A 68,017-nucleotide genomic window follows, 5' to 3' on the forward strand; every position below is an offset into this window, starting at 1 on the left:
TATCATAAATATTATGTTGTATGTGTTTTTTGTATTTTCATACATATCCAATTTATGGGTACAATTTCCCCCACAATGGGCAAGTAACCATACATGGTAACTTCAGTGTTAGATACAATGTTACTCGCGATGGGCAAGGAACCATATATGGTAACTTCTTTGACCTTGATTTGCATCAAGAATTAAAAAAAAATACTCTGGTAGTAGCCCCCAATAACACTGTAGGGTTGAAATTGTACATTTCCAAGTATTTCAATGAGTGCCCTATAAAGGGTTAACTTTTATTGGTGAAAATTGCACGCGTGAGGGCCAGTTCATCGCTGCTTGCAGCTTTAATTGTATATAGGCTTCAGAGCTGAGAACATCAATCAGCATGCACTAAGAGAGCATAGTGAAAGAAAACGACTGATTAATATGAAAGAAGGTCTGATGCTGCTCCTGAGGTGTAAACGTGCACCACAGCCTGCTACTACACTCGTCCCTGTTGGCTCATGTACCGCCCTCAGAGTTGCTTTGACTACCATAATAAGTATGAAACATGATGGAAGGGCATTGGGAGAATATTGGCACATCCCCCATGGAGCAACCAATAAAAAGCTTTAAAAGCCAAACATAAAGAATCAGCGAGTCAGTGAGATGAGTAAATCCACGTCCAGAGGAGCCATGATGAAGTTTTGTTCTATACTCATCTTTCTCTTTGTTGGTGAGTTCTCTATTTATTTTTTTATCCAACTGTATTTCAATGTTCATCTGAAAGAAACATTTGGTATATGTAACCAATCTGACTTCACAAGCACAATCAGAAAAGGGTTAAACAAAATAGTACGCAGGATTTAAATGTAAATTGGAGCTTCTTTTTCATGTTTTGAACCCTGAAAGTCAGTCTTAAGCCTGAAATTGACAAGTCTAACATCTCATATCGTGTCTGCTTCTCCTCTTCCATGTGCCAGGTGATGCATTAGGGTCTCTTGAGAAGAGGATTGTTGGAAGTAAGTCTTGTGGCAATGCAAGGAAGTACCATATCCAACTGAAGACTGCCCAGGGTGAAAAGACCTGTGGTGGTGCTCTGCTCAACACCCGCTGGTTCATCACTGCTTCTCACTGTGCAAATCAGTAAGAAATGTTCAAGCTTTCCACATGTTGTATCCTCATTTTCACCTAAACACTGGTACACTTTGGCCTTTATTTTGTAATAATAATACATTACATGAGAATTCCATAATAAATCAAAAGAAATAAGACCTCCTCCTAAATTATGACTATATTAATAATAATAATAATAATAATAATCATCAGCATATTACTATCAAATTTTGCAGAGGGGAGCATATAGAATGCATTTTTTTTAATTTTAGCTTTGAATAGCTTTTCATTCAGCGTCTTGTTTTTTTTGTTGTTTTTTTCGTTGCAGGAAAGTCCAAGTGAAGCTTGGGGAAGGAAGTTTAAATTTTTTTCAAAAAACGAATTCAAAAATTAAATCTGCGTTCAAAGGAAGGAGTAATCCACTTAAGCAAGAAATTGAACCTAAACAGCAATTTCCCTTCAAAGATGAGGAGGGTAAAATGCATGATATCATGCTAATAAAACTGAATGTAGATGCGTCTGCTAAACATGGCATCATCAAGCTTCCTGCAGACTGTAAGAGACCAGCGACTGGTTCATCACTTCTAATTGGAGGGATGGGACCCAAGAGAGCAGGTGCGAATACAATGAACACTCAGAAGCAAGATTCAGTTTTAGAAAACAGAAGTGAACGTGTTTTTATGAGCACTTTATATCCACAGGGGGTAAACCTGAAAGTAGTGTGAGATGTGCAACAACAAAAATGATAGACTGTGGCGAGAAAGACAAACCCAGTAGTAAGTACCACAGCGATGAGACCAACACCATGTGTGCCCACGTACCCGGCGTGGAGGCCTGCTTTGTAAGTAAAACATTTTGGATCATATTTGCTGTATATCTTATTTTATTTTATCAAATATGTAAAACAATGGCCCTTGCTCTCTGTCTTCCAGGGTGACGCAGGCACAGCTGTAGAGTTCGACGGTTTACTGTATGGCATCATTGTAAATAAGCCCAAGGATAAGTGTGAAAACCCCATAGTGATGATGGATATCTGTTTCTACAAGGAATGGATTGAAAAAACTATGAGGGAGAATTAAAGGCTAAACCTCCAGCTCATAATAATGGCAAATAATACCCAAATATTACTGAAACGTACTTATAACCACTATACAAATCAGATATTTTCAAATATAACAGGAGGAAATGTAAGTTCAGTTTGTGTGCCCTTCTTGCATTTTACAACTACTTACCCCATAAATAAAAAGATATGGCTGCCAACTGATTGTGTTGTCTGTTATTTAATGTAGCACAAGACATAAAATATGTGCATATGCTATTTCACTATAATATATGGATTATATTGCTGCAATATGGATTCATGTGAAAAGCACTACATATTTTGCCCCAACAGGCTCATGTGCCTATCCTTGCTCCGACATAGTAACGGTGTATATTTTCATAATTTTGCATTCAGCTGAATGGGGCTTGGGGTTTAAAGCTTACATCAGGGGGAGGTTTATACTGACACAATAGCAGATAAGGGGAACAATGAGTGACTGTGCACCGCACATCCTTAAAATGTTCTACATGTCCACTTCTTTTCACTCATTACCCTTGTGTGTAAACATGTCCGGGTTGAATTAGATATAATTTTAAGTAATTTTTTTTTGGACATGCTTCAGAAAGTGAACAATGTCCAAACCCTTCCATCGAAGGAAATATACATTTTATCACTATGAAATTGCTACTTTTTTCTCAAATTTAACTCATCAAAATAAAGTTTTTCCATTTGAGTTATTCCCCATACAAATGAAACATTTTAAAGAATTAAATGACAGATAAAAGTGAGAGAATATCATCTGCCGAAGCTGATGAGGTGTGCAGTAGCATCAGTGGAGACTGCTGCTGTTGGTTCTGGGCCTGCAAGCATTTGTACAACTTCTGTTATTAATTCTCTAAATTATTCAGTTTCAGAAAATGTAACCAATGTCATGGGCTGTGAGATTTCTTTTTTATAAATGTTGCATGGTTTTTACTTTGCACTTACACATCAAAAGGTATAACAACAGTCTGTTTCAGAATCAATGCTGCCACGTATATGAAACCAATAGAAAAGTTTCACGTTTTAATTTTTTGCAACCACTGTCATCACAACATTCTTTTCAAGCCTTCATAAGACCGCTCTCGGGGTAGCATATGCCATGTTTTAGAACAGCTGCACGCTGGCTTGTTATCTGTGGCCACACTCTCACACAACCATACACACAAACACGCGGAAAAAAATGTCACTCGTTTAGGTCCAGTTGTGAGTCCTGTGGTCTGATTTCTTGAGTTTGAGTCTTGAGTTTCATCTCTTTCAGATGGAGAAATAAAAACAGATTCAGGTGTATCAAATACTTCTTTTACATGACATTACATTTGAGTGTATCACAAAAACACTGTTCAAACTTGAACTGGGTCAGGGCCATTGCACACATATTCAGACGAAGGAGGCTGTCATCCTGCAGGACACGGAGGAATCAAATGATCTTGACAACTGGGAAGTACTTGTGAGCTGAGAAGTCAAACTCTGGGAGCACCTGAGGATGAAGGAAAAATAAGTAAATAAATAAATGAAGGTGTCTGACTCCAACAAAGTATTCACAACACGGAAGTAATGCTTCAAAAGAGAAGACATTACAATAAAACAATCATGGTGCCAGGTGATAAAAGACCCTAACCCTGGAATGATATTTTCTTAAACTGGTGTCTTAAACAAGCAAAGGTGAAAAAAAAAGAAGCAATTCCGTCCTTTCCGCCAAACCAATTTCCAGACCGCAAACAGTCGAAGCTGCTGTAGCATTGTATCCACTGTCCCACTTGAAGTATCCAATCATTTCCACCAGATCCCGATTATTTGGAAATCATCAGCCCTGATTCCCGATCATGTGATCAGATTATGAGATTACAAATAAAAGCAATTGTATGTGTGTATTATGTTACCTTGGTTTCTTTCTTGTGACCTCCAGCCAGGAGCTTCATAACTACAATGTTGGGTTTGGCTACCTTCAGGATGCGGTTCACCTGTTATCAATAATCAAGAACTGGTTATTGACAGAAACATGGAAAACCAGTAGCTAAATACTTGGAACTATACACTGCTTCAAACTTAAGAGTAATCAGCTAATTTTCTGTATTGCAGCAAACTTTATAACTGCATTCATGAAAACAAAAGATACTTCTGAATTTGAGTCATTAATGGCACTAGAACATGAGCACCACAAGCACTCTACAGGCCACACCTCTAAGTTTGTAGAGCACTTTAAGCCTGGCATGAAGAGAAAACAAAGTTGACAGTTTCACTAAACTAAACTTTTTCTGATTTAGTTTTGTATCCTTCGTTTTTAACATACTGGTATTTAATAGTGAGTGATGTAAAGAGGAGCAGCTTTACATAACATGGAAGACTAATACATATTTTATTCATATTAAACCTGTTACAATCTCAGTGATGCATATTCCAAAGCATCTTAACGTAAAATGTTTTTATTTTGAGAACTTTTTAAGCACCAGAAAAAAAATAACAGGTTAAACATCCAACCTGACACAACCCTCAAGACACTGTTTGCACAATAAAACTGGGGTCATCCATGGAAAGGTCCAGACACACACCAAGAGCCCATTCCCACCTGCCGATCCACCTTCCATGTGGTTTAACACACCTGGACCATTAAATCAAGTCATAAGTTTCCTCATGGGCCTAGTACTACTTCACCACATTACCCCCTGCTGGATGTATAATGATCTGTAATAATAACTGTCAATAAATATTCTTCTTTGTGTTATTTTAACCATCCTGTTTACTTGGTTGTGGTACAAAGAGTATTTATATAGCTATATTGCTGAGAAAGGGAAAGTTTGTATCCTATGGGTTTTTTTTTTTTTTTTAATGTGAGGGGAGATCCTGAAACCGGGCCTTTGTCAATGGAGCGAAGTCTCAATTTATTGCCGTTATCAGATTGCTTTGCTGTTCAGATTACCTGTCTTGATGTCTATTAATAATATTCTTGAAGTGGTTCAGCACTATTATTATTTTCCAACTTGTTCTAAGTTTCCTGGATTTTGCAGTATTATTGTCTCATGTGTTTGCCTTCCAAATTATTGTGCTTTATTGTCTTTTACTAATTTGCCAAAACAGTGCAGACTCAGATAACTACTTTAGGAATCAAATTTGAAACTCAAGAATCTTGAAAAAGAATGTAAAAAATCTTTTAAAATCATGTCATCTGCTGACCTCAGGGTCTGGAGTGGGCACATTTTCTAGGATGAGCTTGGCCTGCTGAAAGTGTTTGCTAGCTGCCAGGTAGAGGTCTGCAGAGCCGGGGGGAGGGTTGTACTTCTTCAGATCCGACATCTCCTGGAACCAGCAAGAATATAAGCAAAAAGAAAAAATGAGTGTGGAGAGGCGTAAACTGGCGACAGGGATGGCGTATGGATGAATTATTCCCACATGGACAGTACCTTGAACTGGATGTAGTGCACAGGTGGGGGTGTGACCACACTGTTGAAAGGGGCAAAGCGATGCTCATAACGAACTTGTTCACTGTCCAGTTCAAACTGAGGCTTGCGTACCTTACCATCCATATCTAAAGCAACCATGGTCTAAGAGGAGAGACAGCGTCAGAAGGGCAGAAGTGCCTTAGTTTGTCAAATGTGGCAATTAGTGACAATGAATATTTACCTACCTTGTACATGCCAGCACACATATTCTGGTATGCTTGACTCATGGTAATCTCCTTACCGAGAGGGCGGACTGTAAAAATAAACTCAAACAGCATCAGTTTCTGCTCTTTGGCCAAACACCAATAAGACATCCATTTTAACATCACTCCCCGCCTTTATGGAAAGGGTAGAATATCGGAGAAGACTTATGTTTAAATATTACAGTCATTCACAGTGAAAACATTAAATGAGAACGCAACAAAATGCACCTTTTTTCTTTTTCTTGGTCTTTTTGCTGCTACGTCCTTTAAGCTGCTCCTCCAGAATTCGCTCCTCTGCCATTTGAGAGGAGTCAGCTCTGCTTAGAGTGGACATCAGCCATGCATAAAGGAACTCTGACAGGTACCTACAATAACAACAAAAAGAAAGACAGTTTTTGTTTTAACTGTGAGCTTGTGCCCTTGAGTGAGTTACCATGACTGAACATATGGACTCTTACCAATAGATGTAATAGTACTCATGCATACTATAAAGTTCCAGCTCAAAGCCACTCAACAGATACTGGATCATGATCCTCAGATTATGGTACAGGATCCACGTCCCAAGACAGGCTAGATGTTGTCGCTGAGGCTCGAGTTTCATCAGTAAGCTGTGCAGTGCTGCATCCACCTTCTCAGCCTGCAGTGCACATAAATTACAGTTTCTAAAGCATCCTGCAATACTGGCAAAAGTAGCAAAAACAATCATGCCATGTTTAACTATTGCTTTAAAATAAATAAATAAATGAGGGTGGTATATAACATAGGAAAGAGCTGAAGCCCACCTCATCCTGCAGTGTGGCAAACTCCTCAAGAATATGCCCCAGCTTGTCTCTCTGTCGAGCCCGGTTGTGTCCGTGGATCTGGATGAGGCTGCAAAAAGGCTGTGTGCACGTAAAGAAACACACATCACTTCTGCTCTTACAGTTTGACTGTGATAGTGGCTGAAATTTAGAAAGCAATTTTTACATTGTATCACATCAAACTCCAATGAACTATAAATATAACTGTACATTTTTATGCCCAAGCAATTAAAGTTAAATTTAATATAATTGAGGCATCCCATCCTGAAGTCAAAGCAATCTTGAACTGCGCTGAGTAAAACGGTAAAAGGTAACATACCCTGGAACAGTGCGTAACAAAGGAGTCAATGTAGTCCTTCGCTTGGTGATTGTTGAACAAACAACATCTGGAGAAAAAAAGAAAAATAAACAAATGCACGCACACACACACTTCATGGAGGGGCAGTATCATCTCACAGTAACTGTGTGGTGGATTTGTTTCTGACTCGATCACATCCTTCTACAGGCAGCAGACTTGTGGCAGTCCGTGAGTTTAAACCTTTCACCCAGCCAACACATATTTGACCCATTCTAAGAGCCATAGCAGAAGTATTTCAGAAGTTGGTCAAAATACCGCAGGGAGGCAGTCCAACAGCTTCTTTTTCCAACTCCATCTTTACAGCAGCTTATAGGAGTTAGTAAAGGCTAGTGATCTGGATCCCTCTACTCTTCCAAGACACAATGTCAATTGGGTAGAGGCGATGATGAAACAAAGATTGTTCTACTTTCATCTCATTCTGTGATGTCACAGTTCCCTGCAAATCTCAATGGCTCATTGAATGCAATATTCTCAGAGCTGGCAAGCCCTGAACAAAGTGATTGGATTGTGATCCGGTAGTCATTTCAGACACACAAAGAAATGTGTTTTTAATATATTTGCCCCCTTGGAAACTAAGTTAAGATGGTGAAAGAGAACATACTCAATAAACTCAGTCAAGATCAATATAATGACAATGATCAATGGCCGAATGACAATATTATTGTTGAACTAGTAAATGAATGGTAGACTTACTTGTAGGAGAGGACGGGTGGACTGACAAAATATCTGAGAGCATCTTTAATCATGTCCTGCATAAGATGGGTGCCAAACACTTTCTTATTATCAATCAGGAACGTGGTCTGTAATTAGAAAAATAAATTAATTAAAAATGTATCAAGTATAAAGCATATTAACATCATTTATTTTAAACCAATCTGTGTAGCAATATCACTCCTGACCAGGTGGGCCATATAGATGTGCTTTGTTGACCAAAGAGCCACTGATGATACTGTACTATTTTTTCTTCCCACTAAAGGTGACTCGGTCTTCTGTCAGGGGTTGACTTATTAATATTTTGTGATATGCTGCCCACATATGGTCAGAAGCGGTATTACTACATAGAGAGGATTTAAACTGTTTAAAAATACATTTATAATACTCTGTTGTAGATTAGATTTCAAAGCATAACTCTCTGCATCAGAATAGTAATGGTGACCCTTAGATATATTTGTAATATGTGAATGTATCATATGAATGTACCTGAAGAAGAGATCTGGAGAGCACGCAGGGCGACTGCTCACTAAACTCACAGAAGAAGTCCTGGTACAACAATAATATTCAAGTCAGCATCAGAGTATTTGCCATGAAAAAGAAACCTACTGGAAACAGTGCCTACATGGAGTATGGTGCAACAGAGTTTAAGAAACATTTACTTGACAAAAAAAGCAAATACAACTTTTTCCTCTAATGACATGAAACCAATGACACGGCTTTTTTAAAGTTATGAGTGAAATAATGTAAAATGCTTACCAGAATACCATGCAGGTTTGTGGTGTTGATCACATCACACACAGTCTTAATGCGTTCAATAAGCTTGCTGAAGTAGGCCACCATGTCCTCCCTCTTAATGATCTTAGCATATCGAGGAAAGGTGGGTGGCAGCAGCCTCTGGTTGACTAGGGGCTCAAAGCCCATCATGATGGGGTGATCTGCAGTATTCATGGCAAAAGGAAAAAAGAAATTAATTAAAAAAAGGTCACATTTTAAAATGAATTTCCTTATTTTTTTTAGAGTAAAGTAAAAAGGTTTACTTTCTTCTTTTCTTTTTGTTACCATGGTGAATTAAGACCCATTTGCTGTTATTGTTTGCTTGTAAACTAATCCCAAACCACCCCACGTGCTTGATTTGATGATTTAAAAGTCTGTGTGCGTTACCTCCTTTGGTGGTGTCATTTTGTGACTGGATGCCATGCTGAATACCGGAATGAATGGGTGATAACAGGTCAGCGGCCTGAGCCACAAGCTTCTGGGCCTCGCTCACTGAGCTGGTCTGACAGAGAGACAAGAATGCCAAGAAAAACACTGTAGTTTAATACACAAGCATGTATGCAGTAAATGGTAATGAAACATGCCCTATTGGTAACTAAATTACTTTTAGCTACATTCTAATACATTGTATTGTGTGTAATTATCAGGGGATTCATCTATATAGCAGCTATTAACTTTAACATGTGTGATGTGTTTTTCTTGTGTTTCTTTACCTCTTTTTTGGTAAAGGCAATCAGAGCAGTCAGTAGAAGGCGTGTGAACTTGATTCTGTTGAAAAGTGCCAGACATTGCTGGTGCTGGACAAATAAAACATAGAACAACATTACAGAGCTATAAATACACATATTTCTCAACTCATCTTTGAAGCTTCACGAGGGACAAGAAGTTTAAAAAAAATATGTTTTTTTTTGTGTGGACCACCCATAAAAGTCCATTTTGGGACAGACCCCTACTCTCTCTTATTATCATTACTATCATGAAAGAGATGGAAATCCCAGAGTCTCCATCCATCAAAGGTCATTTGAGTCCCACAATCCAACAGAGATGGTCAACAAAATACAACCGACAGAGCCTGAAAGGGAGGACTTCAGGTTTAGTTTGGGACATGGGGGAATACTAGAAATTCTTCAAAAAGAACACAGGGACACTGAACTATATGTTGTTCTAATGCCTTATTCAGGTGGACTAAACGTTATAACAACTTGTCTCTCACAATTATAATCTACACTATAAATGCAACACGTCAATGAATGATGTGACTTACTTCCAGCTCGACTTGTGGGTTACGCTGCTCTCCCTGTCGACTCCGCGTGCTCTGAGGAAAAAAGATAAGAAAGAAACAGTGTCTTTTGGAACAACCTTTACATCACCACTATTTCCCAGAAATGACAATGTTATAACTACCTTAACTTTCCTCTGTAACTCATCTTCCACATCTTTCAGCATACCTGATAGGTAGAATACAAGGGAGAGACAGAGATAAACGGGTGACTGAAACCCTTTCCCTCGGCAGAGGAATCAGTTGTTTGCAGAAAGTGTGACGTTAAAAGCTGGAGAATCACAGAAGGAGTACCTGTCACCCGCAGGTCTGTGACATTATTGGCCATCTTGAAACCGTAAGTCATAGCCTGGAAATCCTCCTACAGAAATATACGAGTTAAACCATGACTTAGACATTTGAATACATGACAATGGCCTATAATGCTTCTCTTTTCAATCAAATGTAACTTAAATATTGAGGCATTTGTATCTAAAATAATCTTTCCAGTCGCCAACATACTTTATTGATCTAAACCTGTCTGTGGTCATTTTTTTTTACATTTCAATTCACTGCAGGGTGATATTCTTAAGGTCATGGCTGAGCAGGTTCAGCCCCACCAACTGGTTGGGGGTTCCCTCAAGTGCACTACAGTGGAGTCAGTGAGGTGAAATAAAGAGCTGCTTTTTAACTTCTTCACCCACAATACATCCTGCTGGTCCAGGATGGTCAGGAGTGGTTCCAATTTTATTGCAGACTGAGCTCTCCAATAACCAACTACTGACCAAAATAAGACCCCAAATGCCGACAAGTGAGAGATTAGAGGTCAAAGATGTAGGGGGGAATAAAAAAAACTTGAAAGTAAAATGAACAATCTTGTTGCACTGACAGGGAAATGATCTGAAAATTATGTTTGTCAAGACAAGCCAACAGGAGCATATTCCATACTCTAGCGTATCTCTACATGGGTTTTACATGATATGGGCTGACAAAAGACTTGTGACAGAAGCACAACGGTGTAAGAACAAGGGGGAATACTGGTATGTTACTGTGAAGGAGCACCTTTGCATCCAAAATGTTGAGCTCCTGGCTGTACCGATGCTGTCTACTACCTGTGCTACCAGCCGAAGCAGCATGCAACATCATCAACACAGTTGTTGCAACAAACACAACACTCCAAAGCATTCATGATCAACTCATGAAGACCTCTGGACATGTTGACACCTCTCTGCTAACACTGACAGTCTGTCAAATGATTTTATCTAATTTAATTTTTTCACTTTCTTATAGAGTTCCTTAAACAATTTACAATGCAACAGTATACATTTTCTTTGGGCATTAATGAAGTATTATTCAATTTAATATGTGTGTACCCCCACAAACACACAATACAATGCAGAAAACTTTCACCTCTTCAAACACCGCTGCCTTGTTGATTTTCTCTCGTGCGATGTCGCACACCTTCAGCATGCCCAGGGCAAATGCTTTAAGAGCTGGTTCCTCGATCAGGTCGGGATTATGGACGTACAGACAGGTAAACACAGTCTGAGCCAAGGAGTGACCTTCCAGCCATGTTATCTAGATATTCACACATAAAAACACATGAAGACATGAATAATATATTTCCTGTGGTAATCAATATTAGAAGAGGTTTAATGATGCATCTTCCTAAATTCAGTGGTACATTTTCCAGGGGAAATAACTGGGTCAGTGGTGTAGACTGACTCACTTATTATCCATCTACCTCCTCCTACGCAACCAGTAATTTGCTAAAAGAAACTCCAAACCAAACTCACCAAACAGCAGAAACATGTGTCAATGATCCCGATGAGTTCAGGGAGACTAAGGTCTTTCACCTTGATGGCACCTTCCTGGAATTAACATTACAGAGTTGAACTTAGTGAGTTCATTCAAATTCAAAATAAAAAACAACAAAAACAAACAAACAAAAAAAAAAAAATGTGTTGGTTACTTTGCGGCTTTGCATAAAAAAAACAACTATTTATTTAGACAAAAAACTTTAAAATGTGAACTAATTTTTTAAGCTCTGGCTTTGTGTCTCAACTTCAGTACCTTAATGGCTTGCTCAAAATTGAGCACTTTCCTGTTGACCTGGTTTCCAATCATTCCAGCATCCATCTTCGGATCCATCATCTCTATAGCTGACATGGCCTCAAACAGGCCAAACCTGGACGCCGTTAGAAAGCTTATTTTACTGAGTTCTCAAGGACAAAACCAATTAATAAAAGACAATATAGATATGGTTACATTGACACAAGCCATCTATCATTATAAAGCACTTTGTCACACTCACAGTTTGTCATGAAGTAACTCTCCAAGATTTAATTCTAAAACAAAAGATGAGAGAAAGTATGAGCTGATGAAGAATCCAAAGGTCTATTTTATATTTGCCCTCATCAAAACTCCCGCACAGTCACAAACATAACCTTTACCTTTGCAGGCACTTTTGAACTCATGTGTAATATTAACCCAGTTGGCATTGCTCTTCATCTTTTCTGGGATGCCCAGCCCCCAGCCAGTATCATCATCATCATCAACTGTTGACTTCATCACCATGCTTACTACAAACTAAAACAAAAAGTTAACATTTTACAAGACATTGCCATAGATATTCAGAGTATTTCAATGGATCAGAGATTTATTTCTTACAGAATACAGTATAAAGGTTTATCTGGTAACATCAATGATGGCTTAGAGCAGTGTGGTTACAACTGTGAAGTAAACCTGATGGGTAATATGAACAACTACACACACAGCTTCATAACATTTACTCTATGAAGAAAATAATTATCCTATCATTTGAACCTGTGTTTCATGATTTAAACTAAGTAAAGACAGCATAAAAAAGCCCATGATACAAAAACATCTTTGCTCCATGTAAAGCTTGGGATAAAACAGTGATGTTTTAAGTAATCAAAGGTTGATTTGACCTTTCAAAAAATAAATCAAATAAAAAATCATCACGAAGATCAGTGTATATTTTTTGTTGTGTAAAGATTTACAGTCAAACATGAATTAAAGCATAATGCCACGGTCTAGAACCATGGCCTTTCATTCCTCGTCCTTGAGAGCCACTGTCTTGCATGTTTTAGACATTTCCCTATGTCAACACGCTTGATTCTAATTAATGGTTGTCACCAACTTGTCATCAAGGTCACAACAACTCTGTTGGTGGCACAGTCATTTGTGTAGGGTGTGTTGAATCAAGGAAACATCTAAAACATGTGGGACAGTGGAGGACCAGGAATAAGAACCACTGGTCTGGACAACCAGAGATCTAAGCTCTTAAATTATACAAGGTATTGTGCCTTATTATGCAAAGTTCCTGTTTTTTTATAAATGCTCTGGCTCCTCAAGTTTTCTACAAACAAGGAGCCGAGACATACCTTGTGCACCACATTGTACTCTAAAAATTAAAATGACTGAAATCCATTAAGCTTCAAAATCAAAAGAATACATGAAGAAGAAAATAGGCAAATAATTTTTTTTATATTTTAAAATTCATAATCATAATATCATTTTGGCATGACGGCTTGCAGCTTTCTCAGTACTGAGTCATGCAAAGAGCTGGACAAATCTTTAGTAAAAGTTTAGTTTCATAATATAACTAAGAATGGCAGTTTAATTCAACTGTGGAGGTCAAATTGAGGCCTGGAAGATTTACCAGTCAATGACAACTAGCTGTCGGATTGCAAGAAGCCAAAAATAAAATCCCTGTTCAACTATGAAAGACCTTCAGGAGGAGATTTACCAGACTTTGGAGTGGATGCCAACTCTTCCACTTTACACTGAAAGGTGCAACAATTATCACCATAATGCAAAGATTATGAAATCAGAAGCTGTTTTATATCATAATCACAAAACCCAGACACAAATCTAAAGAATATATAATATTTAATATTTAATATTTAAGGGCGTCGTCTTCTGTTGTTAATCAGAGGATTCATGTTAAGTGATATCTGAAAACAGTGTAGATGCATCCTTGGATGCCTTGAGGATTAATTCAGATACATCATACATTTATTAACATTGCAAAGTGTTGAAAAACGGCAACATTTCTATAACATTGGTTTATTTACCCTTAACATATGGAGTTGTTGTGACATTCATTGTATAAAGTTCGACAAATTATACCAACGGCAAATTTGTGCCGATATGAAATTGTAAAAGTGGTCTTTATATATAAATAAATAAATACATAAATAAGAGGCTATAAATATAAGTGTCTCACTTTATCTTTTTTGCGGGCCAATGAATGCCTCTATATGTTAAGGATAAGTAAATCAGTGTTATAAGAAATCCTGGTGCACATATCTGGGTGAAAAGCATCCATAACAGTGTGCCTTTTCCCATTGCTCTAGTCTCTGATCACCAGCAGACTGGAACTTGATTTGTCTCTCCATAACTCTCAGTGGTTAAGCGGCTGATATCAAGACTACAGGTGTCCTTGTTTGTGGAAAACATCTTAATTACATCATCGAATATTTCGGTATTCTACTGTTACTGTTATTTTTCAAACAGATTTCACCAAACATTTAAATGCTTTGGGGTCATGATCATTCAACATCTCTTAGGTCTTAAGAATTAGACTGATTCTTCTTGATCCAGTACTAGAAACCTAACTGAAGTGATCCCATCCCGCTGAAAGTATCTATCTACAGTAAGTAGTCATTGATAGAGGGAACAACACTTGAAATACACCAGTGTAACTACGTATTTCTAGTTTCTTTCAGTAGCTCCAAGACCAGTGTCACGAGTTACCGCATGATTTTAACCTTTACAAAACTTAGAATATAAACAATAAGTCACACATGATTGTGAGATGACCAAAGTGGTGAAACTATATTCGCTCCGTCTCAGCAACCTCAAAGATACCGTGTGCAAATAAGCTAATACCCAAGGTGAGTTTTCCTGCGAACAAATACAGATTAAAGATGTTTTAACAGATTGTTAGAATTGAATTGGTATCTAAAATACACACAGCGTTGTCTGTAAGCCACACAGCCACTGTAAAGAAGGACATACCTTAATATTTGGTATTAACTATGTAGCTAATGAAGAGCCCTCCGAAGACTGTAGAGGGACGCATACATTTTACGTCATAGATAATCGCCAACCAAGAAAATGTAGTCTTCAGGCAAAAGTGACTAAGTCCAATCTTCCAGTGAATTTTCCGAGGCTCATAAATGACAAATACACCGTTAAACTATTTAAAATGATATATATATTAAGGATTCGGCTCTACTTTGCTATAAGGCACGGTTAAAACAACCCTCATGGCAACTCTCGCGATGTTTCCCGGGAGTGTGTGTGACAGACAGTCAGTTCTCATCACAACATCATCAGCAGGGCGTTTCAAACCAGCTTAAACCGTAGCTGTCTCCCTTATCTCTGAGCCGCTCCATCCTGGTCAGGACTACACTTCTTTTTCGTGCAGGTTCGTGAAGTCTCAACATGTTTTTTGGGGGGTATTTCTTTACGCCCCTTAGTCCCTGTCCTCAGCAGGCTGAGTATTTGTGGTGGTTGTGTGCATTTAGCAGCAGTGTTAGCACCCCCCCCGGGGCTAGCCCGCTGGCTCAGACAGGCGGCCGGACTGAGTGACTGGTCCAGCAGGTGCAGCCGCAGCCAGCTCCGGCTTTGTTATGGTCGAACTTGTCATCTGTTTTAAAAATGAAACATAAAATGTTTACCTTACTAACAATAGACAGCTGACAGAGAATCCTGACGCGCTAGTGTAATGAGAGTTGCAAACCATGCTTCCTTAATGCACTCTGGATTGTGGGGTGGACAGCCTTGTGGGATTATTTCAACACCTGTCCTGTTTAAGCTTTATAACTGCTTTGAGGATAGCATGTCCTGGCCTGCAGCCACGATGGTTCCCTCCCCTGAACCTAAAAGGCATGACCTTTTGGGCTTGCTTGAGATTAGACCGGTCATCTCCTGTACCTGTTCACTGCAAGAGAAGGTATGCAGTGTATTTCAGTCTGAGTCTTCAGGGTTTGTAAGAGGCCTGGCTGGGTTTGTTTGTGTTCAAAGCTCTGTTTAAATGAAATGCATTGATGTATTTGTGTATTTGTTTAATTATGTGTAACCTGCGTTGTCATCACAATTCTATTTCAAAAGGAGAGAGAGAGGGGGAGAAAATGGTTTATGACCCTTAATCTTATCACAGCCTGTAAATGCTTCTGTATTGACTACCTGGACTTAGTATGAAAATGCTTGACGGTAAACTCCTGCTGCAGCTGTACTGATTTTTATTATTCATATATTTTTTTTTTCCTTTTCATTTTGAATAACATTTTCTACAGCTCTTTTGTCACTAGACATTTGAGACCAGCAGAAGGTTAGGCAGCCCCTTTGTTTTGTACATTATCAGTCAGGCGACACTGCCTGTCTGGCACTGCGACTATAAGCTGTCTTGCAGCTCCATTTAAGAGATTCATAATGCTGCCACGGGCCGGTCAACACTAAGGTACGAAGTATAACTATAACTGTGCGTGTACACAGCACAAGCGTGTATATATGCGTGTGTTATTATTTTTTCCTTTTAAGGCACAGGGGTGAGAAACATTTTCTTATTAAAAATGCCTTCCGTTTCAGATTTGAATAAGCAAGTGAACAAACTACAAAATCATTATTATGAAAATGATAATACTTTAATGTCACAGTCTTATGTCATAGAACTAAAGTACTTTCAAAAATTATTGTAATACTGGGACAATATCACACATTCACAAGTCTTTTCTAAACAGGTCACTAGTTTGCCAAAGGTCTGAAACATATTTATAGAGCAGTGCATTCAAAGCTGGGGACAGTTAAGCTTTATTGTCAGCTGGATTTGGCGGGGTTGGTTTGCTGCCTACCGCAGGGTCCACTTGGAACTCATTTGACAACCAGGATGAAGGTTAATCATCATTTTCAAATGTTTCAGAATGTTTTTGCTCATCTTCTCTGATCAGTTTGGCCTGTGTTTTCTTTCTCTTGCAGGCAACATGACATTTTGAAGGGGTAAAAATGAACAAACCCAAAATGGCCACAGAAAAAGGGTGAGCTGAGGGTGCACACACAAACATACACATGGATGTAGGGATATGTTTGCATGAGATTTTTCTCAGCTTTCAGTTCACATTTCAAAACAAATTTCAGAATTATCTGGCAGTAAAGCAAAATGTTATCTTAATCCTATTTTACATCATGCGTTTCTCCAAAGGAGCACTTAGTTGTATGGTATGATAATGCTTTTGTATAATTCCATTGTTTTCGTGCCAGTTTTTGCCTTTCATCTTATTGTTGTTCTATTTGTAAGTTGGTGAGTCTGTCTGTGTTTTTGCCAGAGTATCATGTGGAGATAACTAGATGACTTGCCTAAAAACAGCCATAGCCACAACTAAAAATAATCTTTTCTTCAGGGATGTGACTCTTGTTTATTTAGATTTTGCATATGCCCCCCCACCCCCCCTTTTTTTCCATTATGGCATTACTTTTTCACCTCAGTCTGTCCCCCATTTTCTTAGCACACAGTATTTCTTTATAAGGGCATGGGAATTTTTGTTCCACTGGGTAGATCAGAGTTTTGGTTCTCTCCCCAGTGTTTGCCCTTGCTGTAACGACTCGCCCGTAATCTCTTGTTTCCAGCAGAGTGCCAGTAAGCTAATATTATTAGAAAAGTATGGGTCACTACCCCAGAAATAGTGAGGTTCGAAAGGACAACCTTCATAGTCAGATTTATTACAATATGAAACAAATCTTAAATTCAGATTTTTAGATGTTTTTGAAATTGGATCATCAGTTTTTAAATGTTATTAGTACTAGAATAACAAAGAATCTGAGTGTATTTCGAAATGAAAGAAGGCTTTTTTCCCCCCACTGTAACTCGGTTCATGCTACTTTATATTACCTGTGTAATAAAATCAATCTATCCTTTTTGGTTGTGCTGGTGCCTCTGTTAACAAGCACTTTATTAGACTTTCTAATGGTAAAAGTGTGTGTTTGTGTGTTTCCAGTGTCCCCAGTAACTCAAGGGTGCTGATGCTCTTGGGCCAACTGGAGAGGATGAATGGGGAGGCCATGCTGAAGGAAGTTGAAATGGCAAGACAGCTAACAACAAAGATCCTTCATCTCATACAGACACAAGGTGAGCACATGTACATGCAAACTCACTCACACAATAGCACAATATTTTGTCCAGCTGAAAATACAGATAACGCCAATCTTTGTTTCTTTATCTTTGAGACAAACCTTTCCTTTAGGTGTTATCTTCAGTTCCTATAAGTGTGATATTATTATATAATTATATTTATGGCACTGCACTTTTTATTTTTATCTTTTTATCTTTTATATGGGTGTTTTGGTTTTTGGGGTGTTTGATCTGTATATGACAGTGCTGTGTGAGTGAGATGGAGATGTCAATTTCCCCGAGGGAACTTCCCAAAGAGATTAATAAAGTCATCTGAACCTGAATTTGAATTAATCAGTGATCATTCCCATAAAAGTTTGGCATTTCAAGGCATAACGACAAATTATTAATTTTCAAAAGGCTTCATATCCTAAAAAGTTGGTATTATATGTAAAATATATATGAATCTTAATGAAAAGGCCTAGAAACCATATCAAATTTTTAAAGTGAAATATTTAGCATTTCTAGAAAAGTTTTAGCACTCATTTTGAATTTGGTGGCAGCAACAAGTCTTAAAACAGTTGGACAACTAAGGAAAAGTAAGTGGTACTAAAACAAAGCACTTTGAGCAACATCTTTTAACTCATTAATTGAACAGAATAGCATTCTTCACCTTAAAATGTGAATATTTAAGAACATAATATCATCAATTGGTTTGAAAAATCTGCAGAAATCTTTGCACACCATAGACAAGTCCAATAATCAACATAAGATGCCCAGCATTACTTTTTTTATGGATAATCAGTTGGCTGTGCTACCTACAAATGCAAACTAACATACAAAGAAAAAAACACGCGTGAACATGATCCAGAAATTCCCCTGTCTACTTTGCCAAAGCTCATTTGAAATGGACTTGGGAAAGGGGAAAACTGTCCTTTCCCTGTCCTGTCACATGAATCCAATTTTGAGATTGTATTTGTCAACTATGAATAGTGTGTCGACTGGCCTAAAGAGAAGAGGGACCATTCAGCTTGTTATCAGTGCTCACTTCTGAGGCTTGTATCTGTGATGGTATGGGGGTGCTTGCAGATCCGGCCAAGGAAAGATCCACGCTAAAATGTATATAAAGGTTTTAAAGCGAACTCCCATCCAGTCAATATCTTTTTTACGAGGCGCCTTGCATCTTAAACCCAAACAATGCTAAACCATATACTGGCCTCAGAGAAAATGCTGCGTGGAGGCATATAATAGAGTAGTGGATGCTACACAATAGTAAACATTGTCCTGCCAAACTGTTTGGGACATGTTGCTGCCATCATCTTCAAAATTACCTTTTTTTTTTTTCTGAAGATGGTTAATTTCTTCACTTTCAGCATTTGATATTGTTTCTGGGTTCTATTGTGAATAAAGTGTGGGTTTATGAGATTTAATAGTAATTGTATCTGAGTTTAAAGTATAATTCTGCACAGCACACCCACCTCTTTAGAATTAAAGTGTGTTAAAATGTTTTTCTTTTTTGAAGTTTTTAGTTAAAACCCCCCAGAAGTTTAGATTTTGGTTTTTGCTTTGCCATTGGCCAATCAAAAAGGATTGCATCATAAAAGCATTGAGAGATGATCTGCAAGTGTTTCTTAAAGGACTGCTTTCAGTTTCTGATTTAAAATTAATTTTTTAAAATTTTATCAGCTGCAGCAGAATTGATGGAATTGATTGTCCACTTGTACTTGTTTATGTACTTGCTTTTCAAAACCTTATACAACATTAGCCAACTTGACTTACAGTGTATGACAGTTCCATCATACAGCAGTCAAGTTTGCTATTAACTATTAACTTGATAAGCCTGCGATTTTTACTTGGAAATACATTTTTCTTTGTCCGTTCTGATTTCCCTTAAGGGTCTGACCTTTAAAAAAAAAAAAAAAAAAAACGGATTTAAAAAAAACCCTGTTGATCTACAATCAACCACATTTGGTAACTTAATCAACCAGTGAAAGATAACAGAATCTTCTGGCAGCGTGCTATACTAGCTTTATTTTTAGCCTCTTACTGTCTGATATCCTCATCACATTGGGCTTGCTCAGCGGGATGATGTTCTTTTATGTGTTTAAATTTGTTGTCCCAAATACTTTACTTGTCAATCCTCCACAGGTTATTTTTTCACTTGACAGTCTGTACAAATTGCTCTTTGGATAATCTGTACTGACAGTGAAATGCTGGTGTAGCCTTTCAGTCATCTGGGTCATTGGTAACTCTAAAAGGGTTTGTTCTTGAAAGAACAAAGACAAGGAAGCCCAGTCTTTGATACAAGCCTTCAATGTTTCTCACAGTGTAAAACTCACTGTAAAGTGCTTTGTGCTCTGTTGAACCTAGACGAGGTTAAAAAAACAAGTGTTGCATAAGACGGTGTGGAACATTAATACATACATACATACATACATACATACATACATACATACATACATACATACATACATACATACATACATACATACATACATACATACATACATACATACATACATACATACAGCATAATGTCATAATCAAAGTTAAAGAATTGCAGTTTTTAAATATGTACAACCCTCTGGTGTGTTTGGCACTTAACTGGAAAGATGTCGGACTAGGCCTTTGTTCCTTTATTAGATAGGCAGTTGAATTAACCAAGTGTGCATTTGAACTTGTAAACTTTTAATCTCTGAACCCACAGTAAAGGAGCGCTCAATGCAATAGAAAAATTACTAATAGCAAAAAATCAGTAGGAGCGATAAGGGAAACATTAGGAGGGGACAAATTAAACGAGAACATTTTAAAGAGTAAGAAGAAATGCCAGACCTAAAACAACAAACTCGAACATCCAAAATGAACTGCGAGTTATCAGCCGTCTAGATTAGTTTGACATATTTATACAAAAGGCTGTATTTTATTTATAAAACCTGATGGGTTTTCTGAAAAGCATAAAACAATCATCTAAAACCTTTCTGGTCTCTGTCTTGTGACCAACAGTGTTGGTTGTCTGTTTTTTTTCCCTAAAATTTTGAAGTCAGTAATTGAATTATAGAATGTGAGAGTCTGATAAAATAAAACTAAATATCATCTAGACCGTAGGTGGTCATAGACTGGAGGTTTTGCATCTTTCCTGCTCATTTTGAAATACTTCTAACGTTACCTTAAAGCCTACACAAATAAAACTTTATTTGCGTTGACATATAATGGTGCGTGTCAGGGTACAGGGTAAGAGTGCGAGGCTGTTTGGAAGATGCTATTGTTTTTTTTTTTGTAACTTGTGATCCCAGACCATTTTCTTTTTTCTATCAGCATACTGTAGAGAAGTTCAACTGCAGACAAAGAAAAAAAAAACAAACAATTTTAATGTCTAGTACTAATGTAGTCAACCTGATTTAGTTAATTAAGAACATGTTTAGTATGTTAGTTGTGTAAATGGAGATGGCTCAGTGCAGCAGCAGCCAAGATGTACATGGACTGATTAATAGCCCGCCAGTCTCGTATTACTGTAAGATTGTTGAGAAGACAATCTCATAGCAGAAGAAGGCGGCATTGTGCCACATCACACTGTTCAAATACTCAATTGAGTGCGTCCATGTTAGCAGGGACTCTACTACAAGATTTGATTAATAGAAATATCGCTTTCACATTGTTGCAGTACTCTACCATTCAGTAAAGACATTGAATCAAACGGTGCAAATTTAACTGACAGTTTGGATCCAGGTTAAGGTCATTTATCTAGCAAAAATCCTGAGCATTATCAGCTTACTCTTTCTCTTATGTTAGGATTTCCTGCTATTCTCTCTGGGAAATCTCTCTAAACTGCAAGTCTCAGGACTTTAGATTTGTTGTTAAGCAGAGCAGAAATCTGAGGAGATAATCTTCGTTTCATTTTAATTTTCCGTTGCTTCGATTAGTTAAAGGAAAGAGAATCAAAAATGGACTAAATCCAAGAGCAAACGCTTGCAGGCAATACTCAACCAGGAATCCCAGTTGTGGATTTCGCGTCTTGCCAACGCGCATTTGCCGCTCTTGATCTAGCAATATTTCATTCATGACATTTTCAGGGTTTGCCTTTCTGGAACGAGGACTATTTTTAATAAGTTAAGCATTCATGTAGTGCTTGTGTGAAAGTGAGAAGTGAGGAATTTTGCTGAGTCATTATCTTGCACCTAGCCACTTATTTTGAAGTCACTTTGTTCTCATGGCACCTCTTAATTTTCATCTTTCCACTTCTAAATTATTTCTGCTCAATCAATCTTCAAAGGAAAGTTAATCCATTATGACTGATGGGCACAGTGGAAACTCTTCTGTCTGTAACTCTATCAATCATGATGGACAGCTGTTCCCCTCTCATCTACTGTTTAGCTATCTGTCAGAGCCTCGCCTGCAGCCTCAACTTGAAATGTGTCTGAGTATGACGTTGGTTAGAGGGAAGCTGGGCGAGTCTCACCCTTTTCACAGTAACTATACACTCCAGGAGGGAATTTGCTTTACTCTTGTGTCCAGTTTAGTCCTCTGGGCTTATGAGGGAGTAAAGGGATACCTTAAGACAGAACAAGGGAAAGCCAGTGGTTGAAAGTGGAGAAGGCATAGACTCATACCAGCTGTACTGTAAATAAATGTATTAATACAAACTTGATTTGGTGTGATGTAGAATACATTCATTTTTAAAATAACAGTTTTGTATCTGCTTCAAGAAAAAGTGTTTCTTCCTCATTTGAGAATAATGTATCATCTTACAATCCCTTCCCATCAAGAGATACACCTTGAACAGTTGTCGGTCTTCTTTTGAAGTGGTCCGTCGTTGAGTTTGTGGAAGTCTGCAAGGGGGAGGCGCTTAATTCTAAGCATAGTGTGTTGGGACATACTAGAAGAGTAGGCGGATAGGCTTGACCAGCCGAAGAGATTACTTTTTGCCTTACAGGGACAGAAGCATGCCAGTGAAGCTTTAAAAGTGATTTACCTTTAGACAACACGTATTGTAGCATGCCGAACTCTGAAGTGTTTTGATTTACTGCAGACCTACACTTTCCAGACAACAGTGGAAGCTAACAAGGCATTGCAGAGAATAGGAAACCTTCTCATTCAAAGCATCCTTGAACTTTGAAACGTTTGTTTTGAAATGGAATATCGCGACACCGGAAGATATTGTTCGTCTGAGGTCTCAGAACCACCAGGTAGGGTCAAAAATAGCAGATTGTTGAGTAAAAATATATCTAATTTGTCTTAAAAACCTTCAAAAGTAGAAACATTCACTTATGCATTTAAAACGTTGGTGCATATTTAAAATACTTTAAATATTTGACTTCGGGAGAGGTTAAGTTAAAGTTAGAACACAGTTTCTGTAGCTTCTGAAGTTCATGTGAGATATTTAGCAAGTAACCCAGCCTCAGTTAATAACTACTCTGTTAATGCAAAAATGAGGGGTTTAATTTCAATTAATAATTTAAATGCGACAGAACAATGTGCAAAGCTTAAACTTGATCAGTATTAAAGTATTAACATTTTTTAGGTGTTGTAAAGCCATTTTGCTTCGGACAGTGTTTTTTTTTTTTTTTTTTTAAGCACTCTCAAATGCATGCATATGTGCATTTGTTTGGTAGTTTGTCTGTGCATAGATAAACTGAACATATATGATTTGTATTCTGCTCTATAATTTTACCTCTGGCACAATTTGTGTCCAAAAGATCCCAAGTCGTGAGAGCTGCACACTTGACAGTTTTCATCCACACATGCTGCTGCTAATGACGCATTACTGGCAGCGCCAAAGAATCAAACTCGTCAGGCATGCAGTTAAGATCACCGTCAAGAAATATAATCCCTCTTGGGTTTTGGTTTTATGAAGTCTGCATTTCTGGCATAATATGTCTACTTAAAAGTAGTCTTATCAACTGCTAATATGACACAAAGTCTTGTTTTTTCTCTTTTCCACAAATGTTTATTTGATATGTTTTTATTCCTCTGAGTGATTTTATTTTTTTATGTATTTATTTATTTTTAGTATCTGCTGTAGTGCCTTTCTGCATGTTTGGAGAGGACCGATACAAACGTGCAAGTTGCCAAGAAGCTTTTATCACCTAATTTTCACAGTGAGCGTTGGATTTAAAGAGGTGGGAGGATTAATGAAGCCAGGGAGAAAAGCAGCTCAGAAACGTATAACCCTTTTAAACTTCTTTGTAAAAAGATCATGCTTAGTCTTATGCATATACAAGTTTTAAGACTATGTTAAAATGTGATCTAAGGAGTCAACATTCAATATCTTTAACCGTAATAAGCAGCAGTGGGCTCATTGCTATGTAAAGATACAATGGATTATTGGTGTCCTTACCACAGAATGAAGTCACTCTCCCTCTTTGTCTGTTGTAATGCGACTCTCCCTCTTCTGTGTTGTGGCAACTGACTTGGTCACACTGTATGTTGCTGCATGCAAGTTCTTCCCTTTCAGTTTGACGCTTTCAACTAGGGGCAACCTTTCCAACTTTAGTCCCCTGCAAGAAGGGGTTAAAATTACAGTTAAAATAGCAACAGAAGGGATAAAACTACAGAAATAGTGCACATAATTTTGTAAGATAGAGTGACCTATGCTGCAGAAGTTGGGTGTCAGTTGTTCTTCGGTTTGTTTTATTGTAAGATGTCAATGCTCTTTTTTTCTTTCTTTTTTTGACCTATTTAAAAAAAAGTGTATATGTACAGTATGTACAGTAGGGCAAAAAAGTATTTAGTCAGACACCAATTGTGCAAGTTCTCCCACTTAAAAAGATGAGAGAGGCCTGTAATTTTCATCATAGGTTCACTTCAACTATGAGAGACAGAATGGGGGGAAAGAATCCAGGAAATCACATTGTAAGACTTTTACTGAATTAATTGGTAAAATCATTGGTAAAATAAGTATTTGGTCACCTACAAACAAGCAAGATGTCTGGCTTTCACAGATCTGTAACTTCTTCTTTAAGAGGCTCTTCTGTCCTCCACTCGTTACCTGTATTAATGACACCTGTTTTAACTGGTTATCAGTATAAAAGACACCAGTCCACAACCTCAAACAGTCACACTCCAAACTCCACTATGGCCAAGACCAAAGAGATGTCAAAGGACGTGAGAAACAAAATTGTAGACCTGTACCAGACTGGGAAGACTGAATCTGCAATAGGTAAGCAGCTTGGTGTGAAGAAATCAACTGTGGGAGCAATTATTAGAAAATGGAAGACATACAAGACACTGATAATCTCCCGCCATCTGGGGCTCCACGCAAGATCTCACCCCAATGATCACAAGAACGGTGAGTAAAAATCCCAGAACCACACGGGGGGACCTAGTGAATGACCTGCAGAGAGCTGAGACCAAAGTAACAAAGGTTCCATCAGTAACACACTACGCCACCAGGGACTCAGAGTCAGACGTGTCGCCCTGCTTAAACCAGTACATCTCCAGGCCCGTCTGAAGTTTGCTAGAGAGCATTTGGATGATGCAGAAGAGGATTGGGAGAATGTTATATGGTCAGATGAAAACAAAATAGAACTTTTTGGTAGAAACACAACTTGTCGTGTTTGGCGGAGAAAGAAAGCTGAGTTGCATCCAAATAACACCAAACCTACTGTGAAGCACGGGGGTGGAAACATCATGCTTTGGGGATGGTTTTCTGCAAAGGGACCAGGACGACTGATCCGTGTAGGGAAAGAATGAATGGGGCCATGTATCGTGAGATTTTGAGTGAAAACTTCCTTCCATCAACGGGGCATTGAAGATGAAATGTGGCTGGGTCTTTCAGCATGACAATAATCCTAAACACACCGCCCGGCCAACTAAGGAGTGGCTTTGTAAGAAACATCTCAAGGTTCAGGTGCCTCATGTACAAAGATTTCAAGATTTCAACGTGAATCTGTGCGTGGAATTCTTGCGTACGCAAAAAAAAAATTCAGATGTACAAAACTGTGCATATGCCCAAATCCATGCACGTTTCTTTGAACATCACAATCAACGAGAATCTGAGCCCACATGCGGGAGCACAACACTCCGCCCTGTCTCCTCCCTCAAGTAGATATATTTGAATATTATAATGAGGATAATTATCCATTTAAAAACTGCTCATCTTAACAAGGAACTTGCAAAAAAACAAATAAAAAAAACAAACATCGGCTGTGAGCTGGAGACAGTCCTGTCAGAAGTTGAGGCCTGGAAAATCTATTTGGGGGCATTTCTTCCAATCTAAGCTGCATTGCATTATGGGGATTGTTTGCGGGTTCCATCGTTGTGCTCCTACCTTCATACTGTATGTTCATGTGGTTGATTGTGAGATTGTTGCAGCTCCACTCTCTTGTGTAACTTATCTGGTGATGTGGGGACTGTCGTGTCCTTCACGTGTGGTCCAGAACTTATTGTTGACTTCACGTTTCCTCATATTTTGGACTTCACTGTTTCGCCAGTGAGTATTGCCAACGGACAAAACCTCAGAAATGTGCGTACACCAGACATGATTTGTGGGTGAAGGACCACAACTTTCCACGTTCAAATCACTTTTTGAACATCCGACCGTGAGCGTAGAAAGTTGTGTACGCACGTTTTTTGTGCGCCTCACGTTTTGTACATGAGGCCCCTGGAGTGGCCTAGCCAGTCTCCAGATCTCAACCCCATGGAAAATCTTTGGAGGGAGTTGAAAGTCCATGTTGCCCAGGAACAGCCCCAAAACATCCCTGCTCTAGAGGAGATCTGCACGGAGGAACGGGCCAAAATACCAGAAACAGTGTGTGAAAACCTGGTCAAGACTTACAGAAAACGTTTGCCCTCTTGTCATTGCCAACAAAGGGTATATCACAAAGTATTGAGATGAACTTGCACAACTGGTGTTTGACTAAATACTTTTTTGCCCCACTATGTATATATATATATATATATATATATATATATATATATATATATATATATATATATATATATATATATATATATATATTAGTGTATGTATATTATACATGTACATTTGTAGCCTATTTATCATCCTAGATTCACAATAATGGTTTTCACACATTCCAAGAAATAAGGAATGGACAGAACAGTTGTTTGACAAAATAAATTATTCTATCTTTAATGTTTCTCTACATTTTACTTCATGGTGTGTTGCAGAGAAGAGCGGAAAAGAAGTGATGTCCAAAGGCTCTAGTGGGATGGAGGTCATCCTGGCTTCACTGGAGGTCAGCTTATGCATTTTCAACACTTAGCTTACTACGCTGTAGTACTGTGAATCAGCACTCACAATAATACGTTTTGCAGAATAGGGACAGTGTTGTTTCTAATCTATGCTATTATATTTCTGACTGATACGGACTCAATCAAACCCTTAGCAGAGCTTTTTAAAAAGCAATTTGCTGCCTAAGACAGATTTAAGCGAAAAGTTATTTGAACAACTGTATAGGTAGTGTAAAGTAGGGCTGCACGATTCTGGACAAAATGAGAATCACGATTTTTTTGCTTAGAATTGAGATCACGATTCTCTCACGATTTTTTTCCAATATAAAATTTATTGCACTTATTACTTTAACTTTGCAACAGCTGAACAAAAATATAATAACAATAAACATCTCTTGTCTTCTTTACACAAACCTTTGAATCTTTTGAACAATATTTGTTCCTCCCTGAGTTGAACACCCTTTCAGAAAGGGGACTTGTAACAGATCCTGTAGTTCTGAGGCAACAAATTATTCCTCTGGCTGGGATGAACCCCCTATTGCCTTTTGCTGCTATTAAGAAGCTGCCGATACAAAAGGTAAACGTTACAAAAAATATGATGGTGCCTGATGAAAGACTGGCATCAACTTTGTAACAGCTGACATTGAACATAAAAACAATAAACATATTTTTTTTTTTTTTTTTTTTTTTAAATCGTCGTCATTTGGAAATGAGATTGCGTTCAAGCATGAATCGAGATCGCGATTTTTTTTTTAACGATTAATCGTGCAGCCCTAGTGTAAAGTGTATGTTTTTATGACAGTGTTCATAGAATACTTCATCTTTGTGCAAAAATGGGAAGATGTCTCAACTCCAACCCTACCCCCTGAACAATAGCCTCACCCATCGCTGTATGAAATACTAATGTTTTCCTTGTGAAGGGTTGGATTTAACTGTATGGATTTCCTCTGCTGCTCTTGGTAGTTGTAGTAATCGACTTAAATTTAGTGCAGGTTTTCAGACTAGAAGCTTATTATACATTGATCACCTTAGATTGATAAGATGAAGTAGGTTAGTAAGATGCACACATGTGATTTTGACAGAACACCAAAGATGTCCAGACTGCCCTCAACATCCTCTACATTCTTATTGAGCTGCTGACTGTGGGTGAGTGAACTTTAAGAGTCTTCACAACATTGAAAATCAAGTCTGACAACATCCACTCTCTTGCTTTTGCATTAATTTTAGATGTTTAAAAAGCAGCAACCTGAATAATTCATTTTTTTTTCTCTTTAAATGTTTAAGTGATGGAAAACTGTGATTCAAGCTCGTATCTGAAAGTATTTTGCCAAGTGGCCTTTTTTTCTGTGGTGAATTACTGAATGTCTCACTGTACTTGATGTCTTTCTTTGTTAGGTAAAGGTCGCAGAGTGGGGGTGTTTGTGTCCAAAGGAGGAACAGGAATATTATTGCAAGTTCTCATCAATGCCAGTAAAGAGTTGCCTCCGAATGAGGAGCTCATGCTGCAACTTCACTCAGTGCTGGCAAAAGTTGGTGTTAAAGGTATGCATGAACGCTCTGTCTCTATTTTTTTTATGTTTTTAGGAGGAGGCAGTATAACCACAAGTGGATCAACTTTACATTGTCTAAATTACATTTTCAGCACCCCTGGTGACACAGATGAATGTGTATCCTTTTGTATATGATAAAGCAAGGACTAACTCATAAAGCAAAAGCTGTTAGTGGTCGGAAAAGTAAAGTGAAAAGATAACTAGAAAGCTAAAGACTCTGTCTGCATGCTAATATTTCATTTTGTGTGTTTTCAGACAGGAAGTTTGGAGTGAAGGCACGCTTGAGTGGGGCTCTGAATGTCACCATCAACCTTATAAAGCAGAATATTCAGAATAGCAAACTGCTTTTGCCATGTCTACAGGTTCTCAGGGTTTACTCTACCAACTGTAAGTAAATTGTAAATGTAATTAATCTCAAGATATACTGAATCTGTGGGAGCTACACAAACTAACAAATAAAATACTTTCAATTTACTCCTAACTGTTCATGTACTTGCATGTACTTTGCCCTGTTATGTCTCTTCATGTAAAGCGGTGAATGCTATTTCACTGGGCAAGAATGGAGCGGTGGAACTGATGTTCAAGATTCTTGGACCCTACTGCAAGAAGACCACCAGCTTGCCCAAGTTAGTGCTTTTCTTTCCCACAAAGGCTACTGTCTAACAAACAAATGACATCCAGATCTACATGCATCTTTTTGGCTTTTTCTGATGGAGGTATTTAGCATCTGTCACTGGCATTTGTTTACATGGTCTGTCCATGTAACCTTTTTGCCTTGTGTCAAAATCAACAGGGTAGCTCTGGACGCACTGGGAGCTCTGCTCAAATCCAGTGAGTAATTTACTTTGTAGCACAGCGTTTCTATCTTCAGTAGTACATTGATCTTTTATCAGTGCCGTTTCTTTGTCATGCAGCTTACCTACTCCTTTTCTCACCCTCATCTTCAAACAGCCTCTGCTATGAAGCTTATACTGTAATTTATCATTCAACAAACATTTTAAGTTATCTCAATCCCCCAAATGTCCTGCATACCCTGAATGTTTGACTGCTTCCATTTTCATTTCTCATCCCTCTCATCATCTCATCTCGTAGAGGCAAACTGACATGTGTCAGTGCTTTATCCGCTTTTTCTTCTACTCCCCCGTGCAGAAACTAATGCTCGTCGTGCAGTGGATGGTGGCCATGTGCCAGTCTTGCTTGCTCTGTATGGGGATTGGCATCGCAATGACACGCGGCATCGCCATATGCTGATTCGTAAAGGCCTGTTGGTCTGCCTCAGGAACATTACCAACATTAAACTGGGGAGGAAGGCATTTATCGAAGGTGATGGTATGAGGATCCTCTACAACTCATCCACTGTGAGTTAAAAATAATTTGCATATAAATGGGAGATGCACATACTGGGTCTTAGCTGCTCTGTTGAGTCTGTGGTGGTGTTTTATAGGAGTGTCTCCCAGTGCGGACTCTGGATCCTTTGGTCAACACTTCAAGTCTCATCATGAGAAAGTGTTTCCCTAAGAACCGCCTACCTCTGCCTACCATTAAGTCAGCTTTCCACTACCAGCTGCCTCACGTACCTGCGGGAGGGCCTGTGGAACAGCTGTACAACCAGCCTCCTGGGGGTGAGAACCCAGTACACAATCATACACCCACTTCCCATCAGTGTGTCCAACTTGCCACAGTAATTAGACATCTTTCATAATTGTGCAATGAAGACACTATTTTATCACCATCATCTCTGTTAGATTCAGTCCTTCATGCCATTAAAAACAAAAAAAATATTGCTCATATCCCTGGACCAGCAAATGGTTAACGGCTACACTCTTGACACTGCTGCACACAATGTACCTTTCAGGAAAAACAAGCCATCACCTCGGCAACAAGTTCTTAAAGAAGGGTAAGACGTACGTAATCCTCAGATTACATAGATTCACTCATTCTTGCTTTCTCTTTCACCTCACGTCATTCTGTAACTTCACTAAACTAATGCAACACAGTTGTCAGTAGTGAAAATGGTTTCATGCACACTGCTCGGAGCTTACTTATTCATTTGAGGAAAATTTTATTGCACTGTTCTCAAGTAATGTTCTTCCTACATTGTATCCACAGGCTCACTGGTGAAATATTTTACCCCTTTTCCTTTTCCAACATTTTAATAACATTTTTGAATGTGTAGTACTATGCTTACTGTAATATTGAATTGTGACGTCCACACATGTTGTTGTTTTGGGACTCTATATATGTTATACCCATTTATTGGAAAAGCGGTGTATTGTGTTATATTCCAACATACATGGCAGCGATTTTAGTGACCCAGCCTTCTGAGAGCGGTATACAACTGTTTACATTTACACTACACAGACTTATCAGTAATACCATCAGCTCATTTTGAATTTATATTTGAATAAATACACTCATTTTTTTCTTTCTTTATCATCTATCTCTGGATCATGGCTTGCATATTTTTGTGAACATTTTCTCTGTTCCTGTGAAAGCAAAGAGTCATTGACCAAGTTTATCTTGGTTGTTTCTTGGCTGGTTATGCACACATTTTGAACAGTGATAAACTCCGTGCTTGGGCAAAGAAACAGAAAAAGATTAAGTCAGTGACATAAGTGTCTGTATGTTTTGTACCCAGTGGATGATGTGGTGGATGAAAGTGATGATAACGACGAGGCCGAAGCAGAAGCAGACTCTGACAATGACGAAGATGAGAAAGATGACTTCTTTCTGGTAATGCTCAGCCTTCAATTGTATACATCTCATTTAATATGACAACTTTATGTATTACACTTTCTTTTTATTGTCTTTTCATTTTAGTGATGATGGTTTTTATTGTTACGTCCCTCAAGAGCATTGTCATGTGTCATGTAATTTACAGGGATTGTAAATTACAGACATACTGTCATTAATATTTGTACGTAATTTAATTCCCAGCAGAGGGCAGTCATAATTCACCAACTCACCAACACCAACTCCCTGGCAAGCATTTGACATTCCAGTATCACTATGCCAGCCATGTTTGTTGTCAAACTCAGTAGCCTTTATACAAATATATATAGACGAGGACATATTTGTTGGTACCCTTGCATTAAGGAAAGGAAAAAGCCACATTGGTCACTGAAATAAATTGAAACTGACTAAAGTAATGAAAACATTTTACTAAAAATTAACTACTGAAAATCAGACATTTGAATTGTGGTTCAACAGAATCATAAAAAAAATAAATAAATAAAATGGCCTTGAAAAATTAGTTGGTACTTTCAATTTAGTATTTAGCTGCACAACCTTTTTGAGGTAATCCCCTCAATAAAGTGATTTCTAGAACTCTCATTTGGTGTTTTGAGTTGTGTGTTTTGGGTCATTATCGTGTTGGAAGACCCATGACCTGCAAGTGAGACCAAGCTTTCTGACACTGGGTCTTTGGTCCTGCCATTTTATTGTACCCTGCATAGCCGGAGCTAGATGCAGTGAGAAGTCTCAGAATATAACCAAGCCTCCTCCATGTTTTGCATTAGAAACAGTGTTTTTATCTTCGAGTGCTTAATTTTTTGCAATTGTGAACAGTTCTGTTTTTTTTCCCTCATCTGTTAAAACCACATACTTCCCGAAACTTTGAGGCATGTCAAAATGTAATTTAATGTAATGTAAATACAAGACAGAATTCACTTAACATATTACTTTGGTCAAATAGTTTTCTGTTTTTTTTGACATTTTTTTTTATATGGGTACTACCAGCTAATTTTTCAAGGACATTTAATAATAAATAATATCTTTATTTGTCAGTATATATCTCATGAAACACACCCAAATTAGTCCTCTGCTTTTTACCCGTCACTACTTACACTAGTAGCAGTAGGTGCTTTTTTTCCAGCACCCGGAGGGCAGTTAGGGGGGTAAGCTCGGGGGCCCAAAGTGGTTCACCTTGGTATTTATTATAACCTTTGTCAGTTTCAAGTAAATTTAGTGACCACTGGGGTTTTTTCTTTCTTTAACGGAAGGTGTTCACATGTGTAACAGACATTCAATCATTTTTCATCTTTTTTGTCAATCAGAATGATGACATAGAAACAGACCTTAACAAGCTACATCCCAAAAGCACCATTGGCAGGCCATTTGAGGATTTGATGCTCTATCAGAGATTCTTCTTAGAATTATCTGAAGACTTTCAGGTAAGTGTTTTCAACTGGCCTTTATATTCTTGTTGTCACCAGGAATTTACTTTTTTCTGTCACTGGTGCATGCTAAAAAGTGTCAGTGAACAATGAGGAAAGAATATATGTCTTTAGATAAATGTGCAACAGAAAAAAGTGCATTACCAAGCTGGGTACTGTACACCTGCTAATGCAGTTAATATACAAGTTCACTGACTGTTGATCCATTTACACTTAGTGTTACTTGCAGCCTAACATCTTTTCTTTTGTATAAGTCAACCATGTGGTCAAGGTGGGCATTAACAAGCTGCTCACTTGTTGAGTGGTCTGTAATGGTTCAATCCAAATCTGAATATATGTGTTTATTACAGCTGTATGTCAGGAAAGATTAACATTCTTGACAATTCTTGGTATCATCATTTTGCGCATTAACTGGTTTAATCATTTTCTGGTTATCTCGTAAGGCCAGCAAGCAAAAAAAAAAAAAAAAGGCAGGTGAATCTGCAGTACTGGCAAAAGAAACACCATATAAATAAATAAATAAATAAATACATGGATGAAAAAGTCTACATAACCGTGGTGCAGAAAAAGTTACAAAAGAGATCTGTTTTACATTTCTTGACGATCACCTCCATGAAACTGTGCAGACTCCTTTCTGCTGCTATATTACCTGTGGCATGTCGGTGCATGAACAAGAGCCTGTTTGAGGATCCTCATGTGGCACAGGGTTGTTAGTGGCAGCAGGCTTCATGAATTCCCACTCATTCTATAACACCCCACTGGTTGAATTAGGATTTTGAATGTTTGTGACTTGCATTTATATAGCGCCTTTCAAGGAACCCAAGGTGGCTTTACAATGATCGTATATTAATTCCATTCATTCATACTTTGTGATGGTAAATTACATGTGTAGCCACAGCAGCCCTGGGGAAGGCTGGTGGAAATGTGGCGGCCAATCTGTGCCAACGGCCACCACCTCATACATATTCACACACCAGCGAGGCCCTCACTGGAGGCAATCAGGGTGAAGTGACTTGCCCAAGGACACAACGGCGGATGACTGCGGTGGGGGGGGGGGTTCGAAGTGGCAATCCTTGGATCATTGGACGACCCGCTCTACCACCTGAGCCACTGCCTGTAGGAGGGGTCAAAGCCTTGCTCTTTCCTGAAGTAGATTTTGCAGAAAGGTAGATTGATTGCTTTGCTGTGGGAGGAAACTGTTGTCTGAGTGCTGTCTTGATGGGGTAGTGTGGATTAAAGTTTAGGGTAGTGATAAATGCCGTAATAATATCTATATGATTGCCAGGCTGTGAGGTTTTTGCATTGAAACAAGATGTTCAATATTCTTAACTTGTAAATGGCTTCAGCGTTGGAACTGATTGGTGTAGTTTTAAGTGAAATAAGAATGTTACTAGATCACAAACTGCTTATTTTGGTTTTAGCCTAAAAATAATCTAAATATCTGTCAGAATGAATTGCTCATGACAATATATATTGTTTCCATAGGGGTATAACTTTGAAGGCTCAAAGAATACTTCTCCTACATCTTCATCAGCATTCCCCTCCTCATCATCAGGATCGACTCGGTCCACTCAGCCAATAGTGGTGCCCACAGCTCAAGGCCCGTCCTCAAAGAACCTCCCTGTAACAAGCCCTCCGGAGGTTTGCAACTCTATCAAAGGACATCACGTGAAGTCATCTCCCTCTTATCCCTCTCCTGCCCCGACTGCTCCTCTTACACCTCTGGACCTGGACTCCATCCACCTCAGCAAGGACAAAGATAAAAAAGTGGAGGCCACCATTCCCACAGCAGATGGCCATACCACCTTGTCCTTGCTCAGCAAGTGTTCCTCACAAGGGCAGATGATAGAACAGGAACTCGTACATCCATTGGAGTCCGTCACACTGGAAGACAAGGGGGATCTGGATGCAGTTGAAGAGTCTGACGGAGTCAAACAAGACGGGTCTCCAGTCAATGCTACGAGGCACATACAGTCCCCTTTGTTCTTAGGTGGTATTCCCAAATGTCGTGTAGGAGGAGGGGGCAGTAACAGGGGCTCAGATTGTGGCTCAGAGGGTACTGAAGATGAAGGTGCGGTTCTTGAGGTGCCAGATACCGCCCTCCTCCTCCCTCTGCATGACCCTGACCTGTACGTGGAGATGGTGAAGGGGACAAAATCTGTCCCACAGTACACTGAAGTGGCTTACCCAGACTACTTTGGTCATGTGGCACCAACATTTAGGGAACCGCTTCTGGAAAGAGTTTATGGTGTACAGAGGTGAGAAATTGGTCACAGTCTATATTTAACGATTAAGCATAAAATGATGGGTGCATGTTAGAAAACGTGCAGTAAAAGCAGCAGAATAAAGCTCCAGGAGGATAGTAAACACAGGGTGCTACAGTAATGGAACAAAACATATTTTCTGTTTTCTTTTTTAAATCTGTATCTGTATAATAAAATAATCACTTCTGCATTGTGGTCTAAACTGACCTTAAGTGTGCCTTTTATAAATTCTCAGTCAGAATTGAAGACTTTTTTGCATTTTGTCACCCCCTTAAAATAATAGCCTAACTTGGTGCATTATTTTAAGATGGTGACGATTATATATTATTTGCAGGATAAGAAATCACATTCATTTTCCTTATTATTGAATAGAAATTTTGAATTAAAAAATTAGATATGCATTTATCTGTTGATAATACTCCCCATTACTTCTTTGTGTGTCTAACTTTGCAGATCCAAGATTTTCCAGGACATTGAAAGGTTGATTCATCCTAATGACATCTTGGATAAAGTAGTTTATGACCTAGACATTCCCAAGTGAGTTGTTCTTACTTCTCCACTGTGTCTGCCAACTTAAAGCTTTACATCTCTCTGGGTATACGGATCCTAATGTTTTTGTTACCAGCTTTTCTTAGAACATTTTCAGCATCTGTATCTTAAGTGTTATCCCATAGACAAACGACTACAGTTTGTTCTTTTTTATGTAATATTGAGACTTTTGACTCAGCTTAACTACTTCTATTTCATTCATCTGTAAATTGAGAGAGTTAATTACTTCTGAAGAGTATCATTTGTCCTTCCTAAAAATTCTCCGTCTGGTTCAGTTGTCCCGTGATTGAAGACATTGGTGAATCACTGAGGTTCAACTCTCAGTTTGAGTCTGGCAACCTCCGGAAGGCAGTTCAAGTTAGGAAGTAAGTAGGAAGTATCATCTGTTATAATAAAGACATTAAGAGATCCCCAAGTAGACATACAGCTTCATGTCAGCCAGATTTATCACATTAATGACATTTATAGCTGTGCTCAATTTTCCCCATGGTTGCTGTACTTCTTACAGCAGTTATGTATATTTGAAACAAGATGCTTTATAAGATCCCAGTTTGTATTTGATCATGTTTGGGTCCATATTAACAGTTCATATTGTGGGATTTCTCCAGGTACGAATATGACCTTGTGCTGAATGCAGATATCAACAGTAATCACTACCACCAGTGGTTTTACTTCGAAGTGAGCGGCATGCGTGTCGGAACCCCGTATCGCTTCAACATCATCAACTGTGAGAAGTCAAACAGCCAGTTTAACTATGGTGAGATACACAACAACATCTGCATATACTGTAGGCAGGGAGTTAAATTAAGAGATCCCAGATGTCCACATGTCTGGGATCAATTCAGATATCAGCCCTACATACATATAAACATACATATAAAGTCTATCACCTTTTATAATAAACTCCAGATGGATTAAATACAATGATGATCACTGTGGCATGTTCCAATTTCTAAAATTTTTATGCAGACTGATGAAAATGAGGTAACAAACACATAAAGGGTTGTGAATAATTGTGAATTAAATGTATTTCTGACAGCAGACTGATCAGATGGAGCAGCAGGATAAGAAGTTGTGGTTGTGGCTAGTAACTTCTCTGTCCCTGTTTTTATGCACGTTATGACGTTAAATTCAGTTAGAATAAATAACATATCCCGGCTTAATCCCTCATCTTGGTTTTTCTTCAACAGCCCTCTGGCCCAGAGAAAATGTGTACATTTACTAATATTATGTTTTATTCCTGCAGTCAGACAGTCCTTAAACTGATATTTGCTTGAATGTCAGAAATACAGCTTACCATAATTGTTTTGTCGTTGCCTTTGTCTTTTTGTGGACGTGTGTTCATGTGCAGGCATGCAGGTCCTGGTGTACTCTGTGCAAGAAGCCATCAATGGCAGGCCTTGCTGGGTCAGGACAGGAGCGGACATCTGTTACTATAAGTAGGTTTACTCAGACTGTACTGGACTCGGGTGCTCTCAACTGTCATCGTACCAACAACACTATTCCACGTTTCTGACTGTCATCAAAATCTACACATTGCACATTTTATTGAATCAAAGAAAAATGTTTTTTCTTTTTTCAGAAATAGAAAAAAATACAAGTGTATTTAATAAAGTTACAACTGCATGCATGTGCGACGTGCGTCTCTGTACCACTCAGCTCTGTACCACTCATTGATGACATGTTCCTCCTCCTCCCTAGGAATCACTTTGCAAGGAGTTCTATTGGAGCTGGGGGACAAAAAGGAAAGTCTTATTATACAATGACCTTCAGCACAAGCTTCAGTCATAAGGATGATGTCTGTTACTTTGCCTATCATTACCCGTATACATACTCAACTCTTAAGGTAGTATTGCAATGTTATCTTCCCTCATTAATGTTGGCTTGTGGTGAATTGAGCACTCACCATGGTGACGCTTGCAGATGCATCTTTCTAAACTGGAGACATTGAGGACCCCTCAGATCTACCTGAGACAAGACGATCTGTGTGAAACGGTAGGGGGAAACGGCTGCCCGGTTCTCACCATCACTGCCATGCCGGAGTCCAACTCCAGCGATCACATTTGTCAGTTTCGTAAGTAGTTCTTTATCGACGCATTATTTTAATATGTTTTAAATGTATAAAATGTTTTGTTTTTTTTTCTTAATTTTGTTTTGACAGGTGCCCTGATTATATTGTCCATAATATTCAAACATATAATACAAAGTATTATGTCATGCAAAGTAAATCTTTTTGATGGATGGACTTCTGTTGTGCTCAGTATAGAGGTTGATTCTTGATTTGAATCGACTTTACTTCGAAACTTTTCAAATGTCTTTTCAAGTTTTCTTCATTTTTCTTCGGATTATTTTGTAACAAGTGGTCTGTCATTACTAAGAGCTTCTGTAGGTCCTTTAAAAAAAAGATGAAATTCACCAGCCATAAACATTCCTTTTTTGTTTCTTTATTTCTTTTTTTCCTTCGTAATAGAACTGAAACATTAGGATGACCAGCATCAGGAAAGCCTTGGGGTATCTGGGCTCGCTCTTATTTCCCAAATAGGTTTTTTGGTCCACCGTTATTTGCGGTTGCCGTTTTTCAGCTTTGAAAAACTTTTAAATTGAAGAATCTTTTGTTTGCCTCATAACCACCTCCTGAAGTATGTGTTGTTTATGTTTGCCCTCTGTCTCCCTCTTCAGGGAATCGCCCATTGATCTTCCTGACAGCCAGAGTGCACCCTGGAGAGACCAACGCCAGCTGGGTAATGAAGGGCACGCTGGAGTTCCTGATGGGCAGCAGCCCGCTGGCAGCCTGCCTGAGAGAGGCCTACATCTTCAAGATAATCCCCATGCTCAACCCTGATGGAGTTATTAATGGAAAGTGAGTGTAAAGAGTTGGAACAAAATGTATACACATCCACAACTTCTAAGTACACACTAATCTGCTGAACCTGGGCCTGCACGGTGGTCACAGCTTCATTTGCTTTAACCCACATTCAATTCTGTCCGGAAGGATTCTCTATCTACTACTTTGTTGTCTTCCTCTTCTGTGCCATCTTCTTTCTGCTGTAGTCATCGTTGTTCTCTGAGTGGAGAGGATTTGAATCGCCAGTGGCAGAACCCCAATCCTGAGCTCCACCCCACCATCTACCATACTAAGAGTCTGCTGCAGTATCTTGCACACATACAAAGGGCACCGCTGGTATGATTTCTTAATTAACTGCATTTAAATGACTCTGGGGCATTTTGCACTGTGGAGCATCACTTTTCATTAACCTCTTGTTTAACTACTGTATGGTGCCATTTCTCCAGTTCAGCCGCACATCTTTTTCATCTGCATGCCCAAAGTATTTAACATTATTTATAGTTTTAAACAATTCACGCATTTACCACAAACACCACCCTGCGTTGGGCATAGTGTCAGAACGTTGGATCTAACGTGATATTATTTTTGTAGGAAATGTGTTAACTTGACAAGAGATGGTTGAAATTTTTTTTTTTTCTGCTTGACTGTTGGAGTCCCCCACATTTTGTGGTAGAATATCTTAAGTATTATAACATCCTTTTCTTCCATTTAATTTGTGTGTGCCCTTGGCACAGGTGTTCTGCGATTACCACGGCCATTCCAGAAAGAAGAACGTGTTCATGTACGGCTGCAGCGTGAAGGAAACTGTCTGGCAGTCCAATATAAGTGCATCCTCAAGCGACTTACAGGAGAACCTTGGATACAGGGTGAAAACACACACACACACACACACACACACACACACACACACACACACACACACACACACACACACACACACACACACACACACACACACGTGTATATATGTGTGTATATTAGTGTGTATATTAGCGTTTTATGCATATATGCATAACACACTAACAAGACTTCTAACACTGCAGAGATGATGAATCTTACCCCATGCTGTCTACCACAATTTCTTAATCAGATCCCACTTTACTCTACATGTCCTTAAATTACATTTAAAATACATATTTATCCAAAGCAACTTATAATTGAACAACATGCATGCAGTTTTTGGACCCAAACAAGCACAGGGAACCAGGGATTCTTTCTATGAGGCAACAGTGCTTACCACTACGCCACCATGCTGGATTGAGGCCAACTGTACACTTGTCAGTGTCAATAAAATGTAGGTAAAAAAACATTTAAAAAAGTCATACAGTTTTGCGCTAACATTTGTTGTAGGTGATTTAAAATCTCGTATAACGAGCTGTTGTATTACGAACACATTTCTATACTAATTTTAACTGTGATTAAAAGCCATTTTCTTACTCTATATGAAAACAAATTGCCGTAGCATTTAGTAAAATTACAAATTGCATATAGTGACCAGAACCAAAAATTTATTGGTTATCTGGTGTACGATTTGCAATACATGAAATGTATTTTAAGTACATCAAAAAAATCTCTGTTTAAAGTTTTTACTCTGAAACAGTCTCTGTGGAGAAAAGACAGAGAAACTGTGATCTGCTCCGCTCATTGAAAATTATACTTTACTGCTTGTGAAAAATCCCCAGCCTGTGTGAACCTTGCTAAGTGTAACAAAAACTTTATTAATAAAGATTAAAAAAAACAACACCACTATGCACATATCTTAAAGGCATTTATATATTTTTTTTTAGACGCTTCCCAAGATCCTGTCCCAGATTGCGCCAGTCTTCAGCATGGCGAGCTGCAGTTTTGTTGTGGAGCGCTCCAAAGAGTCGACCGCCCGTGTGGTTGTGTGGAGAGAGATTGGAGTACAACGCAGCTATACTATGGAGAGCACACTCTGTGGCTGTGACCAGGGGAAATATAAGGTATGTTTATACAGCATTCATTTATTTGTTGTAAGCAAAAACAATAGATATGGAAGTGTAAATAAAGCCTTTTTTTATAGGGATTTTTCTTTTTTTTTTCACTTTGTGCATACATACAAAGAAAATAAGGAAAAATATTTTCAAATCTAATTATCTTTAACAGCTTTTGGATTTAAAAAAAAAAAAATACAAAAAAAAGCTCTTGAGTATTATTTGGCTGGTGAGGGATGAGCTTCTTTAAAGCTCAGCCAGGTGGCGCTGTGGTGCTATTTTTCATTGATCTCAGTTTATTCCTGTCCCTTCTCATGCTTCCTTTTTGGCATCATCATCTTTTATTCTTTAGCTCCGTGTTTGTCCATTCCAGTTAATTTCTTTCCTCCTTACTTCTGCCAATATCAACACATAAAATAGTCGGTACTTGTTCTTAGAGCTCTTGCCCTCCCCCCCCACCCCCAGCCTCTTTCCGTTGAGAGTATTTGTCCAGATGTGCAGGAACTAATCTCTACTGAATTGTGGCTATATTTCTCAGTGACCACGCCAAGTCTTGATGTTTCTAGTTCAGATATGAAAAAAACCTACAAAACCAATAGCGTTCACTTTAAAGTAGTTGAAATAGATATGAATGTCCCAGATTTATGGGGTTTGATTTTGTGGGTGAGTTTCCTCTTGTGAACACACTAGCTGTGCTTTAATGTACTTGTTTTCTCCAGGGTTATCAAATTGGTACCAGAGAGCTGGAGGAGATGGGAGCTCAGTTCTGCATGGCCCTCTTAAGGCTGAAGAGGTTGACAGGGCTCCACAATCATCAACATCTGCTGGATTTGGAGAACGATGTCATTGGAACGCATACAAAAGTAGTCAGGTCTGTATTGTGAACCAACTCTTTCTGTCATTACCTGGGATTTGAGTATTGCCAACTGTATGGCGGCTCCAAAAGTTCAGCCATTGGAAACTGGTGTTTCGGAGAACCAATAGGGACTGGTCATGCAGGACAATGATTCCTAAAGTTGAATTCAGTTTAAAGCTCTTGCTTTTCAGTTTTCTGAGATTACTTTTCAGAAATGGGAGAAACTCCCCAGAGTTAGCCCTCGTGGTACCTGCACGGTACCACAAGGGCTTAATAAACTCCTTGTGATCGTTCACCTGAAGGTTGCACGTTTCACATTTGGCGACATTTGTACCCCTTAGGAAACGGTAGACTTGCATAAAGACCACGACCAGTATAAAAATATCGCTGTATCACCTACATGAAGCTAATGCTTCACAGCTAACCAATCCAAGAACTCACGTCCCAGTGCTTCTCTAGCTCCTGACTCAAAACAAGAAGTTGCAAGGCAGTATTGCGTAACTTCTTGTGCTAGTTAATAGAGCAGTGAAGAAGAATTGGGGTTCTGTATGTAAAAAAATAAATAAAATTGGCTGGTGTATAGACATACTTTGTCACAGATTCCTGATACCCCTAGTCATGACAGAATCTGCAAGTATTTGCGATGCTGGAATCAGAAACAACTGTAGTGATCATACCTGATGTAATCAGATTAAATAAACAGATAACTTGTGTGTCATTTGAGCTATCAAAGATTTTGATTTAAAAATACATTAAGTGTAACTGTAAAGATAGGATCCAAGTGTAAATACGAGCTCATTTATATGTGGTAGTTGTAATCAACTTTTTCTTCTGAGAGTGAGTCAGCACCACTCTTTGCCCTTGATGAAAAGAAAATAAAAGCTTACCGCAGAGTTTAATAGTGTATCTAATTATCTTGTCTGAATTTACCATTCAAGAAATATGTGCTCCACACAGATAAAACTGTACTTTAATTCAGCACTGCAACTAAATTATTAAACTTGTCCAATTGCAAGCTGTGGCCACCAAGGTTATCCTAATCTCTTTTTATTTCAGTAGTTCAGGAGTGTCAGTAGTCTCTTCTCTGATGATTTGTAAAAGCAGTTGATTTGGAAGAATGGCTTTATACTCAAAACCACTTAATGCCTGTCTGCATCTCAGTCTCTCTCTTTCTCTTTCTTTCTCACACACACACACACACACACACACACACACACACACACACACACACACACACACACACACACACACACACACACACACACACACACACACACACACACACACACACACACACACACTAACCTACTGTACTCTCTTATTGATATATTCATACATTTTTTATACCTGATCATTAGGAAACTCCAAAAGTGTTTGTATGAGCACCCTCTGGGATTGCTTGCTCTCATCCTGGATTTATGGTTTTATGCGTGGCGCTTGGTGTGGTAGCACTTACCATTTAAAAGGTCATACAGCGATTTTGGCCCTTGGGAGGCATCGCTCAACATTTATAAATGGGCGGATTCAGGGATGAGTTTGTTTTCATGTGATCATAAAAGAGACTAAGAAAGATGTTTTAGAGATGGGGTTAATCTGTGTCTGACCGGCAGTTGACATGTTCAAATTCATGTATGAATCTGTATGTCGTACAGGCTGTATATGTAGATGATGCACCTGGTGAATCCAGCAAATGTAAGCTGGAGTTTAATATTTCTCTAATGGCCTATAATGGCTGACACAACTTTTACAAGCCTGTTACAGTATTCTGTCCAGCCATGTCATTTCTCTCTGTCACACACACACACACACACACACACATACACACGCACTCTTACCGTAAATATACTGATGCACAATTTCTCCATATCTCTGTCTCTCTCATGCACTCACACTGTGGGGAGCTTGGTGGGAGCTCATTGTCTGAGCCCCCTGATCGACTGTCTCTCTAGGATCACATTTCAGACCATTAACACCATTAAAAACCCACTAAAGCCACTAAAACCTCAAAGAACCAGCAACCATTTAACCATTAAGACCCATAGGAGAAAAAAACAAAAACCAGCCTGGTTGGTGAGAGCTCACAATCATCATTTGTTGGGAATATTGGATCAGTCAATATTAATAAAATACTGGATCAGTCAATATTAATAAAATACAACTATATTCAGATTGTAGTGAGATTTTTTTCATTTTTTTTTTGTTTTTATTGTTGTACCTTAGGAATTGTTAAAGGGAAGTTAACGGGCATCATTTTTGATTATCCAGTTCAATCAGTTGTCTAGTAAAATAATACTTTCTGTTCTCAGATGTTGGTGGTGTTTTCTCCATTTTAGTGCACAAAATGTCAGTGAGAAACTTGTAATAGAAAATATAAGTTTCTGCAAACTAAAGCAATTAATAATTATGACTATATTCTTTGATCATTAATATGTCACCCTGTTAGAAAAATCATCATTAACCCTTCTATCATTGCATTCAAGTTCCGTTTTCACATACTTCATGAATCACATGATTAATGTGTAAATGTTGAAATTCAGTTAAAACTCATATTGGCTTTCTTTTTTGTTTCTTCAGTAGCTGCTCCACCACTTATGTGCTGGAGGAGGATGAGCCGTCCTTCCTGGAGGCTATAGACTACAGCGCGGAGAGCAACGACGAGGACGTGGAGCCTGAAAATGAGCTTGGAGGCGAAGCTCACGATCAGCTGTCAGACTCTGAAACTTTTCAGAGGGACTAGTACTGGCTGGGTCTATATTTAAGCAGTCCCTGGTTTGTTTGTTGATGTAAAGCTAAACATTTCACAGATTAAATGGTGAAAACACTCACCTCTCACTTTGTGTGGTGAATAGTCTAGAGGCACACTTGAAACTGTTTGCTTTTCCCCCCGATGGGTTTATGTTATTGACCTAGTATAGCCGACTCGCTTCTGCTGAATGTATATACTCCACCTGCCTTTCTCGCATCAGTAACAGTAAGAATCGTGATGGATTTCTTTGAATGTTTTCACCTTTCACCACCATAGTGAAGCCACTTGCACCTGTGATGCTGTAATGAAAGCCTCTTTTCAAGTGATTGAGGGAAGTTGGATTTCCTGCTCTGATCAGCCCAGACAACAACCAACCTGCCTTCTTGACTTCTTAATGAAACAAATGTCAGATCTTATCACTTATTTTGTGTTTATGCAAAAAACAAAGACGGACTCAGACACAACTACACTCACAAAGCGACCCCACCTTGTCCCTGCTGTAACCCGTCCCTCACGGTACCAAACGGTGCACGACTCACCTATGTGCTATTAGCCTTTCTTTAACCAAATCTGAGACTATTTATATCACACGAATGTAGAATATTCACATCTTTATGAAGTCGGATCTTGTACATCACATGAAATGCAGATGTAATCATTATAGAAGAACAGAGGCTTGATTGGACTTTCTTGGTCATGCATAGCAGTTTATTTACGTGAAATGTGTAACGTACACATACACTGTCAGTGTTAATGTTGTTTTGATGGTAGATGGTATTTTAAAGCAGCAATGAACAATAAGCATGAGCTGCAGGGGAAAATACATACTCTTTTTGCACTTTCACAAACAAACACATGAAACAAAAGCAAACTAAAGGTCAAGCTCATTACACAGATCACATAGAGTAAATCCAGAAGTTCTCAGAGCCCAGCCCAAAGCTCATGGTCACAATGTTGTGATGGTTTAAAAAAAAAATAGATACGGGAAAGATACTGGAATTGTTTTTATCATTTGCTCTTGTATATTTTGTGAATTTGTTGAGGAGAGTTCTGACTGTGGAAACAGATGGCGCTGTGTATAAGATTATGAAATCATTTGGAGCTTTCTTTTTAAGTCTGTGAAAATGTGTTTAGGTAGCATTTGTACAAATAGAGCATGGCCTTTTTTTAAGTTTATAGAATGTATTCTGTATGTTTATATTCATCTTCTAGCATGAGAGTGCATATTTTGTGTGTGTGTGTGTGTGTGTGTGTGTGTGTGTGTGTGTGCAGGAGTTTAAGTTATTCCATTGTTCAGCTCAACTAATGCTCTCAAAGTGTTTTTCTTCTCTCAATCTGATTATCTACTCTCTCTCTCTTTCATCCTTTCCAATAACTTTTTCTTTCCCTTCTTCCTCTGTCCTCAATGGTTTTTTATCATTTTTCCACATTTTGCTCATGAACATCTTACAAACCCAGTGCAGTTATTTTTGAGGATGTGTTCATGTGAAAAAAAGATGTGAAATGAAACATGTCATGTTATATTTGTTTCTTTAGCTTTTTTAGTTTGTGTGTGCATGGTGCTTCACTGTTCTTATTTAATTTGTTTGGTGGTAAACAAACAGCAGCTCATTTCAAGTTGATTGTAAGGCTGAAAATCGAAGATACGTGAAGAGTAAAGGCTTGGGAAATAAAATGCGAACATGGAAAACTGTGTAATATTTATTTACTTTTTTTTTTTTTCTACTCCAGTGCAGATTAGTATTGGCCTGATAGATTGGACCCACATCTAGAAAAAAGTACTTGCAAACCAAATTAAAATTTGCTGGCCGCACCAAATTTTAGATTTTAGATTTCTAGACTATAATATAATATAATTTCCCAAAACGATAATGCAACATGTGTCTTAAAGCCTGAGCTGAATCGGTGTTAAATTACACCACATTAGTCCCCAGAAAGACTTAATATTCAGAAAGTAGTTAAATAATTAATCTCAATTATTGGAAGATGAACCTGAATCAGTGATCAAACCCAAAAATATGAAACTGATTTATTCCATGGATCATTTTAAATGTGCATACAGTTGTATGAAAATATTGGTACCTCTCTTTTAATCCTGTTTTTGTGTGTGCATGTGTGTAAAAACATCATTTGGAATCCTAGTACTGGGTGAATACAACCTCAGATGAAATGCAACATATAACTTCTTCCAACCTTTTACAGAATATAAGATGGGTGAAGCTGGGTACCCCCATATTTTGATAGCTTGTAGATTTACCTGCAACAGCAGTGACCTGAAGCAGTCCTGCCTGGATAACTTAATTAGTCTCTCACATTATTATGGTAGAATTTTGGACAATCCTTTTTTTTATGACCGTGTCTGATTTCACTGAGGTTTTTTTTTATTTTTTTTTTTTTTTTAATTTTTTATGTACAGTACAGCTCCAGTAAGATACCTGTGCAGTATTGCTATTGAGATGAGGTTGATGTTTTGTACTTCTCTGAGTATTGCACGGTCTGACCTTGAACTACATTTGCAGGGATATCCCCTTCTAGGAAGACTGGGAACTATCTCATGTCCATTTGAGAACAGTATTTCTCACTGTGAAACCTCAGAAATGCTTCTCTTAGACCATAACCTATGTTTTTTTCCTCTTGGCATTGTGTTAACACACACCTGAACGCTCCACACCAGCAAACTCCCAAATATTTCCCCTTAAAGAAGTCTGCACACTTGCTCTGCGCGTGTGTGTGTGTGTGTGTGTGTGTGTGTGTGTGTGTGTGTGTGTGTGTGTGTGTGTGTGTGTGTGTGTGTGTGTGTGTGTGTGTGTGTGTGTGTGTGTGTGTGTGTGTGTGTGTGTGTGTGTGTGTGTGTGTGTGTGTGTGTGTGTGTGTGTTGGTGGATCAATCCCAGTATAAATTAAAGCTGTGAAAGCAATGAACGGGCCCTTGCACGTGCAATTTTGTCAAGGACTCAAAACTGAGTCCAATGACACCACCCACGACTCTTTATGTTAAACCATTCAAAAGTTATAGCAGAAAATAGGGACTATGAAATATGGACCAATCAGATGAAGGGGGGCGCGCTTTTTGGCGTCTATCGTCGCCACGGTAACGCTTTTGACTGAGAAAAGTAATGCACATCGTCGCAGGATGGCGACGCACATTTTGATGTATAACACACCTGGGTGCACGCACGTTACGGTTCAGGCGAAGAAATGGCCTAAATTGCGCCAAAATTACACGATTAATTCAAAATGGTCCACTTCCTGTTCGGTTTCGGCCATGGCGCCAAGAGACTTTTCGAAGTTGCGACATGATACAGGTGTGTACCGATTTTCATGCATGTACGTCAAACCGTATTGTGGGGCTTGAGGCACAAAGTTTTCTAGGGGGCGCTGTTGAGCCATTAGGCCACGCCCATTAATGCAAACCATTAAATATAACATTTTTCGCCAGGCCTGGCTTGCGTGCAAAACTTGGTGACTTTTGGGGCACGTTTAGGGGGGCAAAAAGGCCCTCCTTTCGTCAGAAGAAAAATAATTCCTACAGATACAATAGGGCCATCGCACTGGGCCCTAATTATTGCATTCATGTGTATCACACGTCCAAGGCACAAGCTTAGTCTGGGTTGTTGGTGTAAATGTCTGAAACCATACATGTCTTTTGGAAGCCTTTTGCTTGTACAAAGGAAAATCTTTCAGTTGACATCCTGAGACACACTCAAGTTCTCTTGCAAAGGATCAAATCTGATACCACAGTATCCGAGTTGTGGTTTTCTTTTTTTAACAGCCTAACTCCTCAATCTTGTACTCTTGGCAAATAGCTACGATCCACATGCTATGTTGAATACTTTTCATCAATCTTTTTTTGGCAGTTAACTGGTTTTTCATCTCTATTTGTAAGCTTGGCTCTGCCCAGTACAACAGGATGAGAAATAGTTTCTGGCCCCCAGTTCTATGCACCTTATTGCAACGAATACCATCTAAAATTCATGGGTTTTGTGTATTGTGCTGTAAAATGTAATTGTTGTAGCACCAAATGATATGCTACTTGACTACTTCTGCTGTGATCGTCTCCTCTGGGATCATACTGATTCCCATAAAACATCTGAAATTCCATGTTTTTAAAACTAAGAATACTCATACATACCATGGTTTTGAACCGTCCATAAAAGCCTATTATGTGGTATTTATGACACTGAGTAAGAGTAAGAGTAAAGTAACTTCAGAGTAAAAAGGGTAGACCAGATAGCAGAAATAGGTCTAATCTGGGTATTTTGGCAGTTATGGCTTTGTTGCTTCATCGGAAAGTATTAAGTGGTCCAGAGATGTACCAAAGGTCATGGGTTGCACCTAACTTTGTCACAACTACAACTACAGGACTAGACTATAAAATAGGCTGGATTTAGGGCCAATCCCAATACACCCCCTAGCCCTACTTTTCAGCCCTACCCCTAAATTTTGCGCGTTCCCGTGAGGGTAGTGGTGTCCCAATTCCTCTTTGCATGTAGGGCTAGTGGGCATAACGAGGGGTAGTGTGTATGGATCTAGCCCTTCAGAGCGAGGGATAGATGCTGACTCACCGACCGAGGGCTAGAGAAAATTTACCAGAATGCTTTACGTCATCATTTGCAGACTGAATCAAACAAAAAAGACATTTCTCATTTTTAGTGAATAAAATCAATATTTTGAGTTAGTTACTGCATACAAATGCGTTTTGATTACATTTCTAGCGAGAAATATATATTTTACTTTCATAATATTCACTCAGTGAATGTACATAATCACTCGCTTGCTCGTTGTTGCGTTGTTTTTTCAGATCTTGCCAGAATAAAGGCTGATTTATGGTTCCGCGTTACACCAACGCAGAGCCTACGGCGTAGGTTACGCGGCGATGCGCACCGTACGGCGCGCGTCGCCGCGTAAGCTACGCCGTAGGCTCTGCGCCATAAATCAGCCTTTATTCTGGCGAGATCTGAAAAAACTTCGCAACTTCTGGAGGGCCAGAGAAAATTTCACTTTATATTCACTTTATATTATTATCACTTTATAATATATTATATTATATTTTTTATTGCTTCACTTTATATTCAGACAAACTAATGTGGCAGCTACAACTGTTAGATTTCATCTATTAAACCAACATTTATCTTCCTAAATGATTTATTTCAACCACAGAGCTGCAGGTCAGTTCGTTGGATCACTTTCTCCCCGGGACGACGGCGCACGTTGACCTGGCGATCATGTCTGTACTCCGGCCGTGAGCTGCTGCTGCTCCCGGGCCGGCAGCTCTTCTCATCCCCAAAAACATCGGAGCAAATTTCTTAACAGGGGTTATTTGGATAAACTGAGCCCAGGTTGGGGATCTTAACGGTTACTTTTACGCCTGAAAAAATATTAAAACTTAATAAAGTGGCATATTAACAGCGTTACAGCGGAAATTAAAACAGCTTTTAGCTTGCTTTTAGCTTGCTTTTAGCTGTCGGCTTCCTGATACTGTGACGTATGTGCAAACGTAACTACGCAGTCGCTTACGTACCTGAACGTAAACCACACAGTGATGTAGCAAGTGGTGTCCCAATCCCTAGGGAAGATTACAAAGCCCTACCCCTTGTGTCTTCATTTTGAGGGTGAAGTGGTAGTGGGTGAGGGCTAGTGGTAGTGAGTAGGGTGAACATTGGGATTGGCCCTTAAACTCAGCGTCATCCTCAATATGCTGCTTCACTGCAGGGGGACATCCACACGATCCACAGAGCGCCACCCCTCAACCTTCTTCTCTCCTTTCCTCTTCTTCTCTTTTCTTCCTTCAGCTCAATCCACAGTTATAGGCCATTGTGCTGTTCTGTTCTGCCCCTCATCTGTGTATGTTTGCAGGCCAGAGATTTCAGAGCTGCATGCTGACCTGTAGTCCAACCCTCTGACCACCTCAGTGTCTGCTGTCTACACCTGTGTATAGAGTCGTCTCTGGTACACCAACTAACCATGTGTCAGTCATAATATAGGTCCATAGAAGTCTAGTTCTCCCGCTAACAGATATTTACTAATATATTTTGTCCTATGTAATATTGCCAAAATATTTTTGACTCCCCTTTCTCTGTTCCTTATCCCATCCGTCCTTTTTCTATCTTCTTTTCTTCTTCTACCCAGCTGGCCTTTGGGAGGAGACCCCCCCTCCCTCCCTCCATGAGCCAGGTTCTTATCAAGAGTTTTTTTGTTTTTTTTTTACTTGCCACTCTGTTTTTTAATATTTTCTCAGGGGTCAGGCTTCGGGTCTCTGAAACGCGCCTAGAGACAATTTGCATTGTAATAGATGCTGTATCAATAAAATTGAATTGAACTGAAATTGAACTTGTGCTGTGACATTGAAAGAGTTCATGAAAATACGTTTCTTGGTGTGATAATAGATGAGAAAATAAACTGGAAATCTCACGTCAATCATGTACACAATAAACTTTCCCGGAGCATCGCAGTTCTGACTAAAGCAAAACAAATTGTGGACCACACAGCACTCCACATTCTTTACTGTTCATTAGTTTTACCATATTCAAGCTACTGTGGTAGAGGTTTGGGGGCAATACATATAAATGTACATTAACCCCCCCAATTACACAGCAGAAAAGAGCAATAAGCATCACTCATAACACTGGTTTCATACAAATTCCCTATTTTTAAAATTATGAATTCAAAAAATTCATTGATCTGGTTCATTTTCGCACCGCACAGCTTCTGTAGAGGGTAGCAAACAACCTGCTCCTAAAGAATATTCAAAAACATTTTTTTTAGTAGAGATGAGTTATATAAACTGAGGGGGGAGTTCATGTTCAATCATCTTAGTGTCCGCACAACTTTGAAACATTTTTGTGTTTCTGTCTGTGGAGTGAAGCTGCTGAGCAGATTAAATGTAGAAACAAAGCAACATCCAAGAAGGGACTGATATAAAAAGCAGTACAAAAGTATGATTTTTGCTGAATACAAGGAGGAGAAAAGCCGTTAACTCCATATAGAGGTAAATAAATAAAGGTGAATATACTGGTATTTATGTGTATGTGTGCACATGTGAGTGTATGCATATGTATTTATGTGTATATGTATATAGAAATGTGTATTATACTGTTTATGTTGTTATTATTGAAACTATGTATTATGTAAAAAGCAGCAAAGTGAAAGTTGATTATTAATAAGTGGAGAAGGGGTCGGGTTAAATGAGCTTTGCATCCCCCTTACTTCTTTACAAAATGTTTGTTATTGTTTTTGGTATTATCTTAAATATTATTATTGTTTTTTTGTTTGAAATTAAGCATTAATTCATTCTTTCATTAATTAATTTGTTAATTCCTTTATTCGTTCACTTGTTCATTCATTTCAATGTATCTGTTGGAGCTCATCAAATATGTCCAAAGGTCTTGGAGGGCTAGTCTAATCGGTCTTTCCTTGTAGAGTCTATGGGCAGATTAAACACAGAGTGGTGACGAAATCTGTATCTAAGCAGTGTAGATGGCTGCATTGGAGGATTATCGGCTGAATCGGCTTTGACATCAACAATTAAAGATTCACATATTTTTCCTCGCAAGCTGAAGGGAAGACAGCCCTCACATCATCTTTTGCAAGGTAGATGTAATTGCTGATTTGCTGACAGACGATGGAAAAAGTTTAATTTACTAATTTTCTACACAATACACTCTCCCATTGATTTGTTTCCATCGCTGTCAATATGTCACCTTGTTCATTGCTCTGATTGGTCGTCGCGCTAACAAACTCATTGGATGGGGAGATCCTGTGGATCATTTTCACACCCTACATTTTTATAGATGTGGATTTGACTTATCAGGACCAGATCATTTACAAATGAGCAATAAATACATCTATCCTCCAATAGGTTAACGTTACGAACGTAACAAATGTAAATTGCAATGCAGTTTACATTCTTCACAAAGGTTCTTTTTTGTCTTTTTAGGTCCCCTACTCATTTACAACTGAGCAACCAGATCATTAGTTTGTAATTAGTAGTAAGAACCTGTCTGTAATGAATACATCCTCATGCTATCTTGAAAATCCTTTGTCACTCAAGACAGTCTCCAAAAATGTAACATGAAACTGCATTACGGAAAGAGGAAACCACGTATTAAATCTGTTTAAAAACCCTGCCGGTTCTTTGGGATCAAGTTTATCTCTGATGGCCAGATAAGTCCAAAACGTTTTTTTTTTTTCCTGTTTCTTGGTCATTTCAGCACTTTCATAGAGGGGAGGTTTGAAAATCTGCCATAATTATTAAAACAAAATTTAAATGAACTTTTTGTAGGTATCAAGGACACTACCTGTTGAGTCAATAAAGACATGTCATAAGAGGTTGACAAAAAGCCAGTACCAATGCCCCCAAACACCCACTGAATAATGTTAAATGTAACTGTATTTGAGTGACTAGGAAAGTGCAGAGAGTGGGGAAAGTCAGAGAGACGAGAGTGAAAGCTGAGAGAAGAAAGAGAGGAATTTGGAGAGCTCGAGAAGAATGCCAATCTGAGGGAGGCAGCACAGAGAAAAAAAGCCCTTTTCCTCTTTAAGCCCCACGTCCTCATTTCCTGTCACTGCTGTCAATCACCACTGCTGAAGACCATCAAACAAAAGACCCCTCTCCATTCCTCCAACCACTCCCACTAACGCTAGCACCACACGACCCGTTATGGCAACTGGTCAAAGTTTATACATTATTATCACATACATTTAACTCTTGCAGACTGGAAGGTTTTGAAGTTTTTCTGTAGGTTCTTCGTGTTCAGCAGAGACTCCTAATTAGAAATCTCTCTTCCTCTGCCACTCTTCGTCTCATGCATTCATGCAGGCACTTTGCCCAATCTCCATCCTCACACTGATGAGCTCATTTCTGTAGTCAAAGTGTGGCTCTGTGCGCGTCCAATAGTGTAGCCAATTAGTGCCAGAGTCGGACTTGGCAGCTCTCTAACTCACTGGTGGTCCCACAGAGGGACAGAATGGCTCCCTGAAAAGGTACAAGTCCACAAAGAACGGGCCGACAAAGCTGTGTGTGTACAGGCTGCATGTCACAGCAGCACACAAGGGCAGGAGTGTGTGTGTGTGTGTGTGTGTGTGTGTGTGTGTGTGTGTGTGTGTGTGTGTGTGTGTGTGTGTGTGTGTGTGTGTGTGTGTGTGTGTGTGTGTGTGTGTGTGTGTGTGTGTGTGTGTGTGTGAGAGGGAGAGAGAGAGAGTTTAATTTGCATTTGATTTGCATTTCAGAAGAAGAAATAGTAGGAAATGCACTTGAGAGGAAAAAGTGCTTTCAATGGTGGTTGAATGGTTAAAAATGGTGTCACTTTCAAACACTTGCATCTGCCTGCACCGGCTTCAGCACAATCATTTTCCTAATCACACCATAGTTTTTGGTTTTTGTGTTTTTCATTATGACAAAAATTATCAATTAGAAAAAACCTTGTTACAATTTTTTCAAAAAAATAAAAGGCCTGCGAAGTTGTTCATATACGAGGAAACATAACATTTCAGTCCCTTTTTCAGAATTTTGCCCTACATGTAAAGAGGTCCAAACAATAAAAAAGAAAGGTGGCAGCATACAAAACAAAGAAAAAAAACAATTGAGATGTGATTTTGTACTTTGTGCATTTCTTTTTTGTCTGACATTGTATTGATGTCACATGTGTTCACCTTTCCTCCTCTTTTTTAGTGTATATAATCACAGACTCATTCTACCCTTTTCTAATATTGTGAGTGATATTCATTTGAAAGAAGAAATGCCATACATAATGAAATTAGAAGGAAATACCAATTTTGCCAAAGCTCCCCCTCCTTTTACTATAATAATATTCATAGAAAATACAAATATTAATACTACTACTAAAAATAATAAAAAAAATAATGATCATTTTATAACAAAAACCCTTTGGAAATCAGCTGTTAAATTTCCAACTTTTTACAAAGTGCAGAGTGAGCCATAAATATTTTTAAGTAGCTTTTTAAGGATATTATAAATTCTAAAAAACCAAAAAGAATATTTCCAGATCTAATTTTCTGGTTATTAAAATATTGGTGCATAAGTAATGTTTGGTATAACAAAGATCAACTTTAAGGACTAGTTTCATTTCACAGATGAAAAAAATGGCAACTGATAATAAAGTGACAGGACGCAGACACATCATGTTTGAATCAAATGGCCTGCAAATATTTTAAGAAGACCTATGTGGACCTATTTCTCTTTAGCATATCAATAGTCCCAGATAACACACACACACACACACACACACACACACACACACACACACACACACACACACACACACACACACACACACACACACACACACACACACACACACACACACACACATACACACACACACACACACACACACACACACACATAATTGGTTACATAGGGAGCAGAGCCAACTTGCACCTCTCGTTGCCGTGGTAACTAGAGAGACTGATTTTTCTAGAAGCACTTACTCACATCCCGTCGGTTATTCACTTGCTTGTTCATTCATTAGTCCTTTTGGCTTCCTTTATACAACCCTCTCTTCCTCCCTGGCTGGGTGCTTTTCAGCCTATTTCCATTCCCACCTCTCCTCCAATAAGATGTCCCTTTTGGCATGCACATGCAAATGAGGCAAACTTGACACCAATTAAAATGAATTGAATAACGAACAGCATTGTGTCCTCAGCGGCTGGACACAAGATAGCGTCTCAGATCCACTGACACAAACTCTAATGTCTGTATAACTCACTTGTGACAGAGGATCACAGCTCTCATCAACCACGCCGTCTCTTCTCAGGGTGGAGATAAAATCAGTGGGAAATTTTAAATCATGTTTTACCAGCAATGAACTGATTTCATTATCTCATCTGTATTGCTTGACACTTTTGTTTAGTTGGATCTCAAGCGGAGCCTTATAGCCGTCTCTTTTCATCTCTCATCCGTTGCCTGTTTTGCTCCGCTTCCTCTATCGCCACCCCAACAGTTTTCTCCAGGGTGTATCAGGTTATCAATGGCCGAAGCAGGAAACCACGAGTATATAGTGCTCCATAGACAGAACTTTGGAGATACTAGACAGCTCACATCCTCTCTACATCCCCCTGAAGAGTTACTAGACGTATCTCTAAAAAATGTCACAAAAAAAGCTACTTTTTTTTAACTTCTTGTGTGGCCCTATAATGGTTAGGAACTGTATTTATTACATTCAGTGGATATACGATAAGAAAATTTTATTAAAATTAAGTAGAAAAGCTTCTAAATATTCTCCAGTAGCAGAGGTTAGGGTTAGGGTTAGAGGATGAAATCCTTAAATTCCAATTATTTTATCAAAAGCCTTTGATATGCAGCATATGGAACAATTATGCAATAACAGTATAATGTAATGTAATGTTTCCCAAAGGCATTGAAAGGCTCTACAGGGACCTAAGATTTGCTTAAAGTAAATCTTGTCAAATATACCCATCCGAGATTCTGGGGAAGACCTATCCCAGATAAATTCAATTTACTTTGAGCTTTCAAACAGCTGACTTGGAAAGTGTGCTGGAATGATTCATTACAGAAATAGATGGGAAATGTTGAAGAATATTTGATGTTAAAGGAATGAAATGGATGTTTTATACAATTGCAGGAAGGTAAGTGACAAAAAAAGATGATGAGCAAAAAAGAGAAAAAAGACTCCACAGTGAAAGAATAAAACATTAAAGAGACAGCAAGGTTTCCTGTGTCGGCCCCCAGTCAGCCCCCAGACCAAGGCGACTTGGGAACATCGATGGACGGACGCCAGAGAGGGGGACAGCCATAACCTTCAGCTTAGTACTGGGACATAAACACACACATGCACAGACTGTACAGGACAGCGATGATTCAACAAAGATACTGTTGATAAAACACAGACTGACTGGCAAGCACTCTCTCAAGAGGGTAATCAATGTTTAAGTTGAAGTACATTTGTTATATACGTGTAGTGGTGTAATGTGTATAGCTCTCTACATCTGCATATTTTTCACTATGGGTCACTGTACAGGAACCAAATATGAGAACAATAAAATTTAAAAGAAAAAAGAGGAAGATAAATCAAACCAGCATTTTTCATGCATGTAAAATCAATCATCACATTATATATGTACATTGCACATTATATATATATATATATATATATATATATATATATATATATATATATATATATATATATTTTTTATATATATATATATATATATATGTATATATATATATATATATATATATATATATATATTACATGCATTATAATATATAACCTTTATATTGCTCCTTTATATCCATTGCGCATTGATGACATATATCATATATGTAGCCACATCTGTAACATCACAGTGTGTAGTATTTAGCGACATCTGCCAACAAAATTGCAGATCACAAGAAAACTGTGAACAACTCACTTCCAGTTACAAAGCATGTTGTAGGAATGGCAATGGCTGCTAAAAAGGCACATGAAAAAAGTAAAAAGTCCTCTCTTGAGCCAGTGTTGGATTTTCTTGAACTACAGCAGAAACACAGAGCTGCTACAAAGTGGACTCTAGAGCTATGTGGGTCATTCAGACATTATTTATTATTTTTTTCCCATAATATTGCGCTAATGTATGACAATTGCGGTGGATTTCTGCCAATACATAATCCTAATGTTCAGCACTGTTACCCAAGAGCATTTTCTAAAGAACAGTGTTAATATTATGCAATTGATTGTGCAGCAAATGTATGTTCCTAGTTATATTGTCTGCTTACATCATGTTTTGTAATAGTTCATGTGCGGTCAGCATGTCAAATAAGTTTTCTTCATTTCCACATGTTTAGATACATAGATTTGAAGCCCTTTGCTATATTTTCAATGCATTAGAAATTGCATTTAATTGTATATTTATTGTACATCTAAACTGCAAAAGACCCAGAAATAAAAAATATACAAGTGTAAGCTATTTACGTCTCCTTATCTGCAAGTGCTTGTGTCTTTTTCTCATAGTGAGATGTAATCTGCAAACAAGAGAGCTCTGCATGGTGAAATCCAGCGTGACAGATTATGGACAGGTTTGTTTAGGACCTGAGCATCCCTGACCTGACCAATCAATCAAGATGGAACACACACATTTTTTAACTTGACAGTTGCTGGGGAGGTGCTTTATGTTTTTTTTTTATGTTTTCCTTGTAAGCGTCCAAACACATCAGCTCTGCTTTGTCCTCTGCCCAATTAGGACATCTCTGAAGGACAAAATCTGACCTTCCCCGTGACCCCAGCGATTGAGAGAATGCCTGTTCAGGCAGATGTCAAGGTAAAACGAGGACTTCCATCCCATCAGCAATTCTCTTAGATTTAAGTGGTAATTTAAGGATTGAAGTAAAGTTGGGAGAAGAGTTGTTGTTAATGTAGAACGCAGTAATGAAGTGAACAGTGAATTCCTGAGTAAAAGAGGAATGTTAAGATCAAAGTCTCACAGGAGCCATTTCTGGCAATAAACATGAAATACGTCGACCTCGTGACAGGATATTCGCAGCTGGATCATAGTTTAGGGGCTGCTTCATACTAATTTTCAATACCTTCCAAGTTCGCATCATGTTTTTCCTTGAAAAATAATGTGAAGACTCAAGTGAAATCTGTTTCTTAATCACTATTCCAAGTACTTTTCACCTGGGATTTTTTTTTTTTTTTTTGAGTTTGGTCATTAAAAACAAAATGCCTGAGGTATACGCTTCTAATACTCACCAGTTACCTTTGTTTCCACTTTTGAATGGTTTGACATAGAGAGTCGTGGGTGGTGTCATCGGACTCGGTATTGAGTCCTTGACCTTCATTGGCATTAATTAGCCCCGCCCCTTCTTCTGATTGGTCGATATTTGTTAGTCCCTATTCTCTGCCATAACTTTTGAACGGGTTGTGATAAAGACATGTGAGTGGTGTCATCGGACTCGGTATTGAGTACTTGACCTTCATTGGCCTGAATTAGCCCCGCCCCTTCTTCTGATTGGTCAATATTTCATAATCCCTATTTTCTGCCATAACTTTTGAATGGTGTGACATAGAGAGTCGTGGGTGGTGTCATTGGACTTAGTTTTGACTCCTTCACCTTAATTGGTGCAAATTAGCCACGCCCCTTCTTCTGATTGGTCGATATGTGATAGTTCCTTTTTCTGCAATAACTTTTGAATGGTTTGATATAAAGACTCGTGGGTGGTGTCATCGGACATGGTCCTTGAACATAATTTGTGCAAATTAGCCCCGCCCCTTCATCTGATTGGTCGATATATGATAGTTCCTACTTTCTGCCATAACTTTTGAATGGTTTGATATAGAGAGTCGTGGCTGGTGTCATCCGCTAAATGTCCAGGCCTGAAGAATCTACATGCAAGTCACACAAGTGCGAGGGCCCGTTCATCGCTGCTTGCAGCTTTAATTACTATAATTAAACCTTTATTTTACCACCACATTTTGAGATCATGTTCTCATTTACAAACAGGACCTGGTCAAGAGGCACCAACAGCAGTACAAAAAAAAAACTGTAAGCCCATCTGTTGTGCTATCCTATTAAAGTCCCTGCTCATTCTTTGTACTTCTGCATTCTTCTTTGGATGGACTTTGTTGCATTCCCTGCTTCATCAGCACTTTTTGTTGTTTTACATCTCAGTTTCTTGCCTCCTTTACCCATTTTCGGGCTGTGACAGCACTTTACGTTTCAGTTAAACAAAATCATTAGCAAATCTGTAACAGCTACTCTCAGTCTCTCAGCCTACTGATGATCATATTCACTGAGGCCTAATATGTGAGAGTTGTGAGCAGTGGGCTGAGGATATCGTGATGACCAGAGGAGAGACAAATACTGATTCAGAGGGAAATGAGAGATGTTGATCGTTTTGTATGATAGTATTAAAGAATTGGAAATGATTTAGGTACCACCTAATGACCCTTCTTTTTAAGACAATTTCTGGGTCTAATTTACATGTTGTCGTTGTTTTTTTTGTGTGTATTCCTTTTTTTTCTTTGCTAGAAGTTTAACTTGGGTTTGTACATATGTTTGTTTAACTAGTCCTTGAATACAGTACAAGCACACAAAAAAATCTAGTTACTAACTTTAAATGAAAGCATTAGAAACTGAAGCCTCCACCCTTTATGCTTTGAGGCCAGAAGAGGGTTTTTTCATGGCCTCGATGCATGTGCTTCTGCCTTTTTCTTTTCTTTTTGCAAGTAGGTCACTTTTATTCACATTTACAGCATAGATCTCTGTAGGACAATCTTGTCGTGGGGCTTGGCGAATCTTTAAAAAAAGGAAGCGCCAGGTTTACATGGAGAGACAGAGGGAAACAACCAGAGAGACACCTCTTTCTGCAGAAGTTTAGTGATTCAAAGGCATCAAGCCCTTTCAGAGGATGAATACAATCTTACCAATGACTTGGAATTTAGCATGAAGTGAGTTTGTTTACCCTTGTGCACCTGTGCTACAGTCATTCTAATTACATCCATTTGATTGCAGTCATTTTCTGCTTCTCTCAAAATGTGAGTTAAAGGTTTAATAAGTCCTCCATGACCCTTATCGGAGCCAGTCTACCTCAATACCTCGCTTGCTACAATCAGAGAGAACAATAACCATATCCAGGTGCAAAGAGATTAGATGCAGAAGGTTGGACCCCTGAAAAATTGCACACACGCACGTAGATACACACACCCACGCGCACAAAACCCCCTAAAGATTAGTCAATTATTAAGTGGTGTATGCCTCTAAGAAAGAGTGTTATTGATTATCACTGTAGGTTTAATAATTTAGTTGTTTTAATAGCATAGTTGTAGAAACAGAGGACAAAATGAACAATCAGGAAAAGGACTGAGGCCAGAGGAGAGGATCAGGCGGGTCGGGGTGGGGGCATGGCCAACTAGCAGCAGTGAAAGAAAGACAAATGAGAGTTAAGAAAACAAAATAATCGTGGATACTAACGGGAATCCCTTTGCCGAATGGTAAATATGTGAAATCATAATTTTTCATCATCATTTGGTCATGGTTTCTTGAACGAGTCATTTTGGTGGCCATACATATTCCTTTCTTCTTCAAACTAAAGTAAAACTTGAGAACATTTGCTATGGAGGACCAAAACTGACATAATTGAGAAAAAAAAAACAGAAATATTTTGTTTTTCCTTTTCTTTATACATGCATTCCTTGTTTTTACATTCCCTCGTCTCTCTTTTTACTTTACCTTATGCATTTCTGCCTCATTATGCAAATGAGGAGAGCTGCCCTTCTGGGTCCAGCTCCTCTACTAATGGCCAATAAACAGTAAAGGAGCAGGATCGAGCCAAAATCCCAAGTGTTTGTTTTGTTTTTTTAGATATATATTTTTTCAGGCTGTCATTGAAAATTTCCCTCACGGCTCTGAAGTCTATGAAAGGCTCTGAGTGAGGCGTAAAAATAAGAAGACACCGGGTCAGCTGCTCTTTTACCTGCACTTTCAGTTCGTGGTGCTTTGTGTGTGTGTTTCTCTCTGTTAAAAATGCATGAACAGACTGCGTAAGAGACGCTCTTCAGGCTGGAGGAGCATCGCCTATCTGAAAACTTCAACACTGCCTTTTTGGAGGCAGAGGAGAAATGGAGATTGTTACCCTCTACCGTCAGATGATGGGTTCCTAATCCTGTTCGGCTGAAAGAAACACATGCAGAACTTTTTTCACACCGTTGCTTATTCACCCATCTCTCTGTAAAATAATCTGATCGTAATTAATTTGAATGTTGTTAATCAGAAGAGGGGAAATAACGCAAATGCTGTTCCATAACTTTGTCGTACAGTATTTCACACCAATCTGCAGTATAATCAGGTAAAGATAATTGAAGATTGTGTATTTAAAATGGTTTAGAAAATAAAGCCTATAGCACCTGTCTCCAGCATGCAGACAGTCCAGATCCTAAATTGTCCTATTGTAGTTTTGTTGCCTGATTTTTAATAAATCCAATGGTATTGAAGTGTTTTTAAGATTTTTGACAGTGGACTGATGGCTTGTCCAGTGTGTACCTTAACTTCTCACTTTATTACAGCTATCTTGAACAAGTTAGAACACATATAAAATTTTTCATTTTTTTCTTCCTCTTTTCTTTTTTTTTGGATAGATTATTAATGTGCTAACCCACAAGTTTATGTTTGTTTTTCTACTTTTTTTTATTATTTGTTTGTTGCACGGTGAATATACAGATCATTTTTGTGATCTGGTAAAAATGTGCAGTTGTAAAAAAAAAAAACTGAAAATCTAATAAACACAAAGTGACAAAAAAAAAGAACACATATAAAAAGAAATAAACGAATGCCAGATGTATTTGTGTGAATCTCTACATCAGAACAGAACAATCCACTAACCAAGCATTTGCTGGAAATGGCATGCACATCTCCTCACTTTAAAGACCTGATTCCAGTGCATGGCACTGGCAGGAAACCTCAGCCCAAGGAGGAGACATCGTACCCTGAGTCAGAGTAAGCGGGATGCATGTCAAAAGGTGAAAGCTGAAAGCTGAAAACAAACCGGCTGGCTGGCTCACCTTCCCTCCTGCTCTTCAGTGGTCGCCTGCCAAGAGCTCCGGGCCCAGTGGGAAAGTTTCATTCCTCAGCTGCCTGGAACCTAACTGATCCGACAAGGCTGATATCAAAGAGTGCATGACGGCAAAATATGCGCTCTGGATAGCATAACTTGTATTTCGTCTCATGCTTGGCTGGGGTCAGGATCGATTGCCTGGGATTTGTTGATTAGCATGGTTCCAATAAACCCTGTTTATTCATTTTTTTTATATTATTGTTTTAAACTAAAGCTCTAAAAAGGGGAAACTTAAAATGTCACCTTAAAGTGAATGTGGAGGGACAATCAAACATGTTGAGGGATACATAATTATTCTTCAGAACTGTATCCACTCAACACTTTGAATATGAACATTTTTTGTTTTGTCAGCAATGATAAAAAGCTTTTTTCCCTCCTGAAATAAGTGCTTTAAGTTGGTTTGACCTCACATTGAAGTATATCACAATCTGGCTGATCTGTTATTTTACTTACAAGCTGTCTATCTTTTACTCTTCAGACCTTGTTGCAGCAATTTTGTTTTGCTCTCAGTTATTAATGATGCTTTTTATGAGTTCAGTGTTGCCAGAATGAACGGATAACATGGATAAAATGAAGAGTTAAGCAATATCCACTCGCACAAAGCCTTTTATTAAATGAAGCTGTTAAAGTCCATATCCCCTGTCAGCATGTCTTGTTCTAAGGTCGTGGCGGTTTAGCCACGGAGCTGTGAGCCAAGTCAAATAACTGTCCCACTGAGGCTCCCTAGGTTGAAACCCCAAATACACCAGCGCTTTGCTCCACTCTCATCCCCTGACCACAACTCCCAGCTGCTAAAACATTACTCAAACAAATGGGACACATCCACAACTCCTACAATTCATGAAGCAGGTAACCATTTGGCCCTTAACACTCACCACACTAACACATCCGTGCATCTAAACAAACAAACAAGCATACACCAGCACAGCCCTCCTCCCTCGGTAGCACGAGAGAGTTGTTTGTGTGATTGCGTTATTGATTGCCCTGGATATATTTTTCCCTTCCTTCTTAAAAGCATTTAGCAATCTGGCAATTAGTTAGAGCTTAATGTAGGCTGTCAAAGCAGTGCTATTGATCCGGCAAGGCAAGAAGGAGAGATTGATCAGTCAACTCATTATGTTGCTGGCGCTGCCTCGTCATAAACACTCCAGATGAGACTCCATCAAAAGCTGATGCCTCGTTCGTTGGCTCTGTTCTGCTGCTTGTTCTGCTGCCCTGCTCGTATCAGGCTCCCTTGTGTTTTCTGCTGTTTGATTGGACTGTCTACATCTGGTTTGAATTCTCTCTATTTTGCTTCTCATTTTTCTTTATTTGTTTTTATTCAAACATCCTTCCAGTTTTAATATTTTCTCCACCCCACTCAAAACCCCCTCCCCTTTTATTAGACATTGTAATGATTTTTGTTTTTTAAGTATTTAGCTCTTATTCGTCGTCTGTTTCTCCTGAAGTAGTATTTCTTGGACAAACAAGAACAAGTCCAGAGTCTCTTTGGAAAACAGGAAATAAATCAGCATTTATCATTAGAGCCTCTGAGAAGGCAAATTAGCCAATTTATTAATCCCATCATTTAAATCGATTCATTAGTCAATTCTATGAGAAGCCGGAAGTTTTATACACTTTATTCAATTTGCAGAAACACACAGCTGAACAGGCATTTTACAAATTGTTCTGTTAAATGGACAGCAGCTAAGGCTCATTCAGGAGGCACAAGCAGCAGAATTATAAGGGCTGACATTTATGGATAACTTCACAAGTTGAATGTTTGATTTATTGTAGTAGATCTCCATTGAGGGGAGAGGTGAAAATGTAAGGTTAAAATGAAGAGATCAGAGGACATCCTTTTCATTCAATTTCAGTGCAATTGAGTTTACTTGTATTTTACTTTACTTCACTTTACTGACTCTGGCTGTGAGTATGTATGGGACCTGTGAGCCATACACTGGCATATGTAAAAAAAATTGTTTGTGAATGCACAAAATGAGCCAATAAAATGAATGCAAAAATAGCTTGATGACCTCCCTGGACTATAATGTTTGGCAGCATTCATCATGCTCTTACTGTATGAAAAACCTAGCCATAACTTAATCAATGTTTGCAAAATGTTTTCATATTTTCATATTGTAAAGGTGTTACAGGAACTTATGATGTTGAAATTATGTGATAGTGCCATAGTAACAATGCCAAATAAGGTTAATTCGCTGCTTTGCTGTGCTGGACCTGCGCCCCCCATGCATCCTTTTAAACAAAAAATCGTTCCTTATCACTTGAGGTATACTGCAGCTATTTAGGTTTTTATTTCCGTTGGGCACCTAGTAATTAGTGACTTATGTCAGCCTGTATTGAATATCTTTGTCCAGTCAGTTCAGGATCAGAATCAGAAAACTGAGAAGTGGAAATATGTCTTTGACATGGCTCTAAGAAGTTATGAACACATGATTAAAAACATGAAGGACACAGTCAAAAACAACACATTCAATGGATGTAAAAATAGTTCCAAAGTATTGGTATGCTAATAGATTGAAAACATTTCATTGTTCTTTTTTGTTGATAATGGTGATGGCACTTGAAATGAATTGTATTTTTCCGTAAGTGTGTCCTTGCTGGAGGGACCGTGTAACAGCAGCCTGAGGGGAGGAGTTGAAATGAATTGTGAAGGGTCACGTATGATAATAACGACTTTCCGTCTGACTGCCTGAGTGTGGAGATCTGAAAGTGAAGACTGGCGAATGTTACTTTGCTTGCATGCCTGATAACCTTAAATGCTCTTCTAGGCCTTTTTAATTCTAAACGTGTTTGAAAAATGTGCTTCCATATTAAAGTGAGTCCAAATGCTTTATTTTCTTTTTTTGAGAAAGATTTTTCTTTCCAAACTTTGCTGTGTCTGTCAGGAAAGGTGATTGAAAGGGGACAAAATGGAGGAGACTGGGAGGCAGGAGTAACAAACAAATGATGTCTTTCATTAAAGAGGAGTCAGTGCCACAGCAGGATATTCAAACAGAAAAACCAAGAGGCCAGGAAGGCAAGTCGGCACACGCAGAGCCACCACTGAGTGACATAACGGGGAGAACATCAACAGAATGACAAAACTGTCTAGACGGGGTTAGAGGAGGGGCAAGACAATAACTAGATACACGCACTAAGGGTCAACCAGAAACAGGTGGGAATTATTAAGACAGAGCCGAACAAAAGAAGTCAAAGACGAAATAACACAAACAAGAGGATACGCCATCAAAGTAAAACAAGTTGTAAAACAAAGACTAAACTACAAGAACATGATCTTCACCAGAAAATAGAGTCTTAACCTAGAAAGTAAATGAGAAAATAAGGACCTAAAGAAACTGTCTTCATTTTTTCAGTTACAGCATGTAAAAATGTGTTACAAAAATTCTAAAGTGGTAATGTTATGACAATGAAACCAAATGTTCTTGAGGTGCTTTGATTGTCTCGCATCAAAAATACATGATTGGTACTGTAGCCTCTGAGCTCATGGACATTGTTCAAGTACACTCTCACATCACCCTGAACTTTTTTACATAAAACCCTGTTTTGGTCCACAAGGACAATGTGACAATATAGCATTGGAAGGACACATTTGCTCTTTTTGTCTCATTTATTTATCGTAGGTGTGTTAATGTTATTTTCCTGTTGAAAAAAAAAAAAGTGAGTAAAAATGAGTGTGTCATCAGGATGAGTTGTGTAATACAATAGCTGTGGCTGATGGACTGAGATTCACCTCATTCTCAATTTGTCGCCAGTCCATTCAACCTTTTATGAGTGCTGCACTTTGGTTGTTTGGAGAGTGTTTTACTTGATAAGAGCTTTCAAATCGGATATGAACCATTTAGAAAAGCAGGAGCATGAAACTCCCATCTAAAGTTGGGTTTAGAGACAAAAGTGTAGACGTGTTCTTATCAAAGAACACATGTGTAGTTTCTCTGCGTTAGCTTTTTCTGTTTTTATCTGTTGCTTTTTTGTCATTTTCCCCTTCAGCCAGTGCTATCTTTCTCTCTGTCTCCCTCCTCGCTCCTTTCCCATCTGGACTTGTCCCCCAACATTGTCTTATATTTCCAATGATGATTTAGCTCATAAATCTTGATAAAGCCACTGGCTGTTCCGTTTCGGTGGAACAGGAAACCCCTGCAGGAGCAGGAAGAGACTGAAGATGAGGGATGGCTCCTGTTTATGAATTTGTCCTTTTAGTGTTTTCTATAGAAACCGATGGGGGAGACCACTCCTGTGTGTTTAGAGTACTTTATTTATAGACTTCACCAAAGTAATCTCCAGAGATGTTGTTATTCAATCCATTTTAATAAATTATGTTTGGTCTATAGTTGTTCTCCTTGCACATTCTGTAGCCTATCAAAATGAAACTGATTAAACGAAAACCGAAATCACGGATGATTTTTATGATAATATTTAATTACTGTTAACTTTTAAATCTTGTATTTTGTAGAAGCGCCTCCGATAGCTGCAGTCCACAAAACCTGTGTTTTCCCATGGCACACCCATCTGCCACATCCTCTGTTACCTTTGGTCTCTGGTACTGTCAGTCCGCAGTTAACAAAACAGAGTTCATCAGTTCACTGTTACATCTCCCAGACTCGGATCCGCCCAGAAAACACAGCTACACTCAAACGCCTCGCTCTGCTGGATGAGGAGGGGGTACAGGCAAATTCTAATTTCCAAAAAGTGGAATTTCACATCCATTTGTCCCATTTCTAACTGCTCATCACTTAAACATCACACAGTAAAGATCTCTAAACCCCTTCACTGCATACAGTACATTCTGGTCAGATACCGCCCTCCAGGAGGCAACATAGATTAATTCGTCATATCCTGATGATGGCATACCACAGCTGACGTGTATGTCAAAACCCACTGCACCTCTCAGACCATTTGCTGGTTAAATTTTCCATCTCTCCTCATGTCACTCACTCGACTCCAAAGATTGTTTCCTAACGCAGCCCTACACAGCTGTCTGATGGGGTCTGCTCTACCCTCCCTTCTCACTCAGACCTCTCCACACCATCTGTTAATGAGGCTACATAAACACTATGCTCCTCACTCGCCTTCTCTCTCGATAAACTCTTTCCTCTTGTAACCTGCAATAACCCACATTTTTAACCCCTCAAATCTGGCGTCTTTCCCTCTGGCTTCAAGCAAGAAAAAAACCCACACTCAACCCCGAACAGGTTGAAAATTACCAGCCGGTCTCACTGCTTCCTTCATGTTTACAATTTTAGAACGAGCCGTCTTTAGTCAGGTGTCATAGTTCCTTCACGACAACTGCCCGTATGATCCGCATCAGTCTGGCTTTAGGCCGGGCCACTTAACTGAAACTGCTCTTCTGTCAGTTACTAAGTCACTACGGACTGCCAGATCTGCTAGTCTAGACCAGTCCTCATTCTGCATGACCTGTCTGCTGCCTTTGACACGGTCAACGACCACATCCTCCTCTCCAGTCTCAAAACTTGGCATTTCAGGATCTGTCCTCTTGTGGTTCACGTCTTACCTCGGAGGAAGATCCTTCAGAGTGTCATGGCAAGGACAAGTGTCCAGATCACATGAGCTGGCAACAGGGGAGCCACAGGGATCGGTGCTTAGCCCTTTTCTCTTTTCACGCTACACAATCTCACTAGGTAAAATCAACAGCTCTCATGGGTTCTCCAACCACTGCTATGCTGATGACACCCAGCTTTTACTTTCCTTCCCACCTGGTGACATGGCTGTCTCAATGCAAATATCAGAATGTCTTTCGGATATCTTTGCATGGATGAAGGATCATCACCTTCAGCTAAATCTGCCCAAGACTGAGCTTATTGTCTGTCCATAACCTCATTCCTTACCTCCTTAGATAAGCATGTTGGATTTCATCAGACTTGTGCCCACGTCTTCAGGTAGGAATCTTGGTGTCATGTTAGACAGCCAGTTGACCTTTAAGTACCATGTTGCCTCGGTTTCACGGTTTTGCTGCCCTACTTGACATACGACACAGCTCTTGGTTCAGGCTCTGGTCATGTCATGCATTGACTACTGTAATTCCTTATTGGTCGCCCTTTCCCGGTGTGCTCAGTTAAACTTCTGCAGATGATCCAGAATGCAACAGCATGTCTGGTCGCTCCGCTGCTCATCACTCAGTAGCCAGACTCTTTTCCTCTATTGTTGCTCTCTATTGATGGTGGAACGACCTATCAAACTCTGTCCGATCCACAGGGTCTGTACCTACTTACAATAGCAAGTTAAAGACTCAGGGGCCTCATTTATAAAGCTTGCGTGCGCACAAAACAGGGCTTGAAAGATGCGCACGCCATCTTCTACGCAAAGGTTGGGATTTAAAAAAAAAAACTAACGGGAAACTTTGATCCTAGCGCACAAACATTTTGAAGATATGGGGAACTGGCGATGCAGGCGGTGAGGTGGTGAAATGAAGCCAGATTCATGTCATACTTTTAATGTCATCACATATCAG

The 68,017-nt window shown here is 38.9% G+C and overlaps 3 protein-coding genes across 7 annotated transcripts; 2 read left to right on the forward strand and 1 right to left on the reverse strand.

Moving 5' to 3' along the window:
• Positions 1 to 559: 559 nt before the first annotated feature.
• On the forward strand, positions 560 to 2,343 carry LOC133450559 (trypsin-like). Its single transcript, XM_061729272.1, has 5 exons — positions 560 to 703; positions 951 to 1,113; positions 1,412 to 1,698; positions 1,785 to 1,924; positions 2,016 to 2,343. The coding sequence occupies exons 1-5, from the start codon at positions 637 to 639 to the stop codon at positions 2,160 to 2,162; spliced, it is 804 nt and encodes a 267-aa protein (XP_061585256.1). The 5' UTR covers positions 560 to 636; the 3' UTR covers positions 2,163 to 2,343.
• A 1,109-nt stretch (positions 2,344 to 3,452) lies between these two features.
• On the reverse strand, positions 3,453 to 14,970 carry naa35 (N-alpha-acetyltransferase 35, NatC auxiliary subunit). Its single transcript, XM_061729271.1, has 23 exons — positions 14,758 to 14,970; positions 12,165 to 12,300; positions 12,026 to 12,059; positions 11,785 to 11,899; positions 11,508 to 11,582; positions 11,122 to 11,289; positions 10,027 to 10,093; positions 9,858 to 9,901; positions 9,718 to 9,768; positions 9,167 to 9,250; positions 8,841 to 8,955; positions 8,436 to 8,614; positions 8,166 to 8,225; positions 7,659 to 7,765; positions 6,927 to 6,993; positions 6,590 to 6,688; positions 6,266 to 6,444; positions 6,036 to 6,172; positions 5,790 to 5,857; positions 5,566 to 5,706; positions 5,339 to 5,461; positions 4,048 to 4,128; positions 3,453 to 3,644 (listed from the first exon to the last, which is right to left on the reverse strand). The coding sequence occupies exons 2-23, from the start codon at positions 12,286 to 12,288 to the stop codon at positions 3,585 to 3,587; spliced, it is 2,178 nt and encodes a 725-aa protein (XP_061585255.1). The 5' UTR covers positions 12,289 to 12,300; positions 14,758 to 14,970; the 3' UTR covers positions 3,453 to 3,584.
• A 104-nt stretch (positions 14,971 to 15,074) lies between these two features.
• agtpbp1 (ATP/GTP binding carboxypeptidase 1) lies at positions 15,075 to 45,667 on the forward strand. Of its 5 annotated transcripts, none has more exons than XM_061729273.1 (27): positions 15,075 to 15,169; positions 16,720 to 16,778; positions 17,736 to 17,866; positions 26,975 to 27,042; positions 28,120 to 28,183; positions 28,433 to 28,579; positions 28,843 to 28,974; positions 29,120 to 29,213; positions 29,381 to 29,418; positions 29,737 to 29,945; positions 30,032 to 30,209; positions 30,443 to 30,484; positions 31,226 to 31,320; positions 32,643 to 32,759; positions 34,248 to 35,020; positions 35,480 to 35,563; positions 35,851 to 35,940; positions 36,184 to 36,332; positions 36,927 to 37,014; positions 37,277 to 37,421; positions 37,499 to 37,649; positions 38,255 to 38,435; positions 38,627 to 38,756; positions 39,155 to 39,286; positions 40,208 to 40,384; positions 41,095 to 41,246; positions 43,806 to 45,667. In XM_061729273.1, exons 2-27 carry the CDS (start codon positions 16,747 to 16,749, stop codon positions 43,966 to 43,968), a joined length of 3,762 nt encoding a protein of 1,253 aa, XP_061585257.1. In that variant the 5' UTR covers positions 15,075 to 15,169; positions 16,720 to 16,746; the 3' UTR covers positions 43,969 to 45,667. The 5 variants fall into 5 exon arrangements, with proteins under 5 accessions (XP_061585257.1, XP_061585258.1, XP_061585259.1 ...); XM_061729274.1 differs by having other exon boundaries at positions 43,809 to 45,667; XM_061729275.1 differs by lacking the exon at positions 30,443 to 30,484.
• Positions 45,668 to 68,017: the final 22,350 nt, after the last annotated feature.

This window comes from Cololabis saira, chromosome 9 (genome assembly GCF_033807715.1).
Source record: "Cololabis saira isolate AMF1-May2022 chromosome 9, fColSai1.1, whole genome shotgun sequence".
NCBI classification, from domain to species: domain Eukaryota; kingdom Metazoa; phylum Chordata; class Actinopteri; order Beloniformes; family Belonidae; genus Cololabis; species Cololabis saira.

Bases quoted from the DNA above. Each gene is read 5' to 3' on its own strand.
- LOC133450559 (XM_061729272.1), top strand. From the start codon at position 637: ATGAGTAAATCCACGTCCAGAGGAGCCATGATGAAGTTTTGTTCTATA. The intron at 1,114-1,411 runs GTAAGAAATGTT...TTTTCGTTGCAG, and splicing joins GCTTCTCACTGTGCAAATCA to GAAAGTCCAAGTGAAGCTTG. The intron at 1,699-1,784 runs GTGCGAATACAA...TTATATCCACAG, and splicing joins GATGGGACCCAAGAGAGCAG to GGGGTAAACCTGAAAGTAGT.
- naa35 (XM_061729271.1), bottom strand. From the start codon at position 12,288: ATGGTGATGAAGTCAACAGTTGATGATGATGATGATACTGGCTGGGGG. The intron at 6,445-6,589 runs GTGGGCTTCAGC...TGTGCACTGCAG, and splicing joins TTGCCACACTGCAGGATGAG to GCTGAGAAGGTGGATGCAGC. The intron at 3,645-4,047 runs GTAACATAATAC...CTTCATCCTCAG, and splicing joins GTCACAAGAAAGAAACCAAG to GTGCTCCCAGAGTTTGACTT.
- agtpbp1 (XM_061729273.1), top strand. From the start codon at position 16,747: ATGAACAAACCCAAAATGGCCACAGAAAAAGG. The intron at 30,485-31,225 runs GTAAGACGTACG...TTTTGTACCCAG, and splicing joins CAACAAGTTCTTAAAGAAGG to TGGATGATGTGGTGGATGAA. The intron at 36,333-36,926 runs GTGAGATACACA...GTTCATGTGCAG, and splicing joins AAACAGCCAGTTTAACTATG to GCATGCAGGTCCTGGTGTAC.